The sequence below is a fragment of the Carcharodon carcharias genome, chromosome 26, assembly GCF_017639515.1.
Source record: "Carcharodon carcharias isolate sCarCar2 chromosome 26, sCarCar2.pri, whole genome shotgun sequence".
In the NCBI taxonomy this organism is placed as follows: domain Eukaryota; kingdom Metazoa; phylum Chordata; class Chondrichthyes; order Lamniformes; family Lamnidae; genus Carcharodon; species Carcharodon carcharias.
In genome coordinates, this window is record NC_054492.1 from 45,843,238 (window position 1) to 45,905,406 (window position 62,169).

At 44.4% G+C, this 62,169-nt stretch overlaps 1 protein-coding gene across 1 annotated transcript; it reads right to left on the reverse strand.

The window, feature by feature from the left end:
• Window positions 1-37,348: 37,348 nt before the first annotated feature.
• Window positions 37,349-60,074, reverse strand: leo1 (LEO1 homolog, Paf1/RNA polymerase II complex component). The gene is made up of 12 exons (XM_041175376.1): window positions 59,943-60,074; window positions 55,405-56,358; window positions 54,467-54,568; window positions 54,216-54,307; window positions 51,602-51,747; window positions 46,972-47,056; window positions 46,711-46,805; window positions 43,798-43,932; window positions 42,780-42,915; window positions 42,407-42,593; window positions 39,331-39,428; window positions 37,349-37,612 (listed from the first exon to the last, which is right to left on the reverse strand). The coding sequence occupies exons 1-12, from the start codon at window positions 59,998-60,000 to the stop codon at window positions 37,508-37,510; spliced, it is 2,193 nt and encodes a 730-aa protein (XP_041031310.1). The 5' UTR covers window positions 60,001-60,074; the 3' UTR covers window positions 37,349-37,507.
• Between the last annotated feature and the right edge of the window lie 2,095 nt (window positions 60,075-62,169).

A 62,169-nucleotide genomic window follows, 5' to 3' on the forward strand; every position in this document is an offset into this window, starting at 1 on the left:
ATGTTAATGAGGGGCTAATGCCTATTTACAGATTCCTCTCAGGTATTTGTGAGCACTGAGTGCAGCAGATACTATGGCCTAGCCAACAGGGCTTCTGGAGCCCACCTGACAATACAAAGGTAAGTTTCTTCTTTTTAAACTTAACTTCACATGGAGCAGGGAGGAACAGGACTTCCCTTCCTGAGTCCCTAGCACTCAAAGGGCCAATGCCAACTCATGCATACCCCTTCCTGTTCTTCTCCAGCCCCTAAGCTGCTGGCCTTGCATCCAACCCAAATTGCTGGGGTGCCAATCGAGGAGCTGCTTCTGGGCACCTGATTGGCATCTGCAGCTCACTGGAATTAGATCAATGAGGTGCAATGCCCAATTTATGAAGACCCTTCAGTCTCCAGCTTCTGGCACATGCTCTGAGCATAATAACTATTTCAGGTTCTAAAATGAGCCAAACCAATTTCCAGCCCAGAGTGTTATAAGAGTTACAACTAATCCTGTTATTTCCCCTAACATATCTTAGTAGGCGAGAATCATCCTGTTTCTGGTAATATTTAGCCTGTGCTTCATTCAACAGTGATGGTGCTTAGAACATCTGCTCCACATTTTTCACTCAATCAACTCAGTCATAATGGGACTCACACAGCATGACCAAATCACCAGTTAAGCCCTCATGTATTGTGGTTACTTTGTCTGTCGTGACATTTCTATTGTCAGTCTGACCTTCTTGTCTGTCATGCTAATACTGAGCGTCCTTTCAATGCCACAGGAGATGGACAAGTTTTCACAAATTACTTAGAACAGTTGGGTCACTTTTCACCAGAACTTCCAAATTACCTCATTTCTGAATGATCACATAGATACTGTTGTTAGCCCATAATATTTTGAACTGCGTGACTGGTGACAGGGTGTGGTGGTTCAGAAATACAAATGACCTGGAGGGTTTGATTTCCACATAGTGAAGAAATAGGAAATGAGCAGCTAAAAGTACTTCCTATTCTGCAGAAGTAGTCCAGGAATTGAAAGTCTCCGATGTGAATGCACTTGTTTTCCCCTTTTCAAGTCATCGCACTTCATCCTCTTCTTCCTTTTCCTTCCTCACTTTGCTTATGGACGTGAATTAATGTATAGATGTGAGCAAAGGCGTAACCACTAGAGAGATGTGATGTGTGGGGGAGGTGGGGTGCAGAGGTGGTGAATCACGTCTCCACCAAATTCTCTGACCATGGATTAGTCCCTCCATCCTATCGGCACCCAAATTCCTGGAATTGTCCCTAAGCTCCCATTAATTAGTTCTAAGTAATAGTGCTTAAAAACATAATCTTCCAGTATTTCACTTTTGATTGTGTACAACATATGATATTTTTCTGGCATAAGATTTTGGCTTATATCTATATTTTGAAAACTTCCTTGAGTGCAGAAAACATAGTAAACTGTGTTACGGTGCGCTATGTAAAGAAATATCACAGCCTTATCATATTAGCTTGCATTACTCATGATTGATATTTTTACATTGTGAATGACTTCAGCTACAAAAATAGTTTAAGTAGGTCAGTGGACACAGTGAATGTCAACTCTCCTTCTCTTGTGTGGTTAAAAAAGTGGCAGTCAGGGTTTCTTTGGATAGTCACATCTCCTTCAATCCCATGATCAAGATTTTGATATATGTAATAATCTTTAACTGTGCACAAATTATTTTCCATTCTTTAACGCTTCTACTAATTTTAAACACTTTTCTTTTAGCTCATGCATCTGATGCCCTGCATTTTGTTGGAGAAGGTGTATGATACATTTAGTTCTTTCACTGAATTGTTTCAACACGAAATAAAGCTTTGTTCCTTCTTAAAAAAGGTTTTGAGTAAGATTGGGTTTTTTTTTATGCCGATTTCATTGATTTGCTAACAATATAAAGATTGCAGTTCGTTGGCAGCAATGCATTAAATGGCTGCCATTCATTAAAGGTCAAGGTACGCAATGGTGCAAGAGCCATATTTGGTAATCTCTTAGACTGAAACATTTATCTCTATTGTTCTTTTATGTTCTTTCAATGAACCCTTATCGTGTAAATGCTGTTCCTCCTCCGTAAGTCGAAATCAAAACAATTGCATTGATTCTTAGACCAACTCAGTTTTTCCCAGCACAAACACAAAACTATAGAAATTCCTTTCACCTTCTTTTCCTTGTACAGTTCATAGTTCTTTACAACACAAGTTTGGCCTCACCTAACCGATATTTTGTGATTTGTTTTGTCTTTTCTAAGTAAATGGTATTTCAATTCATCGGGCAATACATTAAAATACCCATGTCAAAAAGGCAAGAGATGAATACCAGATAACTTACCTTCTCTTTTCTTAAATGTTGCCGGATGGGAAATCCTACAATAAAAGTGTTGAAATAAATGTTCCTTAAATTGAGAGGTGCTTTGACATTTTAAAGAACAAATTAATGTGAGTTGATAGGAAAATATTGTAACGGGATTTTTAATATAATTGATGTAATCATACGAGAAGTTCTTGTGGGGGAATGGGTAGCGTCCCTGCCTCTGATCCAGAAGCTCTGGGTTTGAGTCCCATTCCAGGACTTGATAATCATGGAAGGTGTGTTCATAATGCAGCCAAAGAGGTCAATTACCAACCTGCAAATCCTTCCAGCATAACTATGAGGCTCCTGGTCAGCTAAGCTTGATGTGGAATGCCCCTAAAGTTATAGCCTCTGGCTTCAGGCTAGTGATCCGTCCCAGGGAAAACAAGCTACTGAAAACATACAAATACATGCTTTGTCTACCTCATGCATCTCTAGATGCGGGACATCCTCTAAATCTAAGTACTCATGTGTGTCACTCTGCCAATTCTACCTTATGGCTCCAATGCACTTCTCCCAATTCTGCTCATGTACAGAGAAATAACCTAAGCTAGTATATTCAGATTCAAGAGTAAAATGAACTTCAAATCTTTTATTTGGTGGATTTAACCAAACTGATGGATATCCTTAGATTCATACTCTTAAATTCCTTAAAAATAATTTTTACCATCAAAATGTAAAGTCAGTATTTCCAGATCTTTAAGATCCAGATAAGAAGTTCTTGCAGTGCAGAGGGTAATGTCCCTGCCTCTAAGCCAGGAGCTCCGGGTTCAAGTCCCACTCCAGGGGCAGAATTTTACCCTTAGCGTGCAGGCTCGGGGTGGGGCAGGAAGCCAACTGCTCTCAGCAATCGGCAGCGCACTGCGATTTCACGCTGGTGGGCCAGTTAAGACCCGCCCAGAGTGAATGGTGGATGGGGAATCTGCGAGAAGGGGGCAGGCGGGAGCATGATGTCCGCCAGGTCCAATCGTGACCCGGCCGCCGATTCAAATCCGGCCCAGGCAGCCCCTGGAAGGCTGCCACGGAAGGATGCTGAAGTCTCCATGAATCCGGTTGCAGTTGGACACGGCAGGCGGGAGGGCAGTCGGCCTGTCGTTTCTCGGATGAGGGCCTCGCAGCCCTCCTGGAGGAGGTTACAGCCTGGAGGGGAACCCTTGTCCCCAGAGACAGGAGGAGTCGGCCCCCCACACCTCACCAAAAAGGCCTGGGAGGAGGTGGCATCCAGGGTCAGCAGCCACGACACGCTGAGGTGCACATGGGTGCAGTGCCCGAAGCGCTTCAATGATCTGCTGAGATTGGGAAGGGTGAGTACCATGTTGGCATGGGTCACTCTGTCACTCTGCAGAACAGTTAAAGGCTGCCCATCCCTCCATGGACCTCAGAGGTGTCAGAGTGTGAGTGGCAAATGTCAATGAGGCAGGAGCTGGCCCAGGGGGTGAGCTCTGGCTGCCTGGGCTGAGTGCCTTGCGGCTCCAGGGTCACAAATGGGCTGAGCCCTGCAAGGTATTTCTCAGCTGGGGTTGGCCAGGCTGCAATGGTGCTGCAGGTGGAGAGTGGACTCATCAATGGTCCTCTGTCCTTTCAGAAGAAGACGGCCCATAACATTATTGAGAGGCCGCTGTCTGGCAGGGGACCCTCACATGTCCTAATCCTCAAGCATTATGAGCAGGAGGCCCTGGAGCTGGAGAGGCGCCATGCACCTCGGTCAAGCGGCCGCAGTGAGGTTGGGGTGCTAGATGAAGGTAAGAGTGCAGTGCACTGAAGTGAGAATGTCAGTTATTGCAACCGTTCTAGTGTAGTCTGTATATTGATGTGAGGCTCAAACCTGGAGACCCCATTAACAATGGAAAGATGAGGGCACCATGATGCACATCTCTGTCTTACCAGGGTGCCTGGCATGCACAGTGACATGACTTAAACTAAACAGTGACATGTCCTTTTGGCCCTTTTAGGCTCACCAGCAGGCGGCTGCTATGAGGAGCCTGAAGGCTACCCCTGACCCCGGAGGACCACCATGCTGAGCATGCACCTGCTCACACCCTCTCTGTCAAGCAGGCACCAGCGCAGATACCAGCACCTCAGTGGGCATAAGATCACCAACTAGTATCTTGATGCACATTGCTGAGGGCATTTCACACTCATTTGAGGTGCAGGCGGAGGCAGAGAGTGCTCAGCACGCCTGCAGTTGCAGGAATGCTGGGGACCAGGAACATGCTCAGTCGATGGCTGATGATGGGCCTCTGGAGTCGTCCATTAGGAAGCAGATGCTGGATCTGTGCGGGAGGATCTGGCAGAGATACATGAGGGAATGCGTGCCATGATGTCTGCTGTGGAGGAGTCCCTGCAGAGCATAAGCACTGCGTGACCCTCACGGCTGAGTGCAATGCCTCCTCCATGGAGAGAGCGGCAACTCTTATGGAGAGGCTGCTCCAGGGTCTCAATCCTGGGCTCCTTGGGGATGCGCTCAGACGTGCAAGCCCGCACACCGGCAATGACCTCAGCTGGTCAGTATCAGGGTGGGAGATGGACTGGGCACCCAGTAGCCCAGCTAGATGCCCGGCCATCAATGGTAAGCAGGGAGGTTCAATAGGACCTCACGTTGGCACACGAGCTGCCTGTCGTCTCTGCAGGCTCCTCTCAGGGTGCTCTGGAGGATGGCAGCAGCTCCTCTGCCCCTCTGCCAGTGACTGTGGCATCTGATGACGCTGCGGCGACTGGGGTGATGCCAGCCCTGACACTGGCCGCTACCTCCCTGGTGGGGCCATCACAGCCTCCATGGGCCAGAGATGAGTGCCAAGGTCATCAAGGCCAACAAGAGAGCAGAATCAGCAGCACAAACACAGAAACAGAAATACCTGGAAAAACTCAGCAGGTCTGGCAGCATTGGCGGAGAAGAAAAGAGTTGAAGTTTCGAGTCCTCATGACCCTTCAACAGAACTAAGTAAAAAGAGGAGAGGGGTGAAATATAAGCTGGTTTAAGGGTGGGGAGGGGGGTGTTTGTTGGGACAAGCAGCCAGTAATAGGTGGAGATAACCAAAAGCTGTCACAGACAAAAGAACAAAGAGGTGTTGAAGGTGGTGATATTATCTAAAGGAATGTGCTAATTAAGAGTAGAAGACAGAACAGACAAGGTACAGATAGCTCTAGTGGGGGTGGGGGAATATTAAAAGGTAGAAATAAACAATGGGTGAAAATACATTTAAAAATAATGGAAATAGGAAAAGAAAAATCTATATAAATTATTGGAAAAACAAAAAGGAGGGGGAAGAAATGGGAAGGGGGTGGGGATGGAGGAGGGAGTTCAAGATCTAAAATTGTTGAACTCAATACGCAGTCTGGAAGGCTGTAAATGCCTAGTCGGAAGATGAGGTGCTGTTCCTCCAGTTTGCGTTGAGCTTCACTGGAACAATGCAGCAGGCCAAGGACAGACATGTGGGCATGAGAGCAGGGTGGAGTGTTAAAATGGCAAGCGACAGGGAGGTCTGGGTCATGCTTGCAGACAGACCGAAGGTGTTCTGCAAAGCGGGCACCCAGACTGCGTTTGATCTCCCCAATGTAGAGGAAACCGCATTGGGAGCAACGAATGCAGTAGACTAAGTTGAGGGAAGTGCCAGTGAAATGCTGCTTCACTTGAAAGGAGTGTTTGGGCCCTTGGACGGTGAGGAGAGAGGAAGTGAAGGGTCAGGTGTTGCATCTTCTGCAGTCACATGGGAGGGTGCCGTGGGAGGGGGTTGAGGAGTAGGGGGTGATGGAGGAGTTGACCAGGATGTCACGGAGGGAAAGATCCCTATGGAATGCCCCCCGGAGAGGTGAAGGGAAGATGTGTTTGGTGGTGGCATCATGCTGGAGTTGGCAGAAATGGCGGAGGATGATCCTTTGAATGCAGAGGCTGGTGGGGTGATAAGTGAGGACAAGGGGGACCCTATCATGTTTCTGGGAGGGAGGAGAAGGCGTGAGGGCGGATGCGTGGGAGATGGGCCGGACCCAGTTGAGGGCCCTGTCAACTACTGTGGGTGGAAAACCTCTGTTAAGGAAGAAGGAGGACATGTCAGAGGAACTGTTTTGGAAAGTGGCATCATCAGAACAGATGTCATGGAGACGAACGAACTGAGAGAATGGGATGGAGTCCTTACAGGAAGCAGGGTGTGAGGAGCTGTAGTCGAGGTAGCTGTGGGAGTCGGTAGGCTTGTAATGGATATTGGTGGACGGTCTATCACCAGAAATTGAGACAGAGAAGTCAAGGAAGGGAAGGGAAGTGTCAGAGATGGACCATGTTAAACTGATGGAGGGGTGGAGATTGGAAGCCAAGTTAATAAATTTTTCCAGCTCCCGACGAGAGCATGAAGCAGCACCAAAGTAATCATTCTCCTCCCTCCCAGAGAGAGCCATGATAGGGTCCCCCTTGTCCTCACTTATCACCCCACCAGCCTCCGCATTCAAAGGATCATTCTCCGCCATTTCCACCAAATCCAGCATGATGCCACCACCAAACACATCTTCCCTTCACCCCACCTGGTGGCATTCCGTAGGGATTGTTCCCTCCGTGACACCCTGGTCCACTCCTCCATCACCCCCTACTCCTCAACCCCCTCCCACGGCACCTTCCCATGCAACCGCAGAAGGTGCAACACCTGCCCCTTTACTTCCCCTCTCCTCACCTTCCAAGGGCCCAAACACTCCTTTCAAGTGAAGCAGCTTTTCACTTGCACTTCCCTCAACTTAGTCTACTGCATTCGTTGCTCCCAATGCAGTTTCCTCTACATTGGAGAGACCAAACGCAGTCTGGGTGACCGCTTTGCAGAACACCTTCGGTCTGTCCGCAAGCATCACTCAGACCTCCCTGTCACGTGTCATTTTAACACTCCACCCTGCTCTCTTGCCCACATGTCTGTCCTTGGCTTGCTGCATTGTTCCAGTGAAGCTCAACTCAAACTGGAGGAACAGCACCTCATCTTCCAACTAGGCACTTTACAGCCTTCCGGACTTAATATTGAGTTCAACAATTTTAGATCTTAAACCCCCTCCTCCATCCCCACCCCCTTCCCGTTTCTTCCCCCTCCTTTTTGTCTTTTCCAATAATTTATATAGATTTTTCTTTTCCCACCTATTTCCATTATTTTTAAATGTATTTTCACCCATTGTTTATTTCTACCTTTTAGTATTCCCCCACCCCCACTAGAGCTATCTATACCTTATCTGTCCTGTCTTCTACTCCTAATTAGCACATTCCTTTAGATAATATCACCACCTTCAACACCTCTTTGTTCTTTTTTCTGTAACAGCTTTTGGTTATCTCCATCTATCACTGGCTGCTTGCCCCAACAAACACCCCCCCCCCACCACCCCTTAAACCAGTTTATATTTCACCCCTTTCCTATTTTTACTTAGTTCTGTTGAAGGGTCATGAGGACTCGAAACGTCTCTTCTCCACCGATGCTGCCAGACCTGCTGAGTTTTTCTAGGTATTTCTGTTTCTGTTTTGTTTTGGATTTCCAGCATCCGCAGTTTTTTGCTTTTATTAGTAGATTCGGCAGGCTGTCTCCAATGAAGCGAGGGGGGAGCACCTATACAAAGCACCCGCAAACATAAATGTAAAGTACCTTAAGCACAAGACAGACTTATCACAGGTGATATTTTGTTACCCCATTTTGCTTTAAATTTTTTCATGGTGTGATTAAATACACCAGTTAATGCTCATTTCTGCTATGTTTCATATTCACAAGTAAATGAGATGTTATTTTATGCTATTGGCCTCAGAATGCTTCATTTGTTCTGTAGGTGCAGGGAAGGCCATTATGTAACGATGGACATGCGTCTCTTGAAACTTTATTGCAAAGGCACATAGTACATGTTGTTGGCCAAGGGAATGGTCCTGTCAGGGAACGAGTATGGAGTCTGCAGCCCTGACATGTGGCGGTGGTTCTTATTTGGTAGGCTAGCTGAAGGAGCATTGGATCAAAGCGTTCTAGGGTGTCTCTGCCTCCCTGGAGGTTACCCAGGTCAGCATCCATGCCCTCAGCGTTCTCCTCATCGTGCTCATCCTCAGACTCACGACTGGACTCATCATCTGTTGTCTGTGGAGCTGTGTCAAGATCTTCTTCCTCCACTGGGTCCCTCCTTGCCAGTGCCAGATTGTGCACAGCGCAGCATGCAACCATTATCAGTGATACACACTCTGGGGGGTATTGCAGTGCACCCCCTGAATGGTCCAGGCATTGGAAGCGCATATTGAGAAGACCTAAGGTTCTCTCTAACACCACCTTTGTAGAGGCATGGCTCCTGTTGTTCCGCTGCTCAGCCTCTGTTCTTGGGTGGCAGAAAGACGTCATGAGCCACCTTTTGAGGGGATAGCCCTTGTCATCCAGCAGCCATCCATCCAGTCAGGCTGGAGTACTGAAGAGCATCGGCACCTGGAGGTGCCTCAAGATGTAAGTATCATGGGAGCTGCCTTGGTATCTTGCACACACTTGCCTGAACAGAGCATCTGTTGCCAGCTTGATGCAACTGTGGACCGTTGATTGAAAGACCCCACAAAGATCCCCCACCGAGCCCTGGAAAGATATGGAGGCATAGAACTTGTGGGTCACTGTGACCTTTGTCATCATTGGCATGGGATGTCCACCCACTCAGTCAGGGCTGATCTCAGGCCTGATCCTCTGACAGATGAAGGTCACTGTCTCCCTTGAGAGACAGAGCCCCCCTCAGCAACGGAGTCTGGGAAGAGTATCCTGCAGTCAGCATCGTGGTGAAGCAGTCTGGAAAGGGTGTCCTGCAGTCAGTTCTTATTGGATATAACAAGAGTAAACATCACAAGACAGTGTGAGAAAGCAGTGGAGAGATCAGAACCAGCACGAGCGTGGGGAAGCTGCTAAAAGTGACATCAGCACAAGGGTGAGAGTTGATTGGTGAGTAGTGGGTAAGTGTTTTTCTCCAGCTTTTTCTCCAGTTTAAAATAGATTACTGTAAGGAAAGGTAAGAGTTCTAGTTTTTATTTAAAGTACATAAATAATTTAACTTTTTTTACTGTATTTAATATAAAGTTAGGGATTTTTTTCAACTAGAGGCATGACAGGACAGCTCAGTCCCGTGTTATGTACCGCCTGCAAGTGGGAAGTCCTAGATGCTCCTTGTGCTCTGACCGACCACGTGTGCAGGAGGTGCCACCAGCTGCAGCTACTTCAGCTCCGAGCTTCGGAGTTTGAGCGGCAGCTGGAGACACTGTGGTGCATCCGTGAGGCTGACAGTTTCATGGATAGCACATTTTTAGACGTGGTCACCCCACAGCTAACAGAAATGCAGACAGAGAGGGAATGGGTGACCATCAGGCAGAAGAAAGGTGTCAGGCAGGCAGTCAGGAAATCCCCAGGGTGCATCTTGCTCGAGAACCATTTTTCTGGGTTGGAAAATGGTGAGAGTGATGGGAGTGCAGTCACGCTTATGGCACTGTGAGTGGCTCAGCTGCACAGGGGGGAGGAAAAAGAGGGGAAGAGCAATATTGGTAGGAGACTCAATAATAAGGGGAACAGACAGGCGTAGACGTGACTCCAGGATGGTGTGTTGCCTCCCTGGTGCCAGGGTCAAAGATGTCACTGAACAGCTGCAGGGCATTCTAAAGGGAAAGGGCAAACAGACAGAGATCGTGGTACATATTGGTACTAACGACATAGGTAGAAAGAGGGATGAGGTCCTGCAAGCAGAATTTAGGGAGCTAGGCAACTGTTTAAAAAACAGGACCTCAAAGGTAGTAATCTCTGGATTACTTCCAGTGCCACCCGCTAGTGAGTATAGAAATAGGAGGTTAGTCCAGATGAATACGAGGCTGGATAGATGGTGCAGGAGGGAGACCTTTAGATTTCTGGGACATTGGGACCATTTCTGGGGGGCGGTGGGACCTGTACAAGGCAGACGGGTGGCACCTGAACTGGAATGGGACCAACATCCTTGCGGGGAGGTTTCTAGTGCTGTTGGGGAGGGTTTAAACTAACTTGGCAGAGGGATGGGATCCTGACAGGAGGTTCAGCAGGGGGAGATGCACAGCCAAAATTAGAAGAGCAAGCGAGTCTGGAAGGCATAGAAATTATAGGACAGTTAAGGCACAAGGGAGTTTGCAAGATTGGATGGTATTTATTTTAATGCAAGGAATCTGGCGAAAAAGGCAGTTGAGTTGAGGGCACAAATTAACACATGGAAGTATGATGTCATTGCTGTCACAGAGACATGGCTGAGAGAGGGGCAGGATTGGCAGCTCAATATTCCAAGAGACAGGGAAGGAGGTAAAAGAGGAGGGGGTATCGCAGTATTGATCAAGGAATCAGTTACAGTAGTAAGGAGGGATGACAGCTTAGAAGGTTCCTCAAATGAAGCCATATGGGTAGAACTGAAAAACAAAAAAGGAGCAATCACATTGCTGGGAGTGTACTATAGACCCCCAAAAAGTCAGAGAGAAATAGAAGAGCAGATATGTAGGCAAATTTCAGAGAAGTGTAAAAATTATAGGGTAGTAATAGTGGAGGATTTCAACTTCCCCAACATTAACTGGGTTAGTCATAGTGTGATAGGGTTAGAGGGAGCGGAATTGTTAAAATGCTTCCAGGAGAGCTTTTTAAGCCAGTATGTAGAAGGTCCTACAAGAGAGGGGGCAGTCCTGGACTTAATTTTAGGGAATGAAGCCGGGCAAGTGGTAGAGGTATCAGTGGGGGAGCATTTTGCAGATAGTGATCATAACTCCATTAGATTCAAGGCTGTTATGGGAAAGGTCAATAATGGGCCAGAAATCAGAGCTCGAAATTGGGGGAAGGCCAATTTTAATAAGATCAGATATGATTTGGCCAGAGTGGACTGGGAGCAGTTACTTTTAGGTAAATCTGCGTCAGAGCAATGGGACTCATTCAAGAAGGAAACAGGAAGAGTACAGGGCCAACATATTCCAGTAAAGATAAAGGGTGGGATCAACAAATCCAGGGAATCCTGGATGTCAAGGAATATACAGGATTGGATAAAGAGGAAAAGGGAGGATTATGGTAGATACCGAGGGCTCAAAACAGCGGAAGCCCCAGAGGAGTATAGAATGTGTAGGGGGGAAATAAAAAAGGAAATTAGGAGAGCAAAAAGGGAGCATGAAAAAACATTGGCAGGCAAAATACAGGAAAATCCAAAGTTATTTTACAAGTACATTAAGAGTAAGAGGATAACTAGAGAAAGAGTAGGGCCCATTAAGGACCTTAGTGGTAATTTGTGTGTGGAGTCGGAAGACATAGGTAGGGTTCTATATGAACACTTTGTGTTGGTGTTCACAAGTGAGAGGGACGACATGGGTCTGGAAATCAGGCAGAAGGACTGTGATATAATTAAAGAAATTTGCATAGAAAGGCAGGAGGTTCTAAATAGCCTGGCAAGCTTAAAAGTAAATAAATCTCCAGGCCCGGATGAAATGTATCCCAAGCTGTTGAGTGAGGCAAGGGAGGAGATAGCAGGGGCACTGGCAATAATTTTCAATCCCTCTCTGGCCACAGGAGAGGTGCCAGAGGACTGGAGGACAGCCAATATGGTACCGTTATTCAAGAAGGGAGGAAGGGATAAACCAGGGAACTACAGGCCAGTCAATCTAACCTCAGTGGTGGGGAAACTATTGGAAGCAATTCTGAGGAACAGAATGAATCTACACTTGGAGAGGCAGGGATTAATCAAGGACAGTCAGCATGGTTTTGTTGAGGGGACATCATGTCTGACCAATTTGTTTGAATTTTTCAAAGAGGTGACCAGGTGTGTAGATGAGGGCAATGCATTTGATGTAGTCCATTTGGACTGCAGCAAGTCTTTTGATAAGGTCCTGCATGGGAGACTGATAATGAAGGTAAGAGCCCAAGGGATCCAAGGCAATTTGGCAAATTGGATCCAGAATTGGCTGAGTGGCAGGAAGCAGAGGGTGATGGTTGAGGGGTGTTTTTGTGGCTGGATGCCTGTGTCCAGTGGGGTTCCATAGGGATTGGTGTTGGGTCCCTTGCTGTTTGTGGTATATATAAACGATTTAGACCTGAATGTAGGAGGGTTGATCAGTAAGTTCGCAGATGACACGAAAATTGTTGGGGTGGTAAATAGTGAGGAGTATAGCCTTAGATTACAGGAGGATATAGACAGGCTGGTCAGACAGACTGATTGGTGATAAATGGAATTTATTCCGGATAAGTGTGAGGTGATGCACTTGGTCAGGACAAACAAGGCACAGGAATACACGATGAATGGTAGGACCTTGGGGAGTACCGGGGATCAGGGGAACTTTGGTGTGCATGCCCACTGGTCCCTTAAGGTAGTGGGACAAGTAGATAAGGTGGTTAAGGCGGCATATGGGATACTTGCCTTTATTAGCCGAGGCACAGAATATAAGAGCAGGGAGGGTATGCTGGAACATAAAATATTGATTAGGTCACAGCTAGAGTGTTGCATGCAGTTCTGGAATCTGCATTATAGGAAGGATGTGCTTGCACCAGAGAGAGTGCAGAGGAGATTTACCAGGATGTTAAAAGCAAAAAACTGCAGATGCTGGGAATCCAAAATAAAAACAAAAATACCTGGAAAAACTCAGCAGGTCTGGCAGCATCTGCAGAGAGGAATACAGTTAATGTTTCAAGTCTGCATGACTCTTCACCAGAACTAAGGAAAAATAGAAAAGCGGTGAAATATAAGCTGGTTTAAGGGAGGGTGGGACAGGTAGAGCTGGATAGAGGGCCAGTAATAGGTGGAGATTGCCAAAAGATGTCATAGACAAAAGGACAAAGAGTTGTTGGTGATGATATTAGCTAAAAAATGTGCTAATGGTGACATTAAGGGTAGAAAGCAGGACAAGCAAGGTACAGGTAGCCCTAGTGGGGTGGGAGGAAGGTATCGAAATAGGCTAAAAGGTAGAGATAAAACAATGGATGAAAATACATTTAAAAATAATGGAAATAGGTGGGAAAAGAAAAATCTATATAAATTATTGGAAAAAGGGGGATCATAAAGGGGATGGGGATGGAGGAGAGAGTTCATTATCTAAAGTTGTTGAACTCAATATTCAATCCGGAAGGCTGTAAAGTGCATATGCGGAAGATGAGGTGCTATTCCTCCAGTTTGCGTTGAGCTTCACTGGAACAATGCAGCAAGCCAAGGACGGACATGTGGGCATGAGAGCAGGGTGGAGTGTTGAAATGGCAAGCGACAGGGAGGTCTGGGTCATGCTTGCGGACAGACCGAAGGTGTTCCGCAAAGCGGTCACCCAATCTGCGTTTGGTCTCTCCAATGTAGAGGAAACCGCATTGGGAGCAGCAAATGCAGTAGATTAAATTGAGGGAAGTGCAAGTGAAACGCTGCTTCATTTGAAAGGAGTGTTTGGGCCCTTGGACGGTGAGGAGAGAGGAAGTAAAGGGGCAGGTGTTGCACCTTCTGCGGTTGCATGGGAGGGTGCTGTGGGACGGGGTTGAGGAGGGGGTGATGGAGGAGTGGACCAGGGTGTCCCAGAGGGAACGATCCCTGCAGAATGCCGCCGGGGGGGGTGAAGGGAAGATGTTTAACTGGCCTCTTAATTAATGGCAGGCGTGCCTCCGTCTCCATCATGCGCCCGCCGGGTGAAATATGGCGAGAGTGCGAGTTGACATTGGCAAGCTCGGCTGACGCGTTAATTCATGGTTGAGTGGGTTGGGTGGGTTGAGGGGTTGGGTGGGTTGGGTGGGTTGGGTGGGTTGGGTGGGTTGAGTGGGTTGAGTGGGTTGGGTGGGTTGGGTGGGTTGAGTGGGTTGGGTGGGTTGGGTGGGTTGAGTGGGTTGAGTGGGTTGAGTGGGTTGAGTGGGTTGGGTGGGTTGGGTGGGTTGGGTGGGTTGAGTGGGTTGGGTGGGTTGGGTGGGTTGAGTGGGTTGTGTGGGTTGAGTGGGTTGGGTGGGTTGGGTGGATTGAGTGGGTTGGGTGTGTTGAGTGGGTTGGGTGGGTTGGGTGGGTTGGGTGGGTTGAGTGGGTTGGGTGGGTTGAGTGGGTTGAGTGGGTTGTGTGGGTTGAGTGGGTTGGGTGGGTTGGGTGGGTTGGGTGGGTTGGGTGGGTTGAGTGGGTTGGGTGGGTTGGGTGGGTTGGGTGGGTTGGGTGGGTTGAGTGGGTTGGGTGGGTTGGGTGGGTTGGGTGGGTTGGGTGGGTTGAGTGGGTTGGGTGGGTTGAGTGGGTTGGGTGGGTTGGGTGGGTTGAGTGGGTTGGGTGGGTTGGGTGGGTTGAGTGGGTTGAGTGGGTTGAGTGGGTTGAGTGGGTTGGGTGGGTTGAATGGGTTGTGTGGGTTGGGTGGGTTGGGTGGGTTGAGTGGGTTGGGTGGGTTGGGTGGGTTGAGTGGGTTGGGTGGGTTGGGTGGGTTGGGTGGGTTGGGTGGGTTGGGTGGGTTGGGTGGGTTGGGTGGGTGGGTGGGTTGAGTGGGTTGGGTGGGTTGAGTGGGTTGGGTGGGTTGGGTGGGTTGAGTGGGTTGGGTGGGTTGAGTGGTTGGGTTGGTTGGGTGGGTTGAGTGGGTTGGGTGGGTTGGGTGGGTTGGGTGGGTGAGTGGGTTGGGTGGGTTGGGTGGGTTGGGTGGGTTGAGTGGGTTGGGTGGGTTGGGTGGGTTGGGTGGGTTGAGTGGGTTGAGTGGGTTGGGTGGGTTGGGTGGGTTGAGTGGGTTGAGTGGGTTGGGTGGGTTGAGTGGGTTGAGTGGGTTGGGTGGGTTGGGTGGGTTGGGTGGGTTGAGTGGGTTGGGTGGGTTGGGTGGGTTGGGTGGGTTTGAGTGGGTTGGGTGGGTTGAGTGGGTGGGTGGCTTGAGTGGGTTGGGTGGGTTGAGTGGGTTGGGTGGGTTGAGTGGGTTGGGTGGGTTGGGTGGGTTGAGTGGGTTGGGTGGGTTGGGTGGGTTGAGTGGGTTGGGTGGGTTGGGTGGGTTGGGTGGGTTGGGTGGGTTGAGTGGGTTGGGTGGGTTGGGTGGTTGGTGGGTTGGGTGGGTTGAGTGGGTTGGGTGGGTTGGGTGGGTTGAGTGGGTTGGGTGGGTTGGGTGGGTTGGGTGGGTTGAGTGGGTTGGGTGGGTTGAGTGGGTTGAGTGGGTTGGGTGGGTTGAGTGGGTTGAGTGGGTTGGGTGGGTTGAGTGGGTTGAGTGGGTTGGGTGGGTTGAGTGGGTTGGGTGGGTTGGGTGGGTTGGGTGGGTTGGGTGGGTTGGGTGGGTTGGGTGGGTTGGGTGGGTTGGGTGGGTTGGGTGGGTTGGGTGGGTTGGGTGGGTTGAGTGGGTTGGGTGGGTTGAGTGGGTTGGGTGGGTTGAGTGGGTTGGGTGGGTTGGGTGGGTTGGGTGGGTTGGGTGGGTTGGGTGGGATGGGTGGGTTGAGTGGGTTGGGTGGGTTGGGCCCGCGCGCTTGCCAAGTGAAAAATTCTGCCACAGGACTTGATGAATAAGGAAGACGTGTTCATGAGTTAGCCAAACTGGTACCAACTTGTAAATCCTTCCGACAATGGCAGACGTTGAGAGATTACTGTTCGGCCAAGAAATTGGAGCCTCTACCGTCGATATTCATGGCCCCAGGCTACAACATGCACGTAAAGTCTACGTTGTCACAACAGCTTGGACTCCCTGGAGGTGTCCAGTTGGATCAGACAGGTGCCAACAGCACGGGGTACAATCCCTGTTGCGTCTGGGATGGACTCGGGAGCTGCCTCCTTGCCCTATCTGTGGTGGAGTTTGTGGCGTTGTGGGTGGCACCTGCATTTAGCCAGAGAACTGAAGAAGTAGAAGAAGGAGAAGGTCTAGAGAGATGAATAAATCTAGGAATCCTGTGTTGCTACAGTATTTGACTGTACTGAAAGTTATGTTTGGGAAATAATAAAGCTTAAAAGCACAATATGTTTGAATGGTAGATGAGTAGCACTATGGACTGACAGAGGTGTCTTTAGTTTTCAGCTGCAGGTGCCAGTGGAACTTGAATATCCCTGAGCTGCCAATCTTGAAAGCAAAACAGAAGCAATGGCACTGAAAGAATAAGCTTCAATAGAGCCTCAAGCTACTGAATGGACACAGAGTGGCAGAAGCAATGAAAATGCCTGTTTTGATTGAGTTTGCTCTCAGGGTCAAAATTGGGGAAGAAAATACATGAAGATAAATCCATGAAAACATTTGAAAATGATGAGGAAATTATCTCATTACAGTGACTCAGGATTATGAATTATTTACTTAAAGGGTGGTCTCCAGCCATGCCAGGTTGCCACATTAATTTTCTGGCCATGGTATCTGGCCTTGAAGATTGATAATTTAGCAAATAGGGAGGGCAAGTGGGAATGCCCGTCAGCTGCTGTTCAGCTGAAAAGCAGCATATACAGGCATGATCTGACTGGCATCGTACCAGTGCATCCTGCTTGGCCAACTCCAAATCTGCACATTGCTCATTACTGTGGTTATTACAGATCACTAAGAAGCTCAAGTCAAATCTGCCTTTTTATGAAAGGCTGTACCTTTCCCACCATTGAAACAAAGCAACGTTAATTAATACAACACACTCAAACAAGGCCTCATTTTCCCTTGACAATTGAAGTTGGCCAAAAGATTCCTAAAGTACAGAGCTCAGACAAGAGACGCTATTATTGCAAATCGCTTTACAACAGCTACATCCTTCACATATCAAAGCATTTCTCAATTTTAAAAAAAAATTATGTAACTGGACAACAAACTCAGAGCTAACCATTTCGTTTTTAATTCATTAAAGTTTGAGATTTCACAGGATGACCTCTGTTGTTGATACATTCAATGTTTCCAAATTGCTTGGTGCATTAATCCTACTAGGGGCTTGCTGCAGCTTTATAAGTAACCTACAGTTCAAAAATACCCATAGCAGCATACATATATATTTTCTACTAACAACACAGTATGATTAGAATAGAAAATACATGTTGTATTTTTTAATCTTATCCTAAACAGTGACCCCATTGGCAATGCACAGCAGAAGTTCACTGTTGGAAATCACAGAATCTACAGCTATTTGAATTTGGTTAATCTTCATTGGTTCCAGCACTTCTCATTGGAAATACAAGGAATATATAAATATACAAAAAGCAGTCTGTCTAGTGGGTAGGAGGCAGTCAGACTCACCAAGTGTACCTTTCCAACCCATGGAGTGAACATCAAGCTGATTTAACATTGGCTGTAGAGAAATATGCAACTTACCTTAATCATGACAGAGGGGGAAAAAACTTGCATTTATATGCCTTTCACAACTTGAGGATATCCCAAAGCTCTTTACAAGCAACTAAGTACTTTAGAACCACTGTCGTAATTTAGCATTCACACAGCTAAACTTATCATAGCTGGGCCTCACAAATAGCAAGGTGATAATGACCAGCTAATCTGTTTTAGTAATGTTGATTGAGGGATAAATATTGGCCAGGACACCGGGGTGGTGGGGGGGGGATTTTCTCTGCTCTTCTCCAAATGCCATGGATTCTTCACGTCAACCTGAGAGGGTAGACTGTGCTTCAATTGAATATCTCATCTGAAATACAGCATATCTGACAGTGTGGGACTCTCTCCATTATGCACTGGAATATCATCCTAAATCTTGTGCTCAAGTTTATGGAGTCGAATACCTTCTGACTCAGGGGCGACAGTAGATCCTTTAAGCCATAGTAGTAAGGAAATAAGACAGAGACTGGGAAATCCAAATGTATTGTATTACCAAATAAAATCACAATGATTTATTATTAGGTATTATAGCAGTGAGTTGTTTTATCAAATACATACATAAATGTAGTGGCCTTTAATCTTTACATAATGAGGTGATTTTTGATAGAGATACTAAAATATTTATTCCAAATACTATACTGGTGTGTAATACCTGCAACCAAAGACTGAGAGCAGTTTTTACTTCATATATGAACAGCATAACTGTCTGTTAAGTTAAAGAAGTATAGCTTGTTGTTTACTTGCTAATTAAATCGGCCTCTTGCCTTCAAGAAACTGGTTCGACAGTGAAGAGTGAATTTACTCTCTAGAAAGTTATATCTTAAAGATATTCAGGATTCAGCGAGCTCCAGTTGGAAGAAGGCTGTATCATCTCTGGCTCAGTCCCTTTTGCTTCCTGAAACAAGTGCTTGAAATAAAGAGCAGGTCAGGCAGCCTCTGTGAAAGGACAGGTTAACCTTTCAAGTGGAACCATCTTCAGAATTGCTTGCTTCCTTGTGGAATTGGTCTTTAGTGCTACCCTTTTCTTAATTTCCATTTTCCAGCATTGGTCATTTTCTGTTTTTTTTTTAAACATCTGCCTATATTTTTTATTTTTCTTGCAAAATTTTTGTTATCAGTGACTTGTCAAACTACTTAGCGATTTTTTATTATTCCAAGTAATTCATGTTAAATTGTATTCATTCATTCACTGAAGGCTTTTGGCTGGAAGCTGTTGCAGGGAGGCAGATGAAACTACGAGTGGCTACTGACCAGAAGATATCCTTCAGCTCCAACTAGGTACGATCTGCCTTCAAAGAAGCAATTTGCTACTTTCCCTATACCTTCAGATTTATTCAAACCCTTAAGAATTAGTTGTGGCCCCAGCAAACATGAGAACAAACTGAAAAGGTCAGGAAATTCAAAGCCAGGATGGTAGAATGGGAGGATGGAGAATCATTAAGTTCCATTGAATTTTCATTCCTTTTCTGGTAATCAGAAAGCAACACGGCTATAATAGTGATAGAAACAATGCTCAGTGTAGCTGGTGCACCATAATATGACAATCCACAGTTGATTATAATAGTGATAGAAACAATGCTCAGTGTAGCTGGTGCACCATAATATGACAATCCACAGTTGATTATAATAGTGATAGAAACAATGCTCAGTGTAGCTGGTGCACCATAATATGACAATCCACAGTTGATTATAATAGTGATAGAAACAATGCTCAGTGTAGCTGGTGCACCATAATATGACAATCCACAGTTGATTATAATAGTGATAGAAACAATGCTCAGTGTAGCTGGTGCACCATAATATGACAATCCACAGTTGATTATAATAGTGATAGAAACAATGCTCAGTGTAGCTGGTGCACCATAATGACAATCCACAGTTGATTATAATAGTGATAGAAACAATGCTCAGTGTAGCTGGTGCACCATAATATGACAATCCACAGTTGATTATAATAGTGATAGAAACAATGCTCAGTGTAGCTGGTGCACCATAATATGACAATCCACAGTTGATTATAATAGTGATAGAAACAATGCTCAGTGTAGCTGGTGCACCATAATATGACAATCCACAGTTGATTATAATAGTGATAGAAACAATGCTCAGTGTAGCTGGTGCACCATAATATGACAATCCACAGTTGGTTATTAGAAATAACACTAGAAACATTGTTTGAAATTAATCTAACCAATGGCATTTTAAGCTGTATGGCTGGTTTCCTTTGAAATTCACAAAATACTGCAAGGAAAATGATGCAATAGGGTCAACTTGTGTAATATTACTGGGTTCTCTTCTTTACCTCAAATACAAACGTGCCACCTAGTGGTGACTTTTATGCTGAGTTCGGAAGAAGGTGCTTTCCAGACCTTGCAGTCAATACATTATATTTCACACCTAGCGATAGTATTATTCGACAGAGACATTACGATAAATCTTTAAAATTTGATATGTGTGAAAGCAACTGACTTAACCCTTGGAAACCAAACATCTACTTTGGTTTTGGAGAATGTCCTATAGTTCTTTACAATGTGATATTCGATAAAACATTAACTGTGGAGAACAAAATATGTAGAGAAGAAAAGTAGGATGATGTTTTGGGTATAGACCATTCATCAGGACACATATTGAGTGATCTGTTGCCTATTTTGTCATGACTGTTTCATTTCAGTTTCCGGTATATAATACGACAGGGCCCTCAACCGTGTCCGGCCTATCTCCCACGCATCCGCCCTCACGCCTTCTCCTCCCTCCCAGAAACATGATAGGGTCCCCCTTGTCCTCACTTCACCCCACCAGCCTCCGCATTCAAAGGATCATCCTCCGCCATTTCCGCCAACTCCAGCATGATGCCACCACCAAACACATCTTCCCTTCACCCCCACTGTCGGCATTCCGTAGGGATCGTTCCCTCCATCACCCCCTTCTCCTCAACCCCCACCTATGGCACCTCCCCATGCCCACGCAAAAGATGTAACACCTGCCCCTTCACTTCCTCTCTCCTCACCGTCCAAGGGACCAAACACTCCTTTCAAGTGAAGCAGCGTTTCACTTGCATTTCCCCCAACTTAGTCTACTGTATTCATTGCTCCCAATGCGGTCTCCTCTACAGTGGAGAGACCAAACGCAAACTGGGTGACCACTTTGCAGAACACCTGCGGTCTGTCCGCAAGAATGATCCAAACCTCCCTGTCACTTGCCATTTCAACACTCCACCCTGCTCTCTTGTCCACATGTCTGTCCTTGGCTTGCTGCATTGTTCCAGTGAAGCCCAACGCAAACTGGAGGAACAACACCTCATCTTCCGACTAGGCACTTTACAGCCTTCCGGACTGAATATTGAATTCAACAACTTTAGGTCTTGAGCTCCCTCCTCCATCCCCACCCCCTTTCTGTTTCTTCCCCCTTCCTTATGTTTTTTTTTCCAATAATTTATATAGATTTTTCTTTTCCCACCTATTTCCATTATTTTTAAATCTTTTATGCCCTCCCACCCCCACTAGAGCTATACCTTGAGTGCCCCACCATCCATTCTTAATTAGCACATTCGTTTAGATAATATCACCAACTTCAACACCTCTGTGTTCTTTTGTTCCTTTGTCTGTGACATCTTTTGATGATCTACTTCTATCACTGCTTGTTTGTCCCTACAACCACAACCCCCCCTCCACTTCTACACGCACCCCGCCCCCCCCCCACATTAAACCAGCTTATATTTCACCCCTCTCATTGTAAAGAAAAATCAGTTCTGTTGAAGGGTCATGAGGACTCGAAACGTCAACTCTTTTCTTCTCCGCCGATGCTGCCAGACCTGCTGAGTTTTTCCAGGTAATTCTGTTTTTGTTCCGGTATTTGCATGTTTTTCTTTTTATTTTGTCCATTTTTATAAATTGATGCACTTCAAAATTGCTACAAGTGAGGTCCGTGAATTAATGATGAGCACCATCACTTAAATTTTTGTTCTTACTGTACTTAATAAGTGTATGGAATATCACATTGTAAAGAACAAAGGGACAGTCTCAGAAAGCAAAGCAGATCCCTAGTCATCAAAAATTAAAGCATTTACTTACAGAATAGCACATACTGTAAAGGTTTAAAATAATTTGCATGTCATAGTGTTAAAAAGCACTAAATAACCATGTAAAACATAAAGACCTACACTTGAAACATGTATCTGCTACTCTACAGCAAACACTGTATTTTATCATTTGTATTTTGGAAATTAGCTTTTTTGTGAGGGACCCCTAGCCCTTTCCTGCACCTCACCAGCCCCTCTAATTGCAAGGTGCCAACTATGGCTGAAAGTGTTGGTGGATGGGCAGTTTAAACCCAAACCTCTACTAATGCTCCTAGGCAAATGGCTTTTAGGACTGTTGAGAGAGTACCTAATGACATTCGTATGAGGTGTTACAATTATGAGGTTTATAAGGCTATGATATTTTAGGACTGTATTTCCAAATTTAGGGTAAATGAAGATGGTCACGTGACCTGTTCCGAAGTCTGCCTGACAGCAAGCCTGAGTGATCTGATTGTTAGAGATCAAAGGAAGTCTTAGATTGTTTTACTGAAAAGGTGCAAGGTATTGATGCTTGGAGACAATGGCAGCAATCTCCGAGCACAGCATGAGGAGACTCTTAGATTCCCAAAGTCCCAGAGAGGTGCTGGTACCAGGTTGTAAACAGTATGCTGTAAACACTCCATTTACTTCTAAGACGAAATGGATTTGGGATCAAAGATGTCTAATTAGCTTTTCTACCTAGATATAATGTTAATGTGTTTCATGATGCCATGGGGAAGAAGGCAGAGGAAGCCATTTTTGAGATCAGGCTTCCCTATAAATCGGTGAATATCAAAGACAGGCAGCAATTTATTTGGTGTGGTCTTCAGCCATCAGGGAGGCAGAAAGAGGCATCCAATCCTGCACCTGAAGCAGAGAAAATGCAGACTCTATTCTTCACTATGTAGAATGTTGGGGAACTCTCACTCAGATTGATGAGACTGAGTTTGTGAGGATTTAAAGGAGTCTGGAAGGTTTGCTTCGCTTGTGCTACAGGGAAGGAACCTCCAGTGTAACTCACAGTGAAAGTCAGTTCTGGAATTAGAAGTTACCCAGCTGGGAAATTAAAAAGGAAACAAGCTATCGGGAGCTGAGAATTTTAGACTGGTTCTTGGAGGATTAAGCCTCCATTTAAGGGGCAGTGTAACATTTAACCATAGCAGGAGATTTTTAGTTGTGCTTAAAGTTAAATAGGGAATCTCTTTTATGTAGCTTAAAGTATAGGTTGCCTACAAAAAGAAAATAGTGCTTAGTCAATAGTATATTTTAGTCATTTGTTATTGTAAAAGTTTTAAGACGTGAAATCCTTAAGTGTCATTCTTTCAGCAGTTAACTGGAAGTTCAAATTTCTCCTTAAAATTATCGGTCTCTACAGAGATCGTAACAGAGGAAAAGCTTGTCCTCTGTATCGCTCACAAGAACCCAGCCAAGATCAAGAACCTGGGACTGTGGGGTATCGAATCCCTCTGTGGTACTATGCGCTGTTGATTGAATCAGTGCACGATCTTGACATTTCAAAAGGTCAGCCAGCCATTTCTTAACCTCTAACAGAAATGCCTCTAATAAAAATGTAAGACGACCCACTCTACTATTAAAATACTGTTTCAAAATGGAAAGATTTATGTTTATGATATATTAATATATATGATGGCCATATCAAAGGTTACGGGGAGAAGGTGGGAGAATGGGGTTGAGAAACTTATCAGCCATGATTGAATGGTGGAGCAGACTCGATGGGCCGAATGGGCTAATTTCTGCTCCTATGTCTTATGGTCTAATAAAGATTAGTTGAGTAGGACTAATTGAAGTTGCTCTTTGAAAGCACAAGATAGGCCAAATGACTATGAAATGAGAATGGATCATTTTTTAAATCCTCCACAAAGGACACATAGTACATTTTTGAGGGTAAAAGTTGTAACTCAGTAGACTGGTTTGTGCTATTTGACCCAATTTCTGGCTCACTGGCCAACTCATGGGATGCTACATAATGTCTCTCAATAGTTCAGGTTACCTTGAAATGTGATTCAGCTGCACTTTCTTTTTTTAGGTCTATGCTTCTTCCAAAAACTGGAACCTTTCCAGAGCTCCCCGGCTGGCTCATCCAAGTCACAACAGGAACTTAAACTGGAACATTTAACCTGCATCTTCCTATTCTATGTACCAGCATCAGTGCTCCATGTCAATTGTAATCAAGGCACTGTAGTAAATGAAAAATCGTAATTATTATTGATTATAATCAATGTTTTGTGAGACCACAGTTGTCATTCTGAAATGATGAAAATGAAACAGATTTCAATGTAACCTGGATTCTTGAAAGGCAATGTGTGGCATCCAATGGGAAAGTGGGCCAGAAATTGGATTAAATACTTTTCAAATCCTTGACACCTGCAATGATAATTGAATTGTTAACATGTCCCTGACAATTGTAGACAATTGTGGTTATGGTACTGGGTTTGTAACCCCAAGATCAAGAGTTCAAATCTCACAATGGCAAACTATGAAACAATGTAACTTCATCTGAAACAGATGGAAATGGGTTTGTACTCGAAAGAGTTACATTTACAATGGCAAACTATGAAACAATGTAACTTCATCTGAAACAGATGGAAACAGGTTTACTCAAAAGAGTATCAAGAGTTCAAATCTCACAATGGCAAACTATGAAACAATGTAACTTCATCTGAAACAGATGGAAACAGGTTTACTCAAAAGAGTATCAAGAGTTCAAATCTCACAATGGCAAACTATGAAACAATGTAACTTCATCTGAAACAGATGGAAACAGGTTTACTCAAAAGAGTATCAAGAGTTCAAATCTCACAATGGCAAACTGTGAAACAATGTAACTTCATCTGAAACAGATGGAAACAGGTTTACTCAAAAGAGTATCAAGAGTTCAAATCTCACAATGGCAAACTGTGAAACAATGTAACTTCATCTGAAACAGATGGAAACAGGTTTACTCAAAAGAGTATCAAGAGTTCAAATCTCACAATGGCAAACTGTGAAACAATGTAACTTCATCTGAAACAGATTGAATAAGGATTAAATGTCAGAATTGGTTGTTTCTGGCTCTTCCACTCAATATACTTCATTGGATCAAGAGTTCAAATCTCACAATGGCAAACTGTGAAACAATATAACTTCATCTGAAACAGATGGAAACGTGTTTGTACTGAAAGAGTTACTTTGTGGTCCTTTCGGCTTACGCCGATGACGTGCTCCTTATGTTTAGTGACCCGGCTGACCTGCGGAGGGTGCGCGAGTGCCAGGAGGTCTACTCTGCCGCTTCTCCTGCCAGGATCAACTGGGGTAAATGTTCTGGACTCCTGGTCGGTCAGTGGCAGATGGATCCCCTACCCGAGGAGCTCAAGCCTTTCACCTGGAGCAGGACCAGCCTCCTCTACCTGGGGGTCCATCTCTGCCCCGCTGAGGAATCCTGGCCGGCAAACTGGCAGGAACTGGAGACGAAAGTCACCGCTCGCCTGCAGCGCTGGACAGGAATGCTCCAAGTGCTATCTTACCGAGGTCGAGTTCTGGTCATAAACCAGCTGATCGCCGCCATGTTGTGGTATCAGCTGGTCACTTTGACCCCTCCCCCGGACTTTGTCACAAGAATCCAGAGATTGTTAGTCGACTTCTTCTGGGACAAAAGATTGCACTGGGTCGCTGCCGAGGTTCTGAGTCTCCCGCTTAGGGAGGGTGGTCAGGCGCCAGTGTGCCTACGCACACAGGTGGCGACTTTCCGCCTTCAGACCCTGCAGCGATACCTCTACGTCGAGCCTCCTCCTAGATGGTGTGCCCTGATGACGTATTTCTTCCGTCAGGTGCACGGCCTGAATTATGACGTGCAGCTCCTGTTTATAGAACAGCTGGGCCTCGGTGGCTCCTTGCAGGCGTTGCCCGTCTTTTACCAGAACCTGATCAAAGTCTGGAAAGTGGTCGCCTCGCGACGCAGCTCTCCCCCGTCAGGAGTAGCAGCTATCGTCAGAGAGCCGCTGCTCAGGAATCCGCCCCTCCGTCCTTTTCAGTGGTTGGCGGAGAGGAGGGCTGTGGCCGCAGGGGTGACCAGGATCGGGGACGTGCTGGGTGGCGGAGGACTGGGCTGGATGCTCCCACAGAAGTTGGCGCGACGCGCGTCTGTGAGTGTCCAGGTCGCAGCCGATGCCATCCAAGACCTGAGAAAGGTCGTGCTCGGACCCGACGTTATTTTGGGTCTTGAGGTGGCCCAGGTGCGCGGTGGTCTTCCGTCTGAGCGTTCCCCTGTTCGGACGGAATTCCACATTGGCCCCAAGCCCCGAACCCTCCCTCGGGTGCTGGTGCCCCGCAATATGAGCCGCCTCGGGGACATGCCCTCTGTGCCTTTTGGCACGGCAAAGAGGGGCTTTTTGTACGGACTGCTGCTGCACACCTTCCATTTTCTCGCCCTTGTCCGTCGACCGGACACGCCCTGGCGTGCCTTGTTGCCGTCCAGCGGCGGAGGCCCCCGATGGGAGGCCCTCTACGGAGGTGTCCTCCCCCTTTCTATCGGGGACCTGGGTTGGAGGGTGTTGCATGCAGCAGTCCCTTATAATAAGAGGATGCATAGGTTCACGGACTCTCAGGACACGTGCCCTTTTTGCGGTCTTGTGGAGTCCGTGGACCATGTATACATAGGGTGTTGTAGGCTGCACTCCCTTTTTAGTTATTTGAAAAACCTTTTATTGAAGTTTTGTTTGCACTTCAGCCCCACGCTCCTGATCTATGGACAGCCGGTGCGGAAGGGGGTCGGGAAGGAGGAGGACCTCCTCGTGAACCTGCTCCTGGGCCTGGCCAAGTTGGCCATTAACAGGTCCAGGCAGCGGGCGATCGACGGGGGAGTCCCGCCCGATTGTTTGTCCCTCTTCCGCGGCTACGTTCGCTGCTGGATGCCCCTGGAGAGGGAGCACGCGGTGTCTGCTGACACTCTCAAGGCCTTCCGTGCTCGGTGGGCACCGCGGGGACTGGGGTGTTTTGTTGACCCCTTTAATCACATTTTGATTTAAAGTTTGTAAGGTTCCTTTAAATTTTTGTCCTTGGTTTTACAGCTGACCTGAATTAGGGGCTGTGCCTGATTAATCCCAATTTTGTTGATTTGGTTTAATTGTTTTCATTTAAAAGATTATCAAGAGTTCAAATCTCACCATGGCAAACTATGAAACAATGTAATTTCATCTGGGCAGGGAAAAGATCCAGATCTCTAATAGTCATCAACTAGCTGGATCATTTTTAACTTGTATTACTTTTTTTTATTTTCCTGTTGGCTCCTCTGATGGCTGAAGACCACACCAAATAAACTGCTGCCTGTCTTTGATATTCACCGATTCAGAGGGAAGCCTGATCTCAAAAATGGCTTCCTCTACCCTCTTCCCCATGGCATCATGAAACACATTAACATTGTATCTAGGTAGAAAAGCTATTTATTATTATTTATTAACCAAAGTAGCTGGAAAAACTCAGCAGGTCTGACAGCATCTGCGGAGAGGAACACAGTTAACGTTTCGAGTCTGTATGACTCTTCATCAGAACTAAGGAAATAGAGAAATTACGTGAAATATAAGCTGGTAGAGGGGGGTGGGACAGGTAGAGCTGGATAGAGGGCCAGTGATAGGTGGAGGCAAAGAAGAGATTACCAAAGATGTCATAGACAAAAGGACAAAGGGGTGTTGACAGTGGTGATATTATCTAAGGAATGTGCTAATGGGGACATTAAGGGTAGCAAGCAGGACAAGCAAGTGGCAGATAGCCCTAGTGGGGGTGGGGTGGAAGGGATAGAAATGGGCTAAAAGGTGGAGATAAAACAATGGAACAAAATAAATTAAAAATAGGTGGGAAAAGAAAAATATATTTTTTTTAAATTATAAATTATTGGGAAAGGGGGGATCGGAAAGGGGATGGGGGTGGAGGAGAGAGTTCATGATCTGAAGTTGTTGAACTCAATATTAAATCTGGAAGGCTGTAAAGTGCCTAGTCGGAAGATGAGGTGCTATTCCTCCAGTTTGTGTTGAGCTTCGCTGGAACATTGCAGCAGGCCAAGGACGGACATGTGGGCATGAGAGTAGGGTGGAGTGTTGAAATGGCAAGCAACAGGGAGGTTGGGTCATGCTTGCGAACAGACCGAAGGTGTTCCGCAAAGCAGTCAACCAGTCTCCAATGCAGAGGAGACTGCATTGGGAGCAGCGAATGCAGTAGACTAAATTGAGGGAAGTGCAAATGAAGTGATGCTTCACTTGAAAGAAGTGTTTGGGCCCTTGGACGGTGAGGAGGGGGGAAGTAAAGGGGTAGGTGTTGCACCTTCTGCGGTTGCATGGGAAGGTGCCGTGGGAGGGGGTTGAGGTGTAGGGATGTGGTGGAGGAGTGGACCAGGGTGTCCTGGAAAGAAAGATCCCTGCAGGAAGCAGGTGGTGGTGAAGAGAAAATGTGTTTGGTGGTGGAATCATGCTGGAGTTGGCGGAAATGGCGGAGGATGATCCTTTGAATGCGGAGGTTGGTGGGGTGATAAGTGAGGACAAGGGGGACCCTATCATGGTTCTGGGATGGAGAGGAAGGTGTGAGAGCAGATGCGCGGGAGATGGGCCGGACACGGTTGAGGGCCCTGTCAACCACCGTGGGTAGAAAACCTCGATTAAGGAAGGAAGACATGTCAGAGGAACTGTTTTGGAAAGTGGCATCATCAGAACAGATGCGACGGAGACGAAGGAACTGAGAGAATGGGATGGTGTCCTTACAGGAAGCGGGGTGTGAGGAGCTGTAGTTGAGGTAGCTGTGGGAGTCGGTAAGCTTGTAATGAATATTGTTGGACAGTCTATCACCAGAAATTGAGACAGAGAGGTCAAGGAAGGGAAGTGTCAGTGTGGGCCACGTGCAAATGATGGAGGGGTGGAAATTGGAAGCTAAATTAACAATTTTTTCCAGAATCAGACGAGAGAATGAAGCAGCATCGAAGCAGTCATCAATGTACCGGAGAAAGAGTTGTGGGAGGGGGCCTGGACTGGAACAAGGAATATTCCACATACCCCATAAAGAGACAGGCATAGCTGGGGCCCATGTGGGTACCCATAGCCACACCTTTTATTTGGAGGAAGTGAGACGAGTTTAAGGAGAAATTGTTCAGTGAGAGAACAAGTTCAGCCAGACGAAGGAGAGTAGTGGTGGATGGGGATTGTACGGGCCTTTGTTCAAGAAAGAAGCGGGGAGCCCTCAGACCATCCTGGTGGGGGATGGAGGTGCAGAGGGATTGGACGTCCATGGTGAAGAGGCGGCGGTTGGGGCCAGGGAATTGGAAATTGTTGATATGATGTAGGGCATCAGAGGAATCGCGAATGTAGGTGGGAAGAGACTGGACAAAGGGAGAGAGAATGGAGTCAAGATAGCAAGAAATGAGTTCTGTGGGGCAGGAACAGGCTGACACGATCGGTCTGCTGGTGCGGTCCTGTTTGTGGATTTTGGGGAGGAGGTAGAAGCGGGCCGTCCATGGTTGGGAAACTATGAGGTTGGAAGCTGTGGAGGAAGATCTCCAGAGGAGATGAGGTCAGTGACAGTCCTGGAAACAATGGCTTGATGTTCAGTGGTGGGGTCATGGTCCGGGGGAGGTAGGAGGAAGTGTCTGCGAGTTGACACTCAGCCTCTGCGAGGTAGAGGTCAATGCACCAGAGAACAACAGCACCACCCTTGTCAGCAGGTTTGATGACAAAGTCAGGGTTGGACCTGAGAGAATGGAGTGTGGCAAGTTCAGAAAGAGACAGGTTAAAGTTGGTGAGAGGAGCAGAGAAATTGAAACGACTGATGTCACGCAGACAGTTCTCAATGAAAAGATCAAGAGCAGGTAAGAATTCAGAGGGAGGGAACCAGGTGGAGGGAAAATATTGGAGATGGGTAAAAGGATCCATTGAACGGGAAGAGGACTCCTGCCCAAAGAAGTGAGCATGGAGACATTCATTTTTATCCTGCCTTCTTCGGGGAAGAACCACTTCCACTCAACACCTTCCCAGGTAACATGCTATTCGTCAGGAACTCACAAAAAAAAAAATCACAGGTTTACACTCACGACATTCATTGGGTGTTGGCCTTAGCTCAGCGGTAGGATTCTCACCTCTAACTTAGAGGATTATGGTTTCAAGCCCCAGCCCAGAGACTTGAGCATATAATCTAGGCTGACCATGCAGTGCTGAGGGAGGCTGCAGTGTTGGAGGTGTCGTCCTTCAGATAAAATGTTAAACAAAGGCTACATTTTCCCTCTTGAGTGAATGCCAAAGATCCCATGGCATTATTGGAAGAAGAGCAGAGGATTTCTCCTGGTGTCCTACCCAATATTTATCCTTCAACCAACATCACTAAATCAGATTATCTGGTCATTATCTCTTTACTATTTGCAGGACCTTGCTGTGCACGAATTGGTTGCAACATGTTCCTTACATTTCTATAGTATCTATGCTCCAAGAAGAGCTACCCTGCCTGTATAGGACTTTGGACATCCAGGTTATGAAAAGCATTGTGCAGAATGATTATAAAGTCAATGTGCAACTTTAAACTTCAAAAACTAAAATGCACTTGACAGCAAACTTCTAGCGGTATATGAAAGCTTAACATTTTAACACAATTCAAATTTCTAGCTTCAATGTAACCCACATCTTTTGTGGCATATTGTTCAATCCGATTTTTGATTCTTGGAAATATGCGCCAGTTCCTACTGAGAGATTTCATGAATTGCGTGTGTGATCCTGGCCCTCAAAATTTTAACTACATTGTTTTAAAATTTGATGAACTACGCAAGCCTTTCAATTTCATCCATATACAACCACTGCTTTGGGTACTGTTTGGCACATCAGTCTGTGGCATCATTCAGCTGTCTGGAGCTATTTTTAGATTAAAAGGTATTGAATGCAAAGGTAACTTGGTTTACAGCAATCTGAGATTGATACCCATTTACACTGCACTGTGCGAAGATCTATTAAGAGTGATATCTCAATTACACTGCCGGCTGGCGTGACTCCAATGTGGACTTCATTCTGGAGGCAACTGACCAGTGTATGCTGCCTCCCTTATTCTGGTGTGGAAATGTACTGGTCTACTTGTGGTGTTCATACTAGTGCGATTCGAGAAGCTGTGTGGGTTTGAAAGGATATGGTACGGAGCAGAGTGGTTGTTTTCCATTAGCAATTTGGAGTCAGACTTCATAACATTCAAAACACACCATAACTAAATGCTATGGTTGCAACGGATATAAGGGTGTAGCTGTAACAGGTTATTTGGAAGATTTGCCAATGTAATGATCACTAGGAATTTCCTGTTGGCTCAATGTGGCAGAAACTTTCTGCTATAATGATTTCCTTCACAATTCGGTTAATTGCAGAGAGTACAGGAAATAATTTCAACAGGAAATTTCTTTCCACAATTTCATCCTGACAAGCAAACAAACAGTAAATATGCATTATGCTAGTCTTTAACCCTTGCCATCATGAACACCTTTGCTACAACCTATTTTTCTTTTCTGAATACACAGGAAATAAAGGCCATCATTATGGTGAGGACAGAGCTTTCCAAGCTGCCTGTACGCTGCTGAGTTCTTTGGAAGTATAGTGACCCAGAAAGCTAATCAATAACGTAATTACCTTGTTATATCAGTATCAGTGAAGAGATTGCATTCACTGTGCTTGTTTTTCCTGCCTTCCTTTTTCCTTACTGGTTATTGCATGATATCACTTTACTAGGTTTTGTGAAGAGAGGTGCACCATAACATGATTGCTGTTGCAATGTCTTTATGTTACCGAATAATGTGTCTTCCACAGACATAGCCATGAAACATTTGCAATATTTTGGGCTAATTTTTTTCCTCATGGAAAATCCTTGGTTTAAGGAATTTTTCTAACTTTAGACAGAGGAAATATCACACCTACCCCCTTGATTTGGATTAATTAGCACACTCTTGAGGTGTGCACTTCCTCAGTGACAAAAATGATGGCTGTAGAAAATGAATTTTCAGAGCAAGCTCTTCCAGGAATTAAGCTTACACAGAAACTTACCAACAAAACGGTCAAACTCTGTCAAAATACAAATGGGAGAGTGCTCGAGGTGGATGGTATTTTTAATTAGAGCTAATCAAGATCAAATAGTCTCCTTTACAACTGCTGCATTCTCTTATTATCAATCCAATATATTATTTCCCATAAAAATTCTTAAAATTTGTCAAATACAACTTGCCTGCAACAAATTTGTGCTAACCCACCTTGATTAACCTATGCAATCCTAAATGCTCACTCATTTCATCTTGAATTATGGCTGTTGAGAGTTTGTCCTGGCATTAGGAGGAATTGAAGCAGGCTGTCCTGAAACATAATTGGAATGCAAATATGGCAATTCTACTTATCTGCCAGAATCTTCACTGAGCAAAGCCTTGCATGGGACTGGAATAGGAGCACAGCTTTTATAGTTATTTGTGTTTCTGAAAAATATTACAAAGAACATATTTGACACTTGTGTTTTCACTAGATTGACCAAAGGGAAGAACCTAAAAGTCAGTTTCCAATTTGTGTCAATAGGTTTAATTAAAGAGGAATTTGTCCATAATGACAGATAGAAAAATAATATGCAAATATTTCATTTGCTCCTTGGGTTACTGATTAGGAAGGAAGTAGTCTGCAAACTATGGCTCAAGCCTAAAGAGCTTTCCTTTATTATAAAAGTGGTATATGTACAGAGCATGGAACCTGTGCAACAGTGACATCTGGAGGCGACACGGCCAATTGTCAGTACAAGTCACTGCAGTGTTCAAGGTCATTGATTCTGCAGCTTTCATAGAAAAATGGACAAGATTGCAGAGCGTGTTCCCCAAAACACCACTAAAAATCCTGCATATCTCAATTAATCTAAACAGAACTTGATTTATAAATCTGTGAGCCAAATTATAAACAGGCAGAATTAAAATCCCAGAGAGTTGTTAAATCTCCAATGTAACAAAAACAGAATTTGACTTAAGCCACTGTACAACAGCAACATTGAATTTGGAGTAGCTGCTGGTTTCAGTCAGCCAGTGCCTGTGTAAACTGGAACTGCTGCTTTTCTGTCCAGGGCTGGGGTGGGAAGTTTAATTTTTCCCCTAACAATTCAAATCTGTATTGTTTCAGATCTATATATAGAATGGGTTACTCCTCATGCGTACCTAAGACACTGTGCAGACTGTACTGCCCACTTGAATTCACTGTGTGCCTGGACTTTAATTTCTAATGTTATACGAGAAGAAAGGAAAGCTGCTTCCTACATAATATTTAAGAGTCAAAAGCAAGTTATTTAATAAAAAACAAAAAAAATACATAACTCAGGGACCAAGGACACCTTTATGCATGTTGTGCATCACCTTCATCTATACTGATTACATCTAAGATACATTTTCTTTTGAAAATGCTAATAAAAATGAATCTGTAACACATCCGACTTGGTATTGCCATACAAGTGCGTCATTAATCAAAATGGGCTCATTTCATTCCTTGTGCATTCAGGTAGGACCTCTTGTACAATGAAGGTCATTGCAATTGTCATTATTTATCCTTTGTGTACTGTGTGTACTTGCCTACGTACATAGGCAAGTTTATGGCACACATTCTCCTCTCCAGCAAGTTACGATTGATGCAAGTGTGCTTCTGCAAGGATTCAGGAAACCTGTGAAGTATCATTTCAAACTAGTTATAGGAGTATTGCTTGTATATAAAGGCAAATATACTTAAGAGCTTAAAAGGGCGTCACAAAGTAATTCAGAGGAGGGTCCATGGTTTTGGACGAAGTTGTGCAGATGACATTATTGGCTTAAAATGAAAGCCAACAGTTACTCCACGATGTAAGAAAGGTGGTGATTGGTACGACCCCACACATGAGAAAATAGATTCTTCTGTAATAAAGTTGAGGGTCACATATATTTGAATAAATGGGTCTTTTCAATAAAATAGTTTTGTCAATAGATCAATTCAGTTTTACCTTCCTCAGACTCTCTAGAGGTCTTTAAAACCCAAAACTTGGAATTGATGCATCAGTGCTTCCTTATTTATCATGTCATTTTTCCTATACTTCTCAACCTTAGATTCTGGTTTCTCAATTTTACAAAGAAATAACCACCAAAACAACTGGATATCTGTGGGAAAACTGGAAATAACCAATGGCAAATGAGCTGGTCATAACCTTAACATAAAGGGAATGCAAACTGCCAACAAGTTATGTATACTACAAAGCAGTATACAGTCATTGAGTAGGCAACAGAAAACTCAGCTGTCATATTACTGTAAACACTAACAAGCCCATATATTTGCTGAAATACAGGATGCCTTCTACTCTGACAATCATTCAGCAAACTCAATGGTACATTATACTATACAATACAGGCTCCACATATTGCCAGAGTAAAGCCACTTTGTGACCTGTCAGATTAAAAAACACACATGCTGTTTGACATCCAGAAAATTCTTAGGGCAGAATCTGTACTACACAATCAAAGTATCCATGCTTGTTCCAACATCCAGCACAGATCACGTTGTTGGCATTTATTCCAATGTCCTTTTAAATTAGTGCTAATGAACTTAAAATTTCAGATAGTGGGTAATGCTGTCACGAGTGTAATGACCGATGGCCTACAGAACAAAAGTATGTTAGTAGCAAGAAGTTTTGACTTACCTTTGTACTTTAGTGGACATGGTGACGTTGTCGGTCACTGTATCAACATGCTACACAATAAAATTGGGAAAATGCATGTCCTGTGTTAACCCTACTGATGCTCCTTCCCTTTATAGTTTTACACAGCAAAATTACACCAACAATGGCTGAGTGCTAACAGTGAACCAAGAAATGGCTGCCTGGAGGATCAGGACTCATTTGAAAGGGGTAGTCTCATTCAGTCTTGCCTCGGAATTAGTTCAAGTTTTCATAACTAATACATGTCATACAAGTTTAGCATGCTGGGGAGAGAAACTGCTTCACACTGATGCTAAACTTGTAGTTTGACTGCAGTATCAATTACTTAATTGTCTATGAATTTATCGATCAGGTTGTTGAGGTGCAGACCCCCAAACTTTGGCTGCTCATTCACAAATTCCAAATTTGTTGGCTACCTCTTTTTTAAGCCACAGACATCTTGGCTTCCCAACAGTAACTTAAAATAGCATATTAGCAAATATCTACCCTCAACATCAAGGCAGTATTGGACTTGGAATGGGACCAAGGGTTCTTAGTAAAGCCAAATGCAGGTCAAGGGGGAGGCCCCTTCCTTGGGTGGAATGTCACTTAATATAAATGAAGATGGTCACAGTTGTTGAAGGTCAATCGTCAAAGCCTCAGAACATCATTGCAAATATTCCTTGGGATAGCATCCTCAATCCAAACATCTTCAGCTGCTTCATTAATGAGCTTCTTTCCATTATGAGGTCAGGAATGGGATCGTTCATTGACAATTCAACATTGTAAATGGAACTGAACAACCACTCCAATAATAAAGCAGTCCACATCAGCCTACAGCAGGACGAGGACTACATTCAGGCTTTGGCTGACAAGTGACAGATAACATTCACACCATTTAAGTGCCAGGCAATGACCATCTCTGATATAAAAAAGGTCTAAACACCTCAAACTTCAACACTATTACTGAATATTCCATTATCAACACTTTGGAGCCACCAATGACTAGAAGCTTAAATGGACCAGACAAATCAAAAATGTTGCTAAAAGAGCAGAGGCTGTGAGGGATGCACAAGTCCTGACCACTCATATCTGCTCTAACAACTAAAAGGCTCAAATCTTGAGCACCTAGAAAACTCATCAATGTGGTTGACTCTTAATTGCCCTCTGAAATGGCCTAGCAAGCCACTCAATTGCTCACCACCATCTTCTCAAGGGCAATTAAGGGCAGGCAACAAATTCTGGCCTTGCCAGTGCTGCCTACATCTCATGAAAGAATATAAAAAATCCTACCATGTACAGATGTAGCTGCAACAAATAAGGGCTTGACAGTATCAGGGGTTTGATTGGCACCTCACCACTGTACTCTGCATCCACACTGGCAGGAGTTTTCATTCCATGATATAATTGACATTGTCAGAAGGGCTAACAAATTAACACTGGAATTTAATTTCCCCTCTTTTTAGTTTTCTGAACTTCATGGTATCCTGTTTGATTCACAAGAGTTGGATGTTTTGGGCTGCAGTAAGCATTGGCAGAAGGTTTTTTTCAAATATAGCTAGCCAGAACTCTCTGTTGTCTCTGTAGTTTGAAACCAAATGTTTAACCACCACGGTGCTCAAAATAGCAAAACCTACAAACCACAACAGTTTGAATGTCACATGAAGTTATAGACAGGAAAATAATTCACAACATTTTTCTTGCATCCTCTGAAATACAAAGTACGTATATGGAATCCAAAAGTATACAGCAATCCCAGAAAGCATATGCGCCCATAGTACTGGGCCTTATGAAAGCTAACCAAAGCAAGTTGAGTAAAGCAACAAGGATAAGAGGCATAAAGTGAAAGACATATAGAAGATCACAAAATTAATATTGAGGTTATTTGACCTGTATCGGTTCTTCCATTCAGAAAAGTGCACAATTGCATCTCAGCATCCAAATGTCTCTTAAAAAACATTCCAAAGCTTCTGTCTCTATGACCTACCGAGAAAGATATTCTAGTCAGTGTGAACTTTTTCTGACGCTGGTCCTAAATTTGTCTTTCAATGTTTAAACTTGAATCCCTTGTCTTATTGTCATGTTTAAACAAAACAGGTGTCCAAATTTACTTTTTCTATACTGTTTACTACCTTATACACTATAATCAGGTACCCATTCAGCTGCCTCTTTTCACAACTGAAGGGCACAAATTTCTCAATCCTTGAACGTCTCATTTGTGTCTCATTGATGAAAAACTGAAGAGTTCTCAAGGTCAATCTGATCAGAACACTATCATTTTAGCACAGCATATGCCAACTTGGGTTTTGTTTGCTTTGTTGATTGCTACTCTCCAGTGACTAGACATTTTGCACACCAATTCCAACACCTCAAGGTCCCTTTCAGATTCACATGTACCTACGCTGATGCGCTTCATAGAAAATGAGATTTTCTTTCAACATGTTCTACCATAAACTTATTTCTATTGAATTCAGGAGAGCAGGCAGTAATGGAAATTTATAAAAAAGGAAGAAAAGGAATCAGATGTGAGCAGGGAAAAGTTTGAAAGGCAAATGGAGGAAAGATAGACTGAAAGAATGCAAGATAAGCAGGAAAAGAGGTGTAGTGTACTGAAAATTGCATTGTGCATTTTGTTCACTTGAGGCTACCATACACACATGTACCAACAGAAGGAGTCTGCTAGGAAGAGATAAAAGAGGATCCATGTTTAACAACTTGCACAGTTCTAATTATAAATGTCTCTGGCTGGATATACAACTGTTTCTGTCTCAAGACCTTCACAAGAGAGGAGTTAAAATTAATGGGTGAAAAATATTTTTCCTTAGCAGCAGGAGATCAGCTGGTAATTTGAAAACAAAATAATATTGTCCCACCAAATATATGTATAAGTAACAGTTCCAGTTAAACACAAAGCCACATTTTCTATACCTGCATACCATCCTAAACTGTTATATACAAAGTAATGGGAAACAAGCTTGATCCCTTATTTTGTTTCACATTGACAGCCTGGAATTTTTTTTTAATTGGAATATGGTATCATGTGACTACTTCTTCAACAGCTAAAAGACAACTCACTTAAAATCCACCTTTTAAAAAAAAAGTTTAATTTTTGAATCTTTTTGAACCACCAAGTTACAAATGACTACCAAAATTTTCCAAAAATCAGACAACATAGCTACTTACAAAATAACTGTACAATTTAATGTCAGACGATACAAGTCATCTGGTCCACTTAGGAGAGCTTACACATCATCTTCCTCTTCATCACTAATCACATACTTCTTTGCCCTTTTGCTGGTACCTTTATCATCATTCTCCGCTTTTCTCTTTCCAGAATGTTCAGCTTCCTAAATGGGGGAAAAAGTGGTGGCAAAGGGGAAACAGTGTGGGTAGAGAAAGTGCAATAGAATGAACATTTATCATACTTATATGTGGAGAACAGGTAACTCGATGCTGTGAAGTATTTTCTAAGTCAATGATGAGAATCAGTGAAGCAACTCATCAAAAGAGCTGCCAAATGGTTTATTTCAATAGCCTTATATTTCATATAAGTAGTTCTTTATGTTGGGGGGAGAGAAGACAAAGTCCTCACAATGCAAAATACAAATAAGCAATACTTGCTCATTTCAGGGCCACAGGGACCTGCTGGTTCTGGCTTCCCAATACACTAAGTTGTCACTGCACAGACATTAACTGCATACATTGGCTATTGGCTCTGAGGGAAATCCTGAAGATAAAGATTGGCGAGTAACTTGTATAATACTTGGGAGGTTCTCGAAGGTTCAGCTGCCTTCCAAAGTGGTGGCATTACAAATGACAACAAATACCAGGTGGAAAACTTTGAATTTTATTTAAATTGTTAAATAGATCTGGAACCTATGTTATAAAAATACTTAAGTGCTATTGAATAGTTAACTGTGTAATAGAATATATGCGATCAGAATTATAAAAGGTCCAACCTTCTTAATGAAATATCAGGTGCAATATTTTGCATTTCCTAAAGTTATCATAACCCATAGATCCTTCTTTCAAGGTCAATATTTAGAATGTTTTTAAGTTGTTAGTTTATACAGTTTGCACCCATGTGGTTCCCTTTCTCTTTCTTCCCACCTCCAAGGTTCCCTCCTATAGTTATAGACTGTTCAGGCAGGAAACAAATTCACAAAGGAAAATGAAGCTCTGGAATAATTTATTTCCCCCCAAATCAAAATGGAATAATCAACATCACCTGGCTAAAGACTATCAAAAATCACATAATATAGTCAAGTGCAAAGAATGCTCAAATCCAGCTCATCTGAATAAGAGCTGAACGGTCTAATCGAGCAAGTAAGCTGTCAATATATTATCCTAATTCAGTGCTAATTTTTTCAGTGAGGGGTGAGATTCGCATATATGTGTCTGTTTGTGAAATTACGTTGACAGCTTCCTTGCAAAATAGTATTCAGTATCCATTAAAATACATCTTTTAGTTGACATCAATGGTTGATGTGTATATTGATATATAAATATTAAATTCATAAAATGCATTCTCACAAACCTTCAGCAAAATATTATACACCAAACTTAGAACTGGGTTTAAAAATTTCAATATAATTTAACCATTTTGACTTGATAGAAATTGATCCACTTGTCATTCACAGAAATCTAAATAATCTAAATGTGAAAATATAATAATACAAGCAATAGGAGCAGGAGTAGACAATATGGCCTGTCAAGCCTGCTCTGTATTCAATGTGATCATGGCTGATCTTGGGCTTCGACGCCACTTTCTCACCCGCTCCTCATTTCCCTCGATTTCATGAGACACACACACAGAAAAAATCTGTCTATCCCAGCCTTAAATGTTTTTAATGATGGAGCACCCAAAGTTTCTTTTGAGCGAAGCAATTTCTCATCATCTCAGTTCTAAATAATATAACAAGTGTCAAGCTCTTGGTCAACATTTTAAAATAAAAATCAATCAGCAACACATAGGGAGCAACACATTTGTCTCCCATTATTGAAAACTCTAGTAACTATTCCCATTTATGCTTTGGATTTATGCATGCAATTTTACTGTACAAACCTCATCACTGTCAAGCTTCTTGGCTTTCAGGAGCCTCTGTGCTTTGTCATCATCAGACCCCTCGTCACTATCTGAGGAATATATCCGAGCACGCTCCTCTGAAACAGACAAACATAGGCAAATTAAACCAGATTCTTATGACACCTACCTTTAAAATGTGAAGAGATTTTTAAAGTGATCTTATGGCTTCAGATACTGAATATTCTGATTTAAGATAAAATGGATTAGCAGAGTGTATTAGGCTATGCTGAAACCCAGTAATATCCCATTCTTACAATCATAATAGAACAGGGACTACTGAATGAACTGTTCTTCCACAAGGTCTTTGTTATTCACCAGGACCACCTATGTTTCTAAGTCCCTGCTTACAATCTGAAATTACCTCCTAGATTCCTAAACTGAGATAGGAACATAGGATTTAGAAGCAGTAGGCCATTCGATAAGAACATGACTGCCCCCCTCATAACCCTTGACTCTCTGATCTATCAAAAATCTAATTCAGCCTTGAATATAATCAATGACACAGCCATTACTCTGTTCAACTTCTGGGGTATACTTCATTCTTTTCCTGTCTCCTGGACTGGACCTTAAATTCGTCATCTCCTGAGCATTAATCTGCTTCTCCACATTTTTCCTGGATCAAACTCCACTCTGCTGTTCCCCTGAATCAAGTTCTAGTTTTCTGCTGCTTCACTGAATGAAACTGTGCTTGCCTTTGGACCATATTCCATTGCACTGACATCTAATTCAAACATTGCTCTTCATCTAGCTCTTGAACTGAACTTTGCTCCTTCAGTGGCTCCCAGATTAGTCTTTGCTGTTTATGGCTTCAAATTGAAACTTCACTCCTTCAAATTGCTCACAAACTAGTCCACTCCACTGTTACCTATTGCCTGAAAGCAAGCCCCTCCCCAAAGTCTAGTCCTCATATATTATAACATTTACCTTTTTCATCAACTATTACCCTAAATTCTTGCCATGCCACATCTAACTCTCTACCCCTAGTCTGATAATTGAATGTGTCCCCATTTCCGAGCACAGGTTGTCTGCTTGGACCCAAGTTCCCCAATTCTTATTTGTCCTCTTCATCAATCTCTGGTACCTGCTCTGCCCTATACTTGTCTTCATATTAACCACCATGCTCCTCCAAGATAATTTCTAGGTAATGTACTCCAGGAAACCAGCAATGACTTCTAAAACAATGATAGCCTACTTTTAACCTGCAAGTTTTTAAAAGATATAGATTTACAGGCTTGCAATGCAGAGCTAATCCTATCCTACCTATAATTAGCCAAATGTGTAGATGTGAACTGAATGTGAATTTGAATTAATATGTATAGTATACTACCATTATAATTATAGCAACTAAAATGGTAATATTATGTTGCAGGATATAAATGGACTATGGCTAAAAAAGTGGACAGAGAAATTTCATATGAATGCGTTAAGTGCTCATATGCTAATGTCAGCATAATTTCAGCATGCAACTTTCTTAGAACCTGTTCTGTATTTTGAAGTATAGATAAAATGATTATATTTGTAATGTTATTGGTGACATTCATTCCTCATTCATACCAGGTGCTGTTAGAAAAGTATAAACAGAATTCTTAGGCGGAAGGAGTAATTTTTTAATTAAAATGCTACAACGAGCAGGTGGTTTGTGAGGTGTCTGCTATGTCTGCCTGGTGATGCAACAGGAGCCCTGCACTGTTTTCATGGTCATGCCTCATTACAATGATATCTGTGAACCGCTAGTGTTGACAGACCACTGACAGCCAGCTCATTGATTGAGGGGATGGGAGATAGAGGCAGAGGCAGAAAATCCACTGACTCCTCCACAGAGACAAGATACAATTGGTGCATGGGAGAGGCAAAGAGTGGCTGGCAGTAAGTGGGAAGTCTTTTGTGGGCAGGATGAGCATTCATACTCCTCACTCTTCCACAAAATCCACTGGCAAAGATTGATTTTATTTTATTATTTTTCTGACCAAGCTGCAGCAGTCCCTATAAAATCTACTGGCTTGGCCATTCAAAGCGCTCTTCCAATAGGCAGTGTGCACTCCAAGTAGAGGAAAAACAAAATTACACCAGGGGTCTAAGTAGGGCATGGAAATGCAATTTGTGTATTTTAAGTAGGCTCCTATTTTGTGGCTTGTCCTAAAAATCACAGGCAGTGCTGGAAGTGGGCAGGAAGAAGGCAGTAATTGCTGCATCGCGATTTTCAGTCCACTACTGCCCCATTCCCAACTGAAAATGAAGATGAAAATCATTCAGAAACATCAGGATTGCTATGTTCAGCATTTCAGCATTGTGGGTGTACCTACACCGCACGACTGCAGCAGTTCAAGAAGGCAGCTCACCACCACTTTCTCAAGGACAATTAGGAATGGGTAACAAATTCTGGCCTAGCCAGCGACGCCCACATCCCAAGAATGAATTTTTTAAAATGTCAAGTGTCAACATCATATCACTAAAATGTTTTAATTTAGCAACTCTTCTGATCTGCGGTTTCCATCAAGATAATCTTATGACACCTAAACATCAAAAGCCTCTCATTAAACTATTCATGGGAAACTGGGGTTGGAAATCTTGCTTTAAAAATGGCTGAACTTCTCTTATCCCACAAATGATGACTTGCAAATGAAACTGAATTAGCCACACCTTCCTGCAATTTCTTTTGGCTATTAACTGTGGAGGGAAAATGTTTTACATTTGAGAGACATTTTTATAACTTAACACCCGTTATGTGGTTCTTATAAAAGGTGAAAGTATTATCGATTTCAGTATTTAAAAATAATCTACATATATTACATATTTGTAATCACAGGTTCAAGACACGGAACCTAAGATAGGATTTGCATCATTCACAATCCCACTTATACACAGAGTGACTATTCATACAAATTGGTGTACTACTTTATGGAAAGAATTAAAACAATAAACTGTATTCACAATATTTTTCCAGCAGCAAAAGAAACACACTGTTGGTGTGGAAAGCTTTGTCATAAAAGAACAGTGCCTTACATCTGTGAGAACGAGCAGCTCGGTATACAAAGATCTTGATCATTTTCCATACCTCTAACTCCTCCCTTGTACTTGTTCTTGATGGCTGCGAGGCTAATGGTCTCATCACCTTCTTCCTCCTCGTCATACCGGTCAGGTTCCAGGTAGGAGGAGCTAAGACCTCGCTGACTCTGCTTCTCTCTCATTCTGCGTTGCTGAGACTCTCTTCGAATAGAAGCCTTAAGGCGCTCCTCCTCTTTCTGTCAAGATCAAAAGTTGCTTTTACGTTTCTATGTCACTTCAAAGTGTTTCTGAATAGTTACAAATGCACATGTGGATACTCGCTCCATTGAGAACAATATTATTTATTCCATTCATGCAAAAGCTTTAAGAGAGAGCATCTTGATTTCAATCATTTTCATTAGTGTATAGTCAGGTTTATCTACCTTTATCATTTCAGAACGCTGGGATTCAGGGTCTCTGCCAGCCATGGGAAGTATTCGAATCTTTTGTGTTTTTGAACACCTATCTGCCAGAGACAGGGTCATCTTCCTGTGGGTAGCACTGTCTGTGGAATGAGGCCTGTGATACATTGGGATAAAAATGGTTTAGTACTGCTCTTTTTACAAAAAGGATATTTTTTAACCATAAAAACTGGTAAATTCACTTTATAGCCTTGAGGATAAATATGCTATACAACTCAGAGGTACTGATTTCAGATGGGACAGTAATTACAGCATCATAATGGGCTTCAGACAGAGAAGAATAACCAGCTAGGGCACTCACTCTGAATTATAATCCACTGGCTATCAGCTGGAAAGTGCACATACAGATAGCAGATGAGGAAAGTATAAGCCTGGGCTCCCAGTGGTCAGTCAAACAGCCTGCCAGTGCTATTTAAATTCATATACCAAGAGTGGGCACGTGGGTAAGGTAAGTACTAAAGAGCTTTAGCAACTGTGGAGTCTCCCAAAGTGATGGATAGAATATTATGATGTTGGTATGGGAATTGGTGCAGAAGTTGCACTTTCAGAGGTGGTTTGGAAAAGCTCTAAACTTGGAAATATGGCTGACGGCCAGTGTAACATTTTTGATATTACAGAATCACCACTTTATAATGGTGAACATAGGTGGTGACTTAATTTTCTAAATGGCCTGATAAAGGGGACATTTGTTTCCTTTAATTTGCACAATTTAACACAATGGGTATCATTAGCATTTAACCTGATTAGATTATAGAACTAAAATACAGACATATTTTAAGGCTATTTTTCATATAAAACTGTTTCCATCGCCAGAGCAGCTCTTTTTTTTAAAAGTAACTTTATCCTTACCAAATACTTCCACTCGAGATAAACATTCTTTTGATAAAGCCATGGTGCATTACTCACGTCATGTTTTCATTACAGTTTCTTAGAAACCTACTTAAGTTTTATATTTTCAATTCATGAGGGTTCAACATACCTGAAGGTAAGCTTGGTTTTGAAGACTGCCTGACCTTGCAAACCAGTTCCCTGCCTAATAAACAGATGGTTATGATCCCCTTGAAGCGGAGCCTTGTAGACATCAAAAACTTCATTTCCGAGATGTAAGGACATACTACAAGAAAATAAATTACCATTATTTGAACGTTGTACGCACAGACAGCTTTTGTGCTTCGAAATAGCACAGAAATTCACGGGTAATCAAACTTTACCATAAGAGCACAGAGAGAAACATTGCCGAAGCTTGTTGTTTTGCATTCATCGGAACAGACACAAGAGTGCCAAATTTCAAACAAACAATCACAACAATTTATACCACAGGAGAAAAGGGATGTGGATTTGTTGGCAAGTCGACTCTGATAGGCCAAGGTGTTGCCATAGAGAAAGCAATGGGAACCAAAGGCTTCCCATGCTTCCTGGTAATTCAAAAAAGGCACAAGGCTTGATCATATTCCTTTTGTTTGCAGAGAACGTGTCCATGCGTCTGGATGTACCTCACTTTTAACAAGCCTAAATGAGCCATGTTACAAGCTTGACTGATTATTTTATATTGGTTGTTAGTGTAGCTATCAGTGCACTCAAGATTCTTCAGCAAATTCTGCCCAGTCATGGGCTGGTTAAGTACGGTCTACAATCTGGCTATTATGAACAGCTGAAGGAACATGTTTTTTGACTTGATCAGCCAATTGTTGGGGCAAAGGGCCTACGTACCCGGCATCAAATTGACAGTGAAATTCATACACGACTTTGCTCAATTGTGTGGTGGGAAGAATGTCTTTGTGCATTGACGGTAACATTGTATTAGTAGAAAATGCCATTCACATCACCATTGCATAGCAGCAGCGTGTAACGGCATGTTTAACCTGTTGCACAAATTTTTAAGATACTTTGGCATTCCAGCATAATTTGAGGTAAACTGGACACTTTTCAGGTCCAGAAGTGGTGACTTCGGCCAATCAGAGTTGATTTTCCAACCAATCAGCACCCTTTGCTCCTGTAGTATAAATTGTTGTGAATGCTTGAAATTTGGTATTCTTGCATTTGTCCTGATGAGTGCAAGACGAAATGCTTCAACGACATGTCTCTCTTTTCAGCAATACTCAAGTTCTTTAACACAGCTATTATTCTTTGGGGAGCCAATCATGTGTTCAAGAAATTAATTTATTCAGACAGAAGATCAAGCTAGCCTACCTGGCTACGCTATTTCCTTGGTTCCTAATAACCTTGAATCCATTTGTTGACAAAAACCTGCCATTGTCAGATACCTATCTAATTCTGATTTCATTCACCAAAACAATAACAAAAAATCGTGCCAACATTTCAAAAACGAAGTTGCTTCTCTGCTCCCTTTTAAATAGGCTCCAACATACCGCACATCATTGCATTGCAAAGATGACAAGCGGGTAACCCAGCAGTATTACTCTACAATAAAGATGACAAGCAGGTAACCCAGCAGTATTACTCTACAATAAACACTAGGATGCAATGCAGCTGTGTTGCTGAAAGAGCTGATTGCCACTTGACACTTGAGACAGCTGCCTGCCAACTCTTCAAAGCTGTGTACCCACCAGATAGGGAATTCCTCAGCTCCTCTCCTGCCTCCCCTAAACCCCAATGTACAATATATCATACTAGTGAACCAACCTGCTGAACCACTAGGTACCCTGAATTGTAACATTTTAGAATTGTTTTCCTCCATGTAATGCAAAGGGCAGCAGAATTGTGGAACTCTCTCCCACTAAAAACAGTCGATGTTAGCTCAGTTAACACTTCTGAATCTGAGACTGATAGATTTTTGCTAGCCTAGAGTAAAAAGTCAAGGCAGGCAGATGACGTTAAAGATGCAGATCAGCCATGATCTCAAGGAATGGTGGAACAGGCCCACTCCTATTCATACTTTCCTAATTAAAATTATAATGATGATGTTCAGAAAGTAATGTTGCTTTTGTAATATCATTCTCAATTGGGAGGAATACATTCACACAGTGGTTTTGTCAGGACCCCAAAATAGTTCATGGTAACTGGAGAGCAATGCAATTCTTCATGAGCAGTACTGCTGCTTAAAGATAACATTAAAAAATTTTTTGTACTTTGTCAAATTCAGAAAAAGAATTTGTACTTAATAGTGCAGTTATGTGAGGCGCTTTCAGTATCAGTAACACACAATAATGTCTGCAACCAAAGCAAAGTCAACTCTTTAAATATAAAAGACTAAAAAGAGCACTGGTGATCATCGAGACCACTTTTCAGTTTGCATTGTTGGCAAAAGAGTCATTTTTTCCAATGTCTGTTTCTTAACATTAAAACTTTCACTAGCTTGTGAGCAGAGTTCAGTACATACTTTTAAGTACTTACGTTCAGAGCTTTGCTCTGTCCCCACCTGATTTCAGAACCTTGAAAGTGGGCAGCATAAATTGAAATCAAAATCAAATGTGCAAAACTGGTAGGTGCAGTATACCTGCATCATTAGGTTCATGCATTTCTATAAATGCATTACTTTTGAAAGAGACAATTAAGCCTCGTAATTGCTCCTACTGATGGGAGACTCAATGTCAAAAGTTGACCAATCAAAATATCTATCTCGCTGCTTCACCCTCTCTCTCCTAGACACACACAATTACATGCACACATGAATGCACACATTTGTTTTTGCTTTTAAGGAAAGTAGATTTCCCTTTACATTGCTAGGGTCACAACTGTCAATGCAGGTTGAATGAGCAGACTGTATGTTCAGCATTTTTTTAGTGCATGGATGTGTGACAAATAATAATAAGCAAATTTAAATCAAGATCTTCATAAGAAATCAGAATACATTCAAGTTGCATGACAAAATAGTAAGTCATGCAGCTCCTGTAGCCTTGGTCAGAGACATTTTACAACGAATATTACCAACCTTCCATCTGACCATTTTACTATTCGAGCATTACTTTCACGAGTTTCATTTCCCTCTTCATCTTTATGTGCTCGCCAGCGAATTGTGTTTTCAACCTAAGGTCAGAAAACAAAAATTCAATAGAAGATGTCAATAACTCTGGCACTACCTCGATGAGAAAGTATAATCGCCACCACCCCCCCACCCTCTAAAACAAAACACATGCAGCAAAATCTTAGCAATCAGGTGAGTTTACTACTTATCCTACAGAACAGACGTTACCTTTAGTTTAAGTCTTGTTCTCCCTTCTTCATCCAACATTTCCTCATCTTCAAATTCATCTTCATAGTATTGGGGATCAAATGGCCTAAAACAAAAGCCCACACAGAAAGACTATAATTTTAAAAATTACTACAAAAAACCATGGTTATTAAAGTATGTGCTCAAGCAAGATGGCTATGAAATATGTGCAATAATTCTGATGTACCCTGCAAATTGACAAGGGAGTCACAAAACCATGAAGTCAGTCAGTCTGCTCCAGATAGATTCAGACTTGAATTGATTTCAGCTAACTGCTGGAGAGCATAGCAAAGTATAAATAGTTTTATAGAAGATCAAAGCAACCAGAAATAAGTTTTAACTTTATCACAAAACAAGTGAAAAGTGCAAAAGAACATTTGACATTAACCGATGTCATTTAATAAAGGAAATGTTTCCTTTACCTTATCTCATAGTTTACTCGTGTCAGCACCTATACTTAGATCATGTTGCAAGTGAAGGTGGTATGAATATGTGTTAGGAGTACCTGTATTGCAGGAAAGAGATACTAAAATGTTTACACTTTTGAATAGTGTTTAAAGAGCTAAGGATGGAGCTGAAATGGAATTAAAGGTTTTAGTAGACTCAGTATTCAACATGTCCAATCACCATGGAGCAGTCATCACCAAGGTTAATAAAATGCTGAACTATATAGGAAAGGACTTGCATTTACATTGTAGCTTTCATGATCTTAGGATGTCCAAAAGTGCTTTGCAGCTGACTGAGCACTTACTGAATTGAAGTCATTACTCAATATTGAAATGTTGGTAGGTGCAGCAGCCAATTTGCACACAGCAAGGTCCTGCAAAAACATTGGTGCACATAGCTAGAGAGTCTACTTTTGTTGTAACACTGGTTGAAAAGAAAAATAAAAACTTGCATTTATAATCGCATTTTTCTAGACCACCAGAACTTTCAAAACAATTTACAGCCAATGAAGTATTTTTGAAGCGTAGTAACTGTTGTAATGAGGTTGAGGGATAAAGATGGCCAGGTCTCTCAGAGAATTCCCCTGCTCTCCTTTGATTAGCGCCATGGGATCTTTTACATCCACCTTACAGGATAGATGCGACCCCAGTTTAATGTCTCACTTGAAAGATGGCATCTCCAACAGTGCAGCATATTCAGCACTGAAGTTTAAGCCTGGATTATGCACTCAAGTCTCTGGAATGGCAGTTAAACCTCCTGGCTCAAAGGCCAAATTAGGAGAATGCAAGTCAGGTTCACAATGTATACAGTTCTGGTGTCTCCTTTTCAAAAAAAGTGGAGATGATGGGCAGAGACACTAATTGGCTGTGACTCATGGCGTTCTGCAAGGATCTGTGTTGGGGCCTCAATTATTCATGTGTTTGTATTTTTTTTTCATTCATTCATGGGATTTGAGCTTTGCTGGCTGGGCTAGCATTTATTGCCCATCTTGAGGTTGCCCTTGAAGGTGGTGGTGAGCTGCCTTCTTGAACCGTTGTAGTCCATCTGGTGTAGGTACACCCACAGTGTTGTTAGGGAGGGAATTCCAGTTTGGAGACCCAGTGACAGTGAAGGAACGGCAATATATTTCCAAGTCAGGATGGTGAGTGAATTGGAGGGGAGCTTCTAGATGGTGGTGTTCCCATCTATCTACTGCTCTTGTCATCCTAGACGGTAGTGGTCATGGGTTTGGAAGGTGCTGTTGAAGGAGCCTTGGTGAATTCCTGCAGTGCATCTTGTAGATGCTACACACTGCGGCTATTGTGCATTGGTGGTGAAGGGAGTGAATGTTTGTGGATGTGGGGCCAATCAAGTGGGCTGCTTTGTCCTGAGCGGTGTCAAGCTTCTTGAGGTGGGAGCTGCACTCATCCAGCAAGTGGGGAGTATTCCATCACACTTCTGACTTGTGCCTTGTAGATGGTGGACAGGCTTTGGGAAATCAGGAGGTGAGTTATTCGACGCAGGATTTTTAGCCTCTGACCTGCTCTTGTAGCCACAGTATTTTTATAGCTAGTCCAGTTCAGCTTCTGGTCAATGGTAACCCCCAGGATGTTGATAGTGGGGGATTCAGTGATAATAATGCCATTGAAAATCAAGGGGCGATGGCTGGAATCTCTCATGCTAGAGATGGTCATTGCCTGACACTTGAGTGATGAGGATGTTACTTGCCACTTGTCAACCCAAGCCTGGATATTGTCCAAGTCTTGCTGCATTTGGACATGGGTTGCTTCAGTATCTGAGGAGTCGCGAATGGTGATGAACATTGTGCAATCATCAGCGAACATCCCCACTTCTGACACCACCCTGAGGAACTCCTGCAGTGATGTCCTGGAGCTGAAATGACTGACCTCCAATAACCACAATCATCTTCCTTTGTGCTAGATATGAGTTCAATCAATGGAGACTTTTCCCTGATTCCAATTGACCCCAGTTTTGCTAGGGCTCCTTGATGCCACACTCGGTCAAATGCTGCCTTGATGTCAAGGGCAGTCACTCTCACCTCACCTCAGGAGCACAGCTCTTTTATCCATGTTTGAACCAAGGCTGTAATGAGGTCAGAAGCTGAGGGGCCCTGGCGGAACCCAATCTGGGCCTCAGAGAGCAGGTTATTGCTAAGGAAGTGCCGCTTGATAGCACTCTCGATGACCCCTTCCATTACTTTACTGATGATCGAGAGTAGACTGATGGGGTGGTAACTGGCCAGGTTGGATTTGTGCTGCTTTTTGTGTATAGAACATGCGTGGGCAATTTTCCACATAGCCAGGTTGTGTTATAGCTGTACTGGAACAGCTTGGCCAGGGGCGCAGCAAGTTCTGGAGCACAAGTCTTCAGTACTATTGCCGGAATATTGTCAGGGCCTGTAGCCTTTGCAGTATCCAGTGCCTTCAGCCATTTCTTAATATCACATGGAGTGAATTGAATTGGCTGAAGACTGGCATCTGTGATGTTGGAGACCTCCGGAGAAGGCTTTGTGCCTTGAAAATGGTGGACAGGCTTTGGGGCGTCAGAAGGTGAGTTACTTCTCATAGAATTGTCGTAGAATTTCCAGCCTCTAACCTGCTCGTGTAGCCACAATATTTATATGGCTCGTCCAGTTCAATTTCTCCTCAATGGTAATCCTCAGGATGTTGATAGTGGGGGATTCAGCAAAGGCAATGCCATTTAATGTCAAAAGGAGATACTTAGATTCTCTCTTGTTGGAGATGGTCATTGCCTGGCACTTGTGTGGCATCTTTGTTATCTGCCACTTATTAGCCCAAGCCTGAATATTGTCCAGGTCTTGATGCATATGGGCACAGGCTGCTTCTAATGACTGTTAGGTGATGAGGCAGAAAGGAAGTATTCAAACTTGCTGATTAGACAAAGAAAGGTGACATTGTATGAAAATTGCAAAGCAATTTTCCAATAGGTTAGGTGAATGGACAAAAACTGTAGCAAATGGATTTTAACGTCAGCATGTGTAAGATCATCCACTTTGGACCTAAAAAGACTAGAACAGAGTACTTTCTAAACGTTGCCAAATTTGAAACAGTGGAGGTCCAAAGAGACTTGAGGTTCCATGTACAACAGATCATTAAAATGTCATGAACAGGTACGGAAAATAATCAAAAAGATAGAAGCTATGCTACAGCTATACTAAACCCTGGTTAGATCACACCTGGAGTACCACGAGCAGTTCTGGGCACCACACCATAGGAAGGATATCTTGGTCCGTGATGGAGTGCAACACAAGTTTTTCAAAATGATACATGGACTACGTTAACCTGAACTACAAGGGGAGGTTACACAAAGTAGGGTTTATTCCCTGGAATTTACAAGATTTGGGTGGGGTGATCTGAAAGTTTTTGAGTTATTAAGGGAAACCGATAAGGTACAGAGAGACTATTTCCACTGGTTGGACTAGAGGGGCATAGTTAAAAAATTACAGCCAAACCTTTCAGGAGTGAAATTAAGGTCAATCCAGAAGATTGCACAAAGGTCAATCCAGAAGATTGAAATTCTCTTCAGTAAATGGCAATTGATGGTAGATCAACTGTTCATTTTTAATCCAGGATTGATAAATTTTTACTAATCAAAGGTATTAAGGGATATGGGGTAAAGGCAATACAAGGAGTTGGATTGAGGATCAGCCATGATCACACTGCATGGTGGAAACTCGAGGAGCTAAATGGTCTACTCCTATTCCTATGTTAGAGCATGTCTTGGGCACTGTGTCCACCTATGGCCACAAAAACAATAAGTGGGACACTTCAGCCCTGGAGACAATCCAGAGAAGAGCTAGAAGACTGATCTCTAACATCAGAGGACTGAGTAAAGAAAGTGGAGATATCTTGGATTTTGGCATTAAAAGGAGGTAGCTAACACATAACCTTACGTCAGCAAGTTCTTCTTTATGCAACATATTGAATGGCTTTCTGAGTAGAATAGTGGAGGGGAAAACTCTGAAATTAATCAAGAAGCAATTGGATACCATCTTGAAGGAAAGAGCTGTAAAAATATTTCTGGATGAGCTAAGGTGGGCCAAATAATCCTTTGCATTTATGCTGTGATCAAAACTGGGTAAGATATCTGGCCAGTACAATCATACTAATATTTGAGAAGATGCCAACATACAAGTTTGATGTACCTGGGCTCCACGCTAAGAAAGTTAGGTAGTTTAACAAAATACAAGTCATTTCCCAAATCGGTGTTCACTTTAGGAATCTCTACTTCTATCCGTGTTTCTGGGATTGGTTCTTCTTCTTGATGTTCCTGATCCATGCCGTACTCATCCTGAAGCAAAAAGGAAACCATTAAGCTTTGGTGATGGTGGTGGTGGTGGTGGTGGTGGGGGCGGGGGGCGGGGGGGGGGGGGGGGGGGGGGGGGGTGGTGTGGCAGCTGGTGTGGTAGGGCAGTAGGCAACAGTTGGCTCTAAAAGTATATCAACGCAGAACAGTGAGAGAGCCTTTGGCTTAGTGGTAGCATATTGCCACCCCCATGTCATATGGATGCAAGGCTTAAACTCCACTCCATAAAGTCCCAGGGAATGGAGACCAGGACTCCAGCTCTATAATTCTGGGTTGACATCCAGCCAGATATTCTCATCCGTTGGGTATGGGTGGTCCACCCCCTTATCATATGACTTGTGGAAGCCTATAAAAGTCTCCTGCTGTATGGGACGGACTACCCTATCAGCTGGTATGAAGGTGGTTGTGACTATTGAAGGAGCATTCATGCCACAGTCTCTCAGACTGTTAATTAGGGTAGAGCAGCATAACAGTTATGTTACTGGACTAGTAATCCAGAGGTCTGAATTAATGATCCAAAGACATGAGTTCATATTGCACAAAGGAAACTGGGGAATTTAAATTGTTAATTTTTTTTCAAATCTGGAATAAAAATATGATGGCCATGAAACCACCAGGTTGTTGTAAAAGCCCACCTGGTTCACTAATGTCCTTTTGGGAAGGAAATATGTTAATTTGACCAGGTTTGGCCTTTATATGTGACTCCAGACTCATAGCAATGTGGTTGACTCTTCACTGCCTCTTGGGATAGCTTGGCAAGCTACTCAGTTGTACCAAACCACTTTATAGTAGAATCACCACAAGGACTGCAGTGGTTTAAGAAGGTAGCACACCATCATCTTTTCAAGGGCACTCAGGGATGGGCGATAAATGCTGATCTTGCCAGTGATGCCCACATCCAGTGAACGAATGATTAAAAAAAAACAGCCTGAAAGTCTTTCTGGTGCTTCACATTATTTTTTCAGGGAAGAGGGGAACATTACAACAAAAAAACAAACACCAATTGGTCTTGATATTGCTGGCCACGAAAGCAACATTCTACTGGCAGAATTTTAAGACATATTCAGTATTATGGAGACCCATAGCTTTCTCTAGTATTTCTATATTATGTGACTAAAACCATAGATTTCATATTTAAATTAGCTAGCTGTAAACAATTAAAAGAACTATTCATCTGTCAAAATTGGATTGCAACACAATCCAGACTAAAGGGATGAGGTGTCTCTCTCTCTGTCTATCAGCACCTAGCTCCTAATGGGTACTCGCACATTTTATAAAACTGCACTGATTAGCAATTACCCAGAAAAATGAATCATTCATACATGTTCTTTAGCAGGACTCCTTTAAGGTTGTGGGCTGAAATAGGTTGGTCAGGGTCAATGGAATGTACCTTGTTCTTCATCTGGTCTTACCATGTTCCCAAACCCGAGAGTACTTGATGCTGAGACCGAGTATGCAAAGTGAAGAGTGTTCCATTTCCCAGTACTAACATTCCTCACTTTTGATGAATACAAAAAGTGACCAAAATGGTAAAAACAATTAAACTGTCACCCCTAACTTTCAATTTGACATACAAGCTAGCTAAAAGTCTAAAAGAGCAGTGCAACAATGTCACTATGCAAAAAGGTGTAATGTAACTTTATGCAATGCCAATCTAACATTTCTCCTTGGTTTTATAGTGAGAATCCAGATTCCAAGCCCCACTAATTAAAAAACTAGCAGCCAGTGGAAACAATTATTTTCTGTAAGCCTCTTAATCTTAAACTTCTATTCACCCAGCAATAATAACCCTTTCTTTATAACTATAAGCTCTCCTTCCTAGTATAATTTTAAAGAATCATTCCTGTACATATAATCTGACTGTGGCCTGGCCAATGTCTTGTACAAATTCAACATTGCTTATCTTCATTTTTATTCAATTCCCAGTGTTCCCATCTATACAGTTATCCTTCTCATTTTAAAATTATGAAAGATTTTGATAACAGTAGGCACAGAATGTTTCCACTTGTGGGGAACAACAAAACCAGAGGTCACTAATACGATAGTTACCAAGAAATCAAATTGGAAATTCTGAAGAAATGTCTTTACCCAAGTGAAGCTGGCTACCACAGAGATTAGCTAAGGTGCATTTTAGGGGAAGCAAGATAACTATATGGGGGAAAAGGGAATAGAGGGTTTTGCTCTCAGAGTTAGATGAGGGAGGATGAGACGAAGCTCGAATGCAGCACAATGCTGGCTTGGACTGGTTAGGCTGAATGGCCAGTTTCTGTGCTATATAATTCCATGTGTAATTTTGGCATAGCTTAGCACAACATAAAATTTAAAACATTGAAGTATTCAAATTAAATTAGAGGAAGTTCAAGTTCAACTAAAAGTTTCCTAGTTTCTGTGGTATTAGTAGCAGTCTAGAAAATGGAAAACAGATTTATTGGAAATGTTTAACAAATACTTACTACAGGTTGGCCTGGAGTGGGAGGCTTCTCACCTTCGCTGTCAGATGAAATGTCATCTGCGCCCCCAAAAAGATCATCTCCTTCTATTTTATCTGCAGCACATTTACAACACCAATATATTTAGGAAAAGATTGCATAGTGATGCATCGCTAGTAACACCAATATACTGGTATAATTCTTTTCTGAAAGTACTGAAAGTTTGTGAACAAAATATTTTCAACAGAAGGTTAAAATATCTATAGTAATGTTACCTTTATCTTTTGCATCACTGTCAGAATCAGAATCTGAAGCAATTATTTTCTTTGGTTTTTGTCTAATTACTTCATCTTCACTGTCACTGCCTCTTGCAGAAACTGAAATTGAAATGGAGAACAGCTTAAAGGACAAGCATTTGATTTAGAAATTTATTGATATTGATGCTCACCTTCCTTACATTTTCACAGAAAGTTCAATTATAGAAGCAATATATCAAGAGCAGGACTGCCCACAATCAAATTCAGAGAGTGATTTTCCAATATATGAGATTGTAAATATTAAAGCTATGAACTTTTTGTAAAAAATTTGGCCATATTTCACTAATTTAAAAAATTGAAAACTGATTAAAGCAACTGATATCCAATTGGAAAATGAAAGATGCTGAATTCTGTCATTAGGCAGATTCTCAATAAATTGGAATGATCTCAAACAATTGGAAATATAAATACTGGCTCACCGACTTCCTCACACAGGTTACTTATTTCATTTATTCTTGCTGAATCTTCAATGCATTTAAAAAGGTATGTCAAACGGCTCTATCACTGTATTATGATACCATGAAAGGTAAAAAAATTTAAACTCCATATTTCTGGGAACACACAAGTATTATAAAGGGAAATAATGAAGCAATATTCTCAGTTTTAACCAAAACCTAGCAAGACATCAAAACTTCTTTTGCAAAGCTGATCATCACTTGGAAGAACTTGAAACTATAAATGGGGAACTGGAAAGCAACATACAAATAAAACTGTTGTTGCTGCTTGTGGCGATCAACATGTTTAACCAACACGACTCACAGGGTTCCCCTAACATGACATTTCACTTAAGTTAGTTTAAACTGGGCTGTACCAATGGCTCAACAAACTTGCCCAATGAGTACCTGAGCCATACAGACCAGTAATGCATCAATCCTAGTTTATGCCGAATAATTTACCTGATTTATGTTCCTGCTCATCATCTGAAAGGTGCTGTTCCTCGTCTGAACGATGCAGTTTTTCCTCTTCATCTGACTGGTCACTTCTGGACTCTCTCTCCCATTTCTCATTCTCAGAGTGCATCTCCTTTCCAGAAGCCTCGGCATCTGATTGGTTACTGGCAGCATCAGAGTGGGAATGATTACTGGCGACATCAGACCGGGAATGGGCGCTGCCGGCATCTGAATGGACGTTGCCAGCTTCGGAGTGGGATCGCATGCTGCCAGCATCAGACTGGATGCTGCCAGCATCGGAACAGGTACTGCCAGCATCAGAGTGCACACTGGCAGCATCAGAGTGCGCACTGGCAGCATCAGAGTGCGCACTGGCAGCATCAGAGTGCGCACTGGCAGCATCAGAGTGTGCACTGCCAGCATCAGAGTGCGCACTGCCAGCATCAGAGTGCGCACTGCCAGCATCAGAGTGCGCACTGCCAGCATCAGAGTGCGCACTGCCAGCATCAGAGTGCGCACTGCCAGCATCAGAGTGCACACTGCCAGCATCAGAGTGCACACTGCCAACATCAGAGTGTGCACTGCCAACATCAGAACCCACACTGCCTGCATCGGAATGCATGCTGCCTGCATCAGAGCGATTGTCGTCATCTTCATTGTCAAACTGTTGTTCTTCAGAGCCACTTTGCTGCTCTGTCTCTGAATGCTGGACATCTTGATCAGAGTGTCCTGAAGCTATGGACTGGTTATCAGATCTGTCATCACTTCCACTGTGTCTTGAGTGCACTTCATCCTCACTGTCCTCTCCAAATAACTCTTTATTGCTAGGCTTTGTAGCCTCTCTCCCATTTTCATCTTCATTCCCATCTTCCCTTTCACTCTCACTCCCTGAAGGATTGCTTTCTGATGCTGCTTGTTCCTGCTCTGAGTCAGAGCCTGATCCAGATCCCGAGTCAAAATCTGTGGAACAAACAAATCAGTCTGGTTCAGTTTCAGTCCCTGTACTCAGATTAAAAGATATTGTGACATTAATATATTAGCCTTTGTGTAGTTTGATTCTAATACAATGAAGAAACAGCACAAAAAGGCTAGCTGGACTTGTTCACTGTTTTCATATGTTCCTAAAGCTTAGGAGCCTAAATCATAAACAATGCAGCCTCAATAAGCATGGAGAACCACTGTACATTGGCTTTAATAGAACGGCAAACAACCTCAGCCATTGCGCAAAACCAAAAATTCTGCAGAATACATGTCTCATCCACATCCGCAATAGAAAGAAATAGTGTCTCAACCATGTAAAACACTAGAGTAAAATAGATTTGCTGAATTATTTTCAACTACCCCTTCCCTGCAGGATTGATTAGGTGTGAAAAAACCTTATATCCTTTTATTCATCCTTAACCAACGCTTAGGTAATGTTCATTTCCCAACTCAACAGAGCTGGGTTGCATTACGTTAACGGAAAAAGACAATAAAATTTGGACATCGATTAGCACATATAGCTAAGAATGGTGAAAGCATTCAAAAAAACTCTCTAAAAGAGGCTGCATACACAAAAATTAGTGTCTGTGGACTCTGAAGAAACTCCTTGAGGGTGGAACATTTCCTGCAAATGAATGAGAGGGTTGAACAGTGTGCCACATAAATAATTGGCAGAAATAATTCAGATCTTTATCCTACCAAGCATTGAATTCCTCACCCACTAAGCCTAGATCTCACAGGCAGGATGTTCTAATGGAGATGGAAGATTTTTTTTTAAATGATTGGATTGTGCATGGCACATCAGTATTATTGCCAGTTCCTAATTATCCTGTTAGAATTAAGAATCAACCATATAATGTGAATTCACACTCAAGACAGTCCCTTCCCTGGTGAATATTATGCTCGAGTTTTTCCAAAACAGCAACATTCATGACAATTTTTCCTGGTAGTGGCTTCCTCCTTCTTCAGGTACCATGCCCTAAGAGGCCGTTGGCGACCATCAACTTCCATTGGATCAGTCAATGGTTATGCTTGGCGAGGTTATGCAGTGGTTTGTCACTGCTTCTGCAGTATGGCTGGGAACCTCTCCCACTCTAACTGCCTGCCAGCGGGCGTATTCAAAAGATTTACTCACTGACAATCAACCTGTTTGGCCATGTTATGAACGCATGCGCCTCGGGGAGGTGATGGTGTAGTAGTATTGCCGTTGGACTAGTAATCCAGAGGCCCAGGGAATGATCTGGGGGCCTGGGTTCAAATCCTGCCACGGCAGATGGTGGAATTTGAATTCAATAAAAATCTGGAATTAAAAGTCTAATGATGACCATGAAACCATAGTCAATTGTTATAAAAACCCATCTGGTCCACTAATGCGCTTTTAGGGAAGGAAATCTGCCATCTTTACCTGGTCTGGCCTACATGTGACTCCAGACCCACAACAATGTGGTTGATTCTTATCTTAACTGCCCTCTGAACAAGGGCAATTAGGGACGGGCAATAAATGCTGGCCTAGCCAATGATGCCAACATCCCATGAATGAATAAAAAAAATCCTTCTATGGCTATCAAATCCTGAAGTGCTTCCTGGAGCTTCTGGCCCAGAGTTAGGGTCATTACTGCTACCCTACAAGACCTGAACTGGTACTGGCTCACAATTATCAAATTGGTTGAATTGAATTTTGTTATTTATTATGGTGTGATTGGAACTCATGGCTTCTGGGTCGTTGGTCCAGCACCATAACCTGTTGGGGACTGTACTACTGTAATTGTTTAATCCCTCTGCATATGCAATGCACTACAGTTCTTTTGCATTCCGGTTAATAAGAAAACAGAATATTGGGGGGGGGCAATAGCATTTATTTTAAGTAATATTGTTGCACAAATCAGAGGGGGTGGGGGTGGGTGGTGGAGGGGGTGGAGGGTGGGGGGGTCGGGGGAGGGGGTGGAGGGGGGGTTGGGGGGGTGGGGGGAGGGGGTGGGTGGGGGGGTGGTGGGGGGTGGGGGGGTGGGGGGGGGGGGGGGGGGGTACGGGTGGGGGTGGGGGGTGGGGGGGGGAGGAGGGTGGGGTGGGGGGAGGGGGGTGGAGGGTGGAGGGGGGGGGCGGGTGGGGTGAGGGGGGGAGGGGGGGGGGTGGGGGGGTGGAGGGAGGGGGTGGGGGGAGGGGGTGGAGGGAGGGGGGAGGGGGTGGAGGGTGGGGGGGGTGGGTGGGGTGAGGGGGGGAGGGGGTGGGGGGTGGGGGGAGGGATGGGTGGGGGGTGGGGGGCGTGGGGGGAGGGGGTGGAGGGTGGGGGTGGGTGGGGGAGGGGGTGGGGGGAGGGGTGGGAGGGGTGGGAGGGGGGTGGGAGGGTGGGGGGGGGGAGGGGGTGGAGGGTGGGGGGGGAGGGGGGTGGAGGGTGGGGGGGAGGGGGTGGAGGGTGGGGGGTGGGGGGGTGGGGGTGGGGGGTGGGGGTGGGGGGTGGGGGGTGGGGGGAGGTGGGGGGGGTGGGAGGGGTGGGGTGGGGGGTGGGGGGGGGGGTGGGGGGAGGGGGGTGGAGGGTGGGGGTGGGGGTGGGGGGTGAGGGGGGTGGAGGGTGGAGGGTGGGGGGGGGAGGGGGGGGGGGGGTGGGGGGGGTGGGGGGGGGGGGGAGGGGTGGGGAGGGGGGGGGGGGGGGGGGGGGGGGGGGGTGGAGGGTGGGGGAGGGGGGGGGAGGGGTGGGAGGGGTGGGGGGGGGGTGGGGGGAGGGGGTGGGGGGGGGGTGGGGGGAGGGGTGGAGGGTGGAGGGTGGGGGGGGAGGGGGGGGGGGGGGGGGGGGGGTGGGGGGGGGGGGTGGGGGGGGGTGGGGGGGGGGGGGGGGGGGGGGGAGGGGGTGGGGGTGGGGGGGGGGGGGGGGGGGTGGGAGGGGTGGGTGGGGGGTGGGGGGAGGGGGGGTGGGGGGGGGGTGGAGGGTGGGGGGTGGGGGGGGGGTGGGGGGTGAGCGGAGGGGGTGGAGGGTGGGGGGAGGGGGTGGAGGGTGGGGGGGAGGGGTGGAGGAGGGGGTGGGGGGAGGGGGGAGGGGGTGGAGGGGGTGGAGGGTGGGGGGGTGGGGGAGGGGGTGGGGGGAGGGGTGGAGGGAGGGGGTGGGGGGAGGGGGGAGGGGGTGGAGGGAGGGGGGGTGGGGGGTGGGGGTGGGGGGTGGGGGGTGGGGGGAGGGGGTGGAGGGTGGGGGTGGGGGGTGGGGGGGTGGAGGGAGGGGGGGTGGGGGGAGGGTGGGGGAGGGGGTGGGGGGAGGGGGGAGGGGGTGGAGGGTGGGGGGTGGGGGGTGGAGGGAGGGGGTGGGGGGTGGGGGGGGGTGGGGGGAGGGGGTGGAGGGTGGGTGGGGGGAGGGTGGAGGGGGTGGGGGGGTGGGGGTGGGGGGGAGGGGTGGAGGGGTGGGGGGTGGGGGGAGGGGGTGGAGGGTGGGTGGGGGGAGGGTGGAGGGGGTGGGTGGGGGAGGGGGTGGAGGGAGGGGGTGGAGCGGAGGTGGTGATGGTGGCAGAACCCGCGCTTGAACCAAGACCCCAAACCCGGGACAGGGCAGTTTTCAAAGCCCCACGGGCGCCTGTTACCTTTCTGGTCGGGTTCGCTGTCCGCGTCGCTGCCAAATAAATCCGCCATGTCCGCCATCTTGCCGAGTCGCAAAGACAACCGGAGCCGCAAACCGCGGAATCATTTTACGGCACTCCTTTACGGAATCATTTTACGGCACTCGTCGCGCGGCAACGCCCGCATACGGCAAAAAGCGCCGAGGAGGGGGGGGGGGGGGGGGGAAGTGTTGCTGCTGGTGCAATCCTCCGGGCCAGAGGGGGCGCTCTAGGCAGATACCTTCACTTGCCACAGAGGGCGCTCCAGGCAGATTATATCGGAAATAGGTGCAGGAGCAGGCCATTCGGCCCCTTGAGCCCGTCCTGTTATTCAACTAGATCCTGGCTCATCTACCTCAACGCCATTTTCCTGCACTAACCCCATAATCTCTTGATATCTCTAATAACTAGAAATCTATCCATCTCTGTCTTGAACATACTCAATGACTGAGCTTCCACAGGCTCCTAGGGTAGAGAATACCAAAGATTTGACACCCTCTGAGTGAAGAAATTCTTCATCTCAGTCCTAAATGGCCTACTTTAGGTTCCCTAACCTACCAGGCAGATTTCCAGGTAATTCTGTTTTTGTTTTAGATTCCCTAACCCGCCATGAGGGGTTGATGCAGGCAGATTCCATAAACTACTGTTAAGGGCTCTCCAGGCAGATTCCATTGCACACCACAAGGGGGACTATAGGCAGATCCCCTAACCCGCCACGGGGGAGCCTCAAGCAGATTGCTTCACCCAACACAGGGGATGCTACAGCCAAATTCCCTAACATGCCACAGGGGGGTGCTAATGGCAATTTCCCTAATCTGCCACTGTGCAACAGCTGGACTCCCTTACCCAACACTGGAGGGTCTACAAGTAGAATCCTTCACCCACCACATGGGGCACTACAGGCAGATTCCAGGAATGAGAAACTTCAGTTATGATGATAGGTTTGGAGAAGTTGGGACTCTTCCTTGGAGAAAAGAAAGCTGAGAGGAGGTTTGATAGCAGTATTCAAAATCACGAGGAGCCTGGACAGTGTGGGTGGTGAAGGATTCTACTTGCAGCCTCCCCAGAGTTGGGTAAGGGAATCTGCCTGTAGCACAGTGGCAGGTTAGGGAAATTGCCTTTAGCGCTCCCTGTGGCATGTTAGGGAGAAACTGCTCCCATTGGTGGAAGGAGGAGAACCAGAGGGCACAGATTTAAGGCAATTGGTAAAAGAAGCAAAAGCAACATGAGAGAAAACTTTTTCACACAGTGAATGGTTAGGGTTTGGAATGCACTGCCTGAGAGTGTGGTCGAGGCAGGTTCAATCAAGCCATTCATGAGGGAATTAGATGATTATTTGAAAAGGAACAATGTACAAGGTTATGCGGAGAAGGCAGGAGAATGGCACCAGGTGAAATACTCATTCAGAGAGTCGGTGCAAACCCAATGGGCCAAATGGCCTCCTTCTGCGCTACAGCAATTCTGATTCCCTAACCCATGACAGGTGGCGCTACAGGCAGTTTCCCTGATGCACCAAATGGGGTGCTACAGGTATATCCTTTCACCCACCACAGGGGATTTACAGGCAGATTCCTTCATCCACCACAGAGGTAAATTTATGCCCACTTAAGGGCCTCATCCCCTGGCACCACTGCTATTCAATGAGCAATGGGCAGGGGAGTCACCATGCAGGAAGTCTAAAAAGCTCTGACTGATTGAGGGACCTGGCATCAGGCAGGATAGGGGCCCACAGAGAGCCCATCACAACCATCACCCCTATCCTGGCCTCAACTCACCTATGGCTTGGGTACCTCGCTAATCCAAGGCCTCTGGTGGGTGCGTTACCGGCAGCTGTCACCGCTCCAGTGTTAATGTCTGGAATGGACAGCTGCCTCTGATTGGCCGAACGGGCACTTAATTCGGTGGGCCTTCCCGAAAGGAAGCAACATGGGACGTTGGTTCGCCAGCTGGTAAAACCTCCATCGCCTGTGATAAATTCTGACAGAGTCATTACAGCACAGAAGGAGGCCGTTCAAAATTTATCATTTTACCTAAGTACGAGGATCACCAGCATCTTGCTTAGTGCTTTTTCCCTTTGTGCAGTGATATTATCATATGCATATATTACAATGTATGTGCATTGTATCATGGTGGGGAGAAATGCTGCATTGCCAGATAGATCCTGGGAGGGGGTGTGGGGGAGTATTAAAAGGCGCCACTGACTATTTGCCTG

What these genes read in the sequence shown, in the direction of transcription:
- leo1 (XM_041175376.1), bottom strand. Translation starts at nt 60,000, where the DNA reads ATGGCGGACATGGCGGATTTATTTGGCAGCGACGCGGACAGCGAACCC. An exon ending in CAGTGATGCAAAAGATAAAG is followed by an intron (nt 54,308 to 54,466) that starts GTAACATTACTA and finishes AATGTGCTGCAG; the next exon opens with ATAAAATAGAAGGAGATGAT. An exon ending in AAAACCAAGCTTACCTTCAG is followed by an intron (nt 42,916 to 43,797) that starts GTATGTTGAACC and finishes AATGTATCACAG; the next exon opens with GCCTCATTCCACAGACAGTG.